The 72,089-nt window shown below is 37.5% G+C and overlaps 2 protein-coding genes and 2 non-coding genes across 4 annotated transcripts; 2 read left to right on the top strand and 2 right to left on the bottom strand.

Annotated features, from left to right (window-relative positions):
- Positions 1-14,612: 14,612 nt before the first annotated feature.
- Positions 14,613-18,997, top strand: Smp_176660 (hypothetical protein; the record flags this gene model as incomplete). Its single annotated transcript, XM_018791768.1, has 4 exons — positions 14,613-14,649; positions 15,658-15,852; positions 17,987-18,203; positions 18,937-18,997. The coding sequence occupies 4 exons, from the start codon at positions 14,613-14,615 to the stop codon at positions 18,995-18,997; spliced, it is 510 nt and encodes a 169-aa protein (XP_018645089.1).
- Positions 18,998-26,659: 7,662 nt separating this feature from the next.
- On the bottom strand, positions 26,660-56,016 carry Smp_176650 (hypothetical protein; the record flags this gene model as incomplete). Its single annotated transcript, XM_018791767.1, has 6 exons — positions 26,660-27,262; positions 35,879-36,030; positions 48,626-48,667; positions 52,544-52,749; positions 52,987-53,312; positions 55,897-56,016. 5 exons carry the CDS (start codon positions 56,014-56,016, stop codon positions 36,005-36,007), a joined length of 720 nt encoding a protein of 239 aa, XP_018645088.1. The 3' UTR covers positions 26,660-27,262; positions 35,879-36,004.
- Smp_tRNA_00772_Gln_TTG.1.1 lies at positions 42,203-42,269 on the bottom strand. Its single transcript has one exon. It is a non-coding gene (tRNA).
- Positions 50,721-50,789, top strand: Smp_tRNA_01499_Pseudo_TTG.1.1. Its single transcript has one exon. It is a non-coding gene (tRNA).
- Positions 56,017-72,089: the final 16,073 nt, after the last annotated feature.

Here is a 72,089-nt window from a genome sequence, read left to right as displayed (position 1 = left end):
AGTGACGAAAGTAATGCTTTAGTAATGGTGGATGATTTAGGACGAATCTTCAATTATATTATGCTATCGCATCGATTTATTAGTCGGGAAAATATTGGGACCTGCCTGGAAGAGGTACAGAAGGTAATAGAGTTTTGTAATTGATGACACACACTAAGTACGTCGTATCAGTGAGTAAGAAGAACGAAGCTAATACAACTCTAGATATTTTTATTTGTATTTCATATGATTAGTATTTGTGTGTATTTGTCAGCAACCATAACCACCATAGACTTACTTTGATATAGCAGTCGTTGGATGAGGAGCTATATGATGGATTTGGTTTTCCAATCGACATACAATATGCCAAGCTCCACAAAGGTTAGAGATTTGCTGGAGAATTCCACTGATAACCACTCCTCAATCCGTGATTGTTCGTGTTTAATGTTGGTAAAAAATGCTTACCATGGTGGGGTTCATGCCGTTAGTCGTCCAGACCGTTTACTAAATGCTGCGACCGTTAAATTGATGTATCCAAGTACCTGATGAAATTCTGTACTACTGAACTGCTTAAAAATGGTAAGGCATTCACCTTTCGCCATCATTAAGCTGATTTCATTAAGTCTTTGTTTCGGTATACGCGAGTAAGATTAGGCATGTTTGACATTAGTTGGCTTTATCAATAGGGGAAGAACAAATTCAACATTATTATTTTTGCCCTTACGTTTGCTATTCACAAACTTACAACACTTTCTTCACCTTCACTTCTGAAGGTATGTTCATATTATTGGTTTGCAATGGTTTTCCTTCATTTAAAAATTAGTAAACATCAGATATTTATTATCTATACCTTTAATCACTAACATAGATAAAGATTACGTAACAGATGTTTGATTCTGATATGGTTGTCGATCGAACATTTACTTTGCGATATTACTGAAAAGCCGATATTCATAAGTTCATTATTTTACTGTGGACTCCCGAAAATTTTGACGAGATGACAGTTGACTTGATTTGAATATGATTAGATCGAACAACTGCGGACTTTCTCTGATAATCAGTGTCATTTTATATCTAACCGTCAATCTCAATGCATTTAGTCGTATCCTACCGAAAATCATACATTTTAGTGAGTTTCGTGAATCGTAACTTATCACAACAGTTACTTCTGCTACAATCTTTGTAAGAATATCGGCAACCTAAAAGCTGAAACTCCATACAAAAGTAGGGACGATCTTAAGTGCCAGAAAACAGTCTGTTCTGCAGACGGCTCCCAAAAATTATGAGGAACATACAGTCATCAGGAATCACACGCTCCTATTATTCAGATGCAAGGGACATTACCGGAAAGAATATAAACGAACTAGTGACAACAGTGCATGTATGCAGTTCATACAAACATGAAACCATGTACTAAGGCAATAAGGGAAGACAGACTTCAGCATCGGATAAAGTTAAATAATAAATTTGTCTTCGATTCGAAAAGCTTCTCCATTATGCAGCCTTTCTTCGATAAGCCAGGACCGGAGCTTTCGAGTGTTTAGGTCCCACTAGCCCAACCAACAACGACGGTGATGTCAGCAACTTTCTGGCAGACCAGTGCCTTCAGACATTTCAACCATCCCACATTAACTTTGTCGATGAGAGTCTCACCTGAAACTCAACAGGGCTCTCAGAAGTGAACCGGAGCACTGGCTTGGTGTACCGAAAACTCCACCACCTAAACAGAGACGCTTATGCTGGAAATGGCCCATTCTGCTATACTGAGAGAGGAACTTTTAATATTGGCAACAAGGCTTAGCGTGATACCTTCACAGTTGCTAAGCCAATTAGAAGCTGGGCACATCACACCACTTTTCAAAGGAGCTCGACACAGTGGATTTTCAAGCTACCGGTCGATCAAACTTCTCTCAATAGCATCAAAAATTGTGGAGTCCATGTTATGCGATGGTCTACATGACTTCTTACTATCCATAAATTTCTTTCCATTCCAACAGCGCGGTTTCAGAATAGGTAACTCTTATGTAATCAACCTACTGACTGCGGTGGACACATGAACGACCATCCTTTAACGCAAGGGTGAGATTGAAGTAATACGCCTTGAATTTCCAAAAGCCTTTGACATGGTCAATCATATAATAATAATAATAATAATAATTTATTCTCAAATAACAGATTGTTACATGAGGCATGCCGGTTTACAGGCAAGATCAAATTGTTAAAGAAGTTACAATTTTCACTGTTGAAAATTACTCAGCTGGGTTGATATTTCATAAGATATGAATGTAAATGGATTTCATAAGGAACATGTCAATATCAATATCACACTTGGCGCACTTTATGGAGGTAGCGTTGCAACATACAACTGATGGTCGAGAATAGATACATGCGAAGTTGGGGGCTTTTAGAAGTTTCGAACTTATATCCCTCCAGAATATCGGAAGCTTTAATAACGGTGTAGGACGAAGTCACCCGTGAAATATCTGTTTTCGGTGGAGTATCTGCAGGAGGCTGAAAAGGGTGTAAGAAAAAGGAAGGACGAAAAGCAGAGCACACAATATTCATGGAGGAATAGTTAAGGTATAACCATTTAGTCTATTTGTCAGTTACTGAAGTATTTATTAGGTAAGAACATACTAATGTGTTAAAGAAAAATAAGTGTGGGCAAGGTATGAGTGAATAAGGAACTGTATAAATGGAGGTAGTTCAGAAGGAAGTATGGAATTGTGTAATTATAAAATAAAGTGCTGAAAACAGTATTCCGATACAAATTACTGTCTCTCTTTACATTAGAAGCTGTTTGAACTCTCTTTTTTTGTTTTTAGATTTTATAGGGTATAGAGTGGGCTTCATTTTTAGCCAATTGTCTAGTTTGCTTGTATTAGGATTACTCGGTAGGAAGTGGAACCAATTCAGCTTTTTTTAACATGATTCAAAGTGGTATTTTGCATGAATAATTTCGCATCAATACCGTTGGTTCGTGACATCCCACTAGACATAAGGAGCCGTAATTAATATGTTCTGCCCCACAGACACGGGTGGATTGAAGTTATCTCCCCACCATCATGTTTGCTGGTCAGTAACGCCACCCTCCCTCCTTTTATGATGTTAGGCTCTCTTACGTTTGTGGTCGGTATGAATATTGCTTTTACCAAGGACCTTATTTGGAATACACTGTCTCTACAAGTTCCATGTTACAAGCAAATCAGATGGTAATAGCATTTGTATTATGGGTTAGATATCCATTTAATATATCGTACTACTATGAAGATAACTAATGGTAAAGGTTAGAAGAGACAAGTCAGATTATATGTGGTTAAGAGATGGTAAGGGCTAATAGCGAATCAGAGGATATGAAAGAGAATATTGTAAAATTTTCAGGGTAAGAAAAATAAAACATTGAACAACTCACAAGAATTTAGGACATATGAGCTTCTTTTGATCGGCCTTAGTTGGTCAGCATCCATAAGATTAGTGAGTTATCTGTCCACTTGTAATAAGAAAAATAAAAGGACATAACACTTAGGAAAAATAATTTGGATTTATCCATTAGAGAGATTCGGAAACTGAAAGTGAGGGTTAGGAGCGGAAGGCCATGGTTAATAATCAATAAATAGTGGGGAAGGATAAAGCATGTTTTCTTTAGTTTTGCTATATTCATACTAACGACAATGGAGTTCGTTATATTCTTGTTCCGTCTAGATATTGGGCGGTCCATAATAAAGTGCCTCATTGGTAGGCAGGAGTTAAAAGAAATAGTTGGTGAAGTTCTTTAGAGTTTAGTGACAGGGTTATTAGCCTTTTAAATTTGGTAAAGGTGTCACAGTTACGGATAGGTATTGGCAACCTGTTCCACAATAAACTATACCGAACTGTAAAAAACCTACAACGTATTTGTTTTTGGTGTTTTTCGGTAAATAGTGTGTATGCATTGTTTCTTAGCCTATAGGCTGGGTCATTGATTATAGTTGGGCAGGAGGTTAGGAATGACAGTCCATTTATTGCTTTGTAGAGAAATATCAGATTGTTCCTTAACCTACGGTGCCATAAAGGTTCAAAAGAGAGGTGCTTACATCTACTTGTGTAATCAAGAGTGGTGTCACTTCCTAGCAGTTGGCGTGTAAAGCGTCTTTGAACATCTTCTACTCTTATTTTGTCAGTGGTATTCATATTAGAGAAGATAAAAGAGCAGTATTCTAAGGAAGGTCGTACACATATTTTGTAAAGGGTAAGCTTAGCATCTGTCGTGAAGAAATTTTTTGTTATGAAGCCAATTAGACGTCTGGCTTTAGAAATAATAGAGCAGGCGTGTGTTTTAAAGTTTAGGCTTCCTGTGTAATTTATTCCTAGATCGTGTACTGAATTAAGTGTCTGGACTTTACTTTTATTTAAGTAAAGTTGTGGTTCATAGGGGTGCTTTCCAAAGTGCATGATCCCGCATTTGTGGAAGTTAAATGGTAATTGCCACTTTTCGCTCCAGATAGTTAGGTTATTGAGATCATCTTGAATCAGGGGTACACTTTCACTTAGAACCTCAGGCTTATAGCTGTATACTATTTTGAGATCATCAGCATATAAGTATGGTTTCCCAGATTTTATGATGTTACATATATCGTTTATATACATGAGAAACAAAAGTGGGCCTAATACACTCCCCTGGATGACGCCACTAGTTATTGGTCTAGGTAATGAGAGACAGTCGTTGTACTTTACCATTTGTTTACGTCCCTTTAAGAATGATACAAACCATGAATAGAGTGGGTTGTTGATTCCAAAGGATCGTAGTTTGGCTAGTAGCCGTTTGTGTGGAACCTTATCAAAAGCTTTCTTAAAGTCTAAAAATATGACTGATACAAGGAGTCCATTGTCTCGTTTCAGAGTTATATCATTCATGTAGTCCACTAGGCATGTATCACATGATCTGGACCTAAGAAATCCATGTTGGGAGACCGAGATGAGATTATTAGTAATTACATGTTGGACTAACGCCGCCTTAACTACTTTCTCCATCACTCTAGACACCACTGAAGTTATGTTTATGGGTCGGTAATTTTCAACATTTGCTTCAGGTCCTGTTCTAATTTTGGGAATGATGTGTGTAGTTTTCCAGGCAGTAGGGTAATGCGCTGTAGAGAGTGATATCGCAAATAGTTTGAGTAATAAAACACACATATCATCGCCTCCACGTTTTAGCATGCTAGCCGGAATACCATCTGGTCCATCAGTGTAGGAGTGTTTCAGTGTACTAATTGCCTTAGAGATATTCTGTACATTGAAGTCTACGTTAGTAATCTCACAGGCAGATGCTGTGATAAGTTCTGAATCATTAAGTGGTTTTTCATCAGTTAATGAGGAACAAAAGTGTTCATTAAATAGTTCCGTAACAAGTTTAGGATCTTCGTATACTTGTTTGTCTTTAATAAATATGTTTCCTCTCGACTTAGAACGTTTAAGTTTATTTTGAAAGAGTGTGGTGAGTGCTGAGGAGTTATTACTAAGTTCGACAGCACGTTTTTCCTGTTCGATTGCTTTTTGTGTACTTATTGCGTCTGTCTGGACAAGTATTTCTGTCATCGTTACTAAAGAGGAGAAGTCATTAGAGTTGTGGAAGCGAGTACAATGTCTCTGCAGACGTCTTCGTGTACCGACCGGTATAAACAGATCTTTAGAAAACTTAGGTCTAAAGGTGCGATTTTGTTGATAATACTTTCGATGTTGTGATAAAATATATTGGTTAGTGTGTCGGTATTGTTTGCAGTAAAGAATGTTCCCCAGTCAGTGCTTCTTAGGTAATTGTGAAAATTATTCCAATCTACCTTGCGATAGTTTCTACGAAGGGTTACATTTTTACGTCTACCGTTTGTGTTTTCTATATTAAGGCTACATACGACAGTGTTATGATCACTACCTGGAAACTTTTTTCCAATATACACAGTATTGGGGGTGAGGCCACTGGTAAAGACTAAGTCCAAGATATTTTGATGTCTGGTAGGGCTACTAACATATTGAGTCCACTGTCCTAGTTCTAGACATTCAATAAATGATTCATAACGTTTCGGAGCTTTGACTGGAAACCAAGAAATTTCAGGCATGTTGAAGTCACCACAAATGAGCTTGCCTGTGAATGGAAGGGATGATGCTAGTGTGAATACCTCTGATAATACTGCTATTTCACCTATTGCCAAGTTAGGTTGCTGGTAGATACAGCCGAACAGTAAGGTAATGGAATTTGATGGCTTTAAAACAATCCACACCGAGTCCTTCAGTTTGTTTAGTTCAGGCATATCGCATAGTAGTGAGTTTAAGCTAGAGTGAGCATAAATAAGGCATCCTCCGCCTCGTCCTTTCAATCTATCACTTCTATATAGGAGGTAGTTATCAAGAGATATACTTAGATCGGGAATATTACTGTTAGTCCATGCTTCAGATATCATTATAAGTTATGGTTGATATATGGAAGCAAACAGAGCTAAATCAGTCTTTTTATTGCAGATCGACCTAGCGTTGATAAGACACATATTAAACAAGTGGCCTACTAAGTTAAAGTGAGTGAGAGTATCTCGATTAAAGATGTCATGACCTTCGCGTGAGTGATGTATGTTTGAAGTAATGGATTGAGCGTTTTTCAATAGCTCTGTATTTTGATAGCTAGAGTTACTGGGGCATGTATCAAATGAGCTAGTGAAGTTGCTTGGGGAGTTTATCCAGGAGGAAAGGGTGGGAGTACTTTCTGATGCGGACTGTACGGGGGAAGCGAGTTTATGTTCCGCACTTGGTTTGAAATGACTAGGGCTATATGCTTCAACAGGGGTGCAACTAGGGGCCTTATTCCAAAAAAATCTGTTACATGTTGACTGTAAAGTGTACTGTTATTTGCAAGACAGTTTTGATGGTTAAGCTCGTAGCCTCTGTTGTAACTATTTGCGCTAGTGCGAGCATGAGGGGGGGTCTGATGCTCGTAACTGGAAGTGGTTAAGACTGTTGTTATATATGGAGGCCGTCTTCATGTGGTGGGTTGATACTGGAAAGTTCTCATTCTGAGAGTAATTATAATTGTGATTCTGGGTAATGTACATAGGGTGTGGGGTGAGGAACCTGTAATTACCATGCTTATTAACGGTTTTAGGCTTAAGAAGGTGAGTGGAGTGATCAGTATTCTGATAGTTTTTGTGAGTGTGCGTGTAAAAAGGTTTGTTACGCTCAAGCGTACTACCCATTGTGCGAGGTGTTGATGGCAAGTTACATGATATCAGCGGGTAGAACCTATTCACTGTTGTTGGGATACCCACAGAACAGTTGGCCTCAATCTTACGTGTCCCCCTATTTCGTATTTTGGATTCTATCTCCCCAGTCTTTTTTGTCAGAGATGAAGGGTTTCTTTGTCTCTGTGAGATGAACTTAGGTTCATTCGGATCCTCTTGTGGAACCAATTTTTACATGAATATGTTTAGTTGGGCGTGTTTCGTTACACGGCCCACATTTTGGTATTATACTGAGCGAACACCCGGGATCAGAGATGCCGTCACGCCTTTTAGTGACAGATGGGGACCGTATCTTATTCAAAGATTTCTGATCTGCAGACTCATCTAGATCTACGGATGGACCAGTCGTTTGTGGTATAACATCATGCTTGTTATCCATGCGCTTTATATCATTCATTTTGTTGCATACTGTCTTTAGCTGGTTTTTTACTATCACTCTATCATACGATTCTATTGCTTCACGTCTTCTTATACGACGTTGACACGGTGTTAGGTCAGGAGTGACTTTTATGCTTTTGTATGGAATTAATGAGCTGATATTTTTGCTCAAATCAATAAATTGCTTAGCATCGTTACAACAGTCAAACTTAAATAGTAGAGGGCAAGTCAATCTATCCGACTTTTTTCTAAGGCAGATGACTTGGCAGTTGACCTTCAGCATATCGCATGCTTTAAGGCAGATGTCTCTCAACTTATTTGGGTGTATGCGATCAGGGAGATTGTAAACTACTGCACTGTGGGAAGACATCATTCTTTTCGTCACTTCTTCAGCCACAAACTCTAAAATACACTCAGCTTTAGTGAGTTGTACGAGATTTTTATCGGTATTAATACCCCATATGTGTGTGAGGGGTGCTAGTTGGTTAAGTCTACTGTAAATTTCGGCTACGGAGTTTTGTAACTGACGAATGTCAGTACTATATCGATCAGCATTCTCGTATACGTGAGATACACTGTACGACTCCTTGGTTTTTGGTATATTGGACCTAGGCCTAAGTAAAGCATGCGGTCTGGTGGACTGTGTTGACTTTTTGATGCACGTGGGCATTTCGCTTTTAATGTCACCTAGTCTTACCGTTGGCATACTGCACGAAGAGATAGAGGGGTTGTTACATGAAGAATCAGGTAGTGTTAGTGATACTTGTGGGTAGGTAGAATGGGGTTCAAAGGATAAATGCTTATCATTTTCAGGTACTGAGTCATCAGTCTTAGGAGTTACGGACTTTGACCTTTTAGTAGGCTTGAAAGCTGGTGAAATCTCTCTTTTACCCGAGTTACTTGACATATTTTGAAGCTGTATGAGTTAAAAACCTGTCTAACAGATATATATGAGTATATAATTATTTCTACGTATTAACCGGGTTAATACTAGGATCAGAGACTATTAGTATATAACGTATTACAGATAAAAAGTGCTCAGTTATAATATAGGGAAGTACTGATCAGTGAAATCTCTATTAACTGGGCAAGTGTCGGTTAAAATTTATTAACCTAGAGTAAAGTGTGAGCGATAAACGCGATAGGATGATAATCTAAGGACAATACAGCCTACAAAAGAACAAGTCTAAGAAATTCTAAATCACGCGAAAAAATGTTACCACTTTCAAATTTCTTATCGATAAGCTCAAACGAACAGATATCAAGCCACTATCATATGTTTGACTTATTTTGTACCTAAATAATCGACTTGTTAATGCCAATATAATCCTCACTTTCTCTCAGGCTGGGGATTGTCCTATTGAGGTCCTCAAGGTTTGAGTACTAGGACCTCTTCTTTTCTTTATTTATATAGACAACCTTTCCCAGTAGTTATCGTCTAATCTATTACTTTTTGTTGATAATGTGAAACTTAGGAGGGTGGTAAGCAACCAAGAGGATAGACTGGTACTTTAGGAGGATCTGACTCAACTTCAAAGTTGAGCAGACGACAACAGGCTTACCTTTAACACTTCAGAATGTAAAGTAGTCTATGTGTGATATGCTGCAAACTACGGCTACAACTAAGGCAAATTCTTCCTAGAGGTGTCTCAAGTTGAAAAAGAACTAGGAGTGTTGATGTCCAACGTTTTGAATTCTTACGCTAACTGCAACAAACTGCATACTGAGAAAACCTTGGACTAGTAACATTAAAGCTCATTTTCGCCCAGTTTGACGAACAAACATTCCACATAATCCTCAACAGTTTTACTTGTCCCAATTTAGAGTGCGGAAACATTGTTCTCCCTCGCTCACTCCAGTGGGATTAGAACACTCTGGGACGTATCCAACGGTGAGCCATGAAGTCAGTTCAGGGACTGAAATTCAAGGCTTATGAGGGGCGCCACCAACCACTGAACCTTTTCCCGTTAGAGTGCAGGCGTCTTAGAGGTGACCATCTAATGACTCACAGCATCCCAAAAACTTCTGGACATCCTCTTGAACATCAATATAAACTTAGCTCCAACACAAAGCTAAAGGGGTGACACCCAGAAACAGGAGGCTCAACACAGCAGAATGGACTGTTAACGCACCTTCTACTCATTGGGAGTGACCAAATATTGAAATTTGCTGCCGTTCGAGCGACTTTCTAGGAATCCATTGAAAGAAAACTTGGCATGCTCTTAGGGAATCACGACAGTATTTTGCTTTAATTTACCAATATTTTTCGTCTCTTATTGTTAAATATACCTCAGTTCACTTTCGGTTTCGGTTTTGAGAGGAAAGGAGGTTTGACGGCTTGTGATAGTACTTGCAACGGTGATCTCTCAGTTAAACAAACTTTCTCTAGAAAAAGTCGACAAATAGAGCTTCAATCACGTGTTAAGGCAATGAATTCCATCCGCTTATTATCCGATTGGAAAGTCGATAGCCAGCTGACAAGTAATTTGTCCTGGGCTTGTGAACATTTTCGGAGTGTCCCCGTAGATTTTCTGTCTTGGAAGACAAGAAAAATGAGAGCATATCAGGTGCAAATTTATCACTAAGCAATTTGAAAACTGTGATCTAGTCGCCTCTGGTTCTTCGATATGACAGCGGGAATAGGTTTAACTTGGCCAGTCGAGCATCATAAGGGAGCTTCGCTATTCCAGGAATCAGCTTAGTTGCTGTTCCCTGAACCCTTCCCAAAAGCACAATAACTTCTCTTAAAAAGGGGCTAGCCGCTTGTATGCAGTGCTCAGGTTTACGACGTACGAATACCGTATGCAAAGTCAAAAATTGTTTTGGCATCGATACGAATAAAGCCCTACGTATTGACCATAAACTTCTAAAACCTTTGACGGCTATTTCATGGCAGTGTGCAGTAGTCTTTAGGTCTTGGCTAACGATGGCTTCTAAGTCATTGTGTGTCTAGACACCAGGTAGCTCAGTGTTATTCATCGTGTATGTATCCGTACCTTGACGACCGATATGCAGCACAATACATTTGGAGGAATTTATCAGCAACTGCCAGGTTTGAGACCATTCACATAATTTCTCCAGGTCATTTCGAAGTTCTAAGCTATCACCCTTACTTCGTATCGCTCTCCATATCTTGACATCGACAGAGTATAGCAAGACGGATGATGATGGTAGACGAGGAATGTCACTTACATACAAGAGGAATAACACTGACCCCAAAAATATACCCTATGAGATTCCACTGAACACAGTTTCCCAGTCAGATAGCTTTGAGTCAACCCGTAATATTTGTTGGCTCTCAACTAGGAAGTCTTTCATCCACATCAACAGATTGCCTCCAATCCCGACATTTCTTAGTTTATATAACGGCCGGTTGTGCGGAACTTTGTCAAAAGCTTTGCTGAGATCGATGTAAGCTACGTCTACAAATAACTTTTGGTCCTAAAGTGCGCACCAGCTATCACGAGCGAATAATAAGTTAGTGTGACAGGAATAACCTATTCTAAAACCATGCTGCCTCTCCGAAACGATCCGGTTCTCATCGAGGTACTTAAACAGGTCCTTCCGAATAATCTTTTCTAAGATTTTAACAACCAAACTTGTTAGGCTAATGGGTCAGTAATTCTCATGTTTATGTTTCGTACCCTTTTTGAAGACAGGACTTACTATGGCGTTCTTACAGTCTTTTGGTAAACAACCCTGGGTTACGGATAGTTTAAAGCATATACTTTAAGGATTTGAAACGAAGTTGGATCATTCTTTTAGTAGCCTAGGATGTGATTCATGGGGTTCCGTGGACCTACCTATGTCAAGCTTATTTAATAGACCAAAGACATCGAGTTCTTTAATTGTCACACTGTCCAGCGTTTGTGTGTGGGGGGATTTACATGGACTGGCAGTGAGAGTGTTTCTATGGTATATACATTGCTAAAGTAGTTTGAGAATACTTGGGCCTTACCGACGTCATCCTGAGTTAATTATGAGGCAGTAATGTCTCCTCATAGTTCAGAAATATTTTCTATTCCTTTTTTCCTTCGGTTTATATAGGAATACGAGCGTTTAGGTCAGTCTGTGGATTCCTTGAAAATTTTCTCTTTTTAAAACTTTCCAGACTTACGGAGGGTTAAGACACGGGTATTCCGAGCTTTACAACACTGAAATTTTGTCTCATCAGTCCCCAGTACCCTGAATCTACTCCACATTTTTCTTCCCTTACGGAGAAGGATGTGAGCCCCCAGCTGGACCATGGTGGAGAGTTTCGCGGCCCGTCTTTGATGTAGTCCAAAGACGTGAGGTGCTGTAACTTTTAAGTATAAATTTCGAAATACGTCACAAGCCGTTCCAGCTGAGGACTCTTAGTTTATTTTTCAATCTACTGATGATGCTGAGTGCATGATATGTTGTGTGTTTGCTTTTCAGATGTTAGGTCTGGACTGAGCTGACGTGCGCTCACGATTGACAGTCATATGAAAGTCACTGGCTAAAAGTACATGATCACTTTTACTGAGAGGTGACATATAATTGAGGCTCTCATGGTCATTCTCATAGTGAGTCAATATAAGATCTAGTAAAAGTGATTCAGAGTCCGAGTCGTACCTAGTCGCTTGTTTCACATTTTGCACTAGGGCACGTGTGGTAACTGCATCAACTAGTCCCTACTCGAAGGAATTATCTGAAGATTCAGTTCTCAGATTTTCCCAGTCTACCATAGGTCTTTTAAAGTCCATTTGGATTAGACATCGACCACTTTGTGTTAGCCATGTTTCGGCGACTGCGATTATGTCTGGCTTTGTAGAGTCAATCTGTACACCTAGTTCCGATCGCTTATTGAGCAAGCTTCGGGAATCAGTGTAACAGATCCGAAGCCTTTTTAAATGGCTTCGTGCTTCATCCATGGTGGCTTAGTCATCATTCTCTGCCGATACCTCACAACCCGAAAATTTGCACGATGTAGGTCGATTTCGCAAGCGTCCAACCTAAGTTGTAGTTCATTTTCGGCCTGTCGTCTCTCTACACGGTTTGCTAGCGGCGAGTCCTTACGGACAAAAGCTCCCGAACCCTTTAATTTATGCTCGATCTGTAAAACTAAGTCGCGTCCATTAGGAGATTTGAATAATGCTTTAGGCAGTCTGGATTGATTAGGCTTCAAGTTCGCTAGACTACCTAGTCTATAAACGTTTAGCAAGGATATTTCGAGGCATAAGTTGATTAAGTAGTTGTTTTATCAGCACAATTTCATGCTCAAAACGAGTTTTCGGTTCAGAGTTTTCATTCTCCTTGATTCTTTGAAAAGTAACTGACCTGTCGCTGTGATCAGTCTTCAATTTCTCGGCTACTTTAATGGGGGCAGGATTCCATTTTACATCGTTATGTCGTTTCTTGTTACAACCTGTATTCTTTTGTCAACGTTGGTTGGAGTAGCAACCACACTCGCGTCAAGTATATTATGGAACCTCGAAGGGTTGTCGACGACTTGAAAAATCAGGTTATGTCTCCCTCTAGAAACCGAACAAGCCTTGTGATTGTGGCTTCTAGACGTTTCCTGCTGGATACCATTTAGAAGACAGGGGATAAAAGAAACTTCTTTTCTTGAGTTTTTAGTTAGGAAAGACCTCTTTGAGGACTGTCCTTCCTCCTTTGACCTATGTGAGTTGGCAGTTCTTGAACTCGCCTGAGTTTGCTTCACACCGATTCGCGTGTCGACAGAGCGAGTGCTGTCCGATGTGTCCCAACCACCCTTGCCAAAACACTTTTGCAGCAGCATTTACCGTTGAGACGGCCTCGGCTAGCAAGCTGTTTGTATCCGAACAGCACTGTTGACAAAGCAACCTTTTTTATTGAACCACTTAGAAGCCACAGGCGTTAAATTTGTGGTACCAGCCTTTGCAATCATCGTACTGCATGCTTCTGTCAACGGGATACTGACTTTCCGGATGATGGCATCTCCTTTTTTGCACTGTCCAGTCATCAAACAGGGGTCCTTTTTTTAATAAAGAACTAGAGACAATAATACTCAAAAGCAAAAATGATTTATGACCAAAAATGTGGAAAGTTGTAAACTGTTAGGACCAAAAGTGCTAACAGATTCAATAGAAAACAAAGTACGCAAAAGTTCAGACGATCAACTATTTTAGTAACAGAAAAGACACTCTAATCAAATACTTCAACCGAAATAAATTCAATCAAAGTGTAAACAGTAATGTTGATACGTAATAATTATTACGTTTAAACGACCAAAACAACAGAATTTACTCGGCGAGGAAAGATATCACTGTGATTCACTCTTACTAGATATGGAACTCCTATAATCAAAAGCTTCTTCTTTTCAATTCAGAACCATTTTGAACCGTTTCTGAATATCACCGGGATATAGCCTACAAACACGCAACCGATGCCCTTCAGATATGAAGTGACCGCCTTGATGCACGCCGATCAAGGTCGCTCAAGCGTAAAGGCGGTGGTTCCAATTGCAGGCTACCGTGTGGTTTGAAATGCATGATTGTAGTTCTGTGTTCCTAATCCCAGGTACCTTCACTCATAGCCATTATATTTGTTCGTAGAAAATGCTATCCGTCAGCCTTCAAAGTGTTCTTTAGTTAAACTAAAACATCCAAGATCAGGTAGATTGTCGTTTCTTTGGATAGACTTGGGTCTCGAAACCTTTTTAGATGTACCATGTTTGTATATGTGGGATGGTCAGTCTTTGGAGCTTTTTGAAATTCAAAAAGTGGACGAAAAATGTCGTTCCTGGATGCTTGGTGAAAATATCAAATCTGGTATATATATTTACATATTTGTCTTATGAAGATATATAGATGGTGGAATGTATGTTTGTAGTCGAATCGACCCTCTCTTCTTCTTCATATCATTCTGCAGAAAAAATGTTTGTCTCTCAACCTTAAAGAATTACATTTCTAGAACAAGTTTATTTCATGGGATGTCATTTTGAGTGAAATTGGTGGATGTTTTGATGTCTTCAGCAACATTCCCAACATGGAAAGTCGTCTTGAAGAAATTTGTGAGAAAAAGTGTAAGTCTTTATTCCAACCAGGTATCACGGTTATCTTCTAGAAGTTGTTCTTCATAAGAATTACTAGATGCAGTTACTTTACAAGTTTATTTTGCGTACCATAATCAGATCACTTTTTGATATTTTTATCCCTGTACTATTTGCAGATATGTTTGATACCAGTCTGTTCACTATGCACTAGTCTCGTAAGATGTCGTGGGATTTCGGTTCTAAATCTAGACAATCCGTTATAAAAAATCCTTGTATTCATCGTGTTAGTTGGTGTATCATGTCAAAACCTGTCTTTTTGTGAATCGCGTTTATTGTGAACATGTATACAAATCCTAAATTTTAGTGTGTTTTATTCATCCTGTCTTGTGTCATTCATGCTTTATCTACTTCTGCTTCCGGGATTTTTGTGTGTAGCCAACTTTCGTCTACTTAATTTTTCTTTACAGTACTCGTAATTAAGTAGTAGTTTTTCCTCACATTCTTATTGAGAGTGATAATAACGGACTGATAGCGACATTATTTGCATAGTAAACGATTACAAATACAGGTGCCCAAGTTTTATTTACGCTTAATCAAGTGTTAGTTATACTACATAGCCGCTGTATCCCAAATCCCAGTTAAAGTGATGTGACTTCGCGATACTCACCTCTTCATTGTTTCCGGAAAGTTTAGAAAACTTATATCTGGTTATAATAGAATATGTCAACCGTTTCTTTTGCTTATTTTTATCAATCAACGATATGTTGTGGAAATGTAGTATCTATAATTCAAGATCTCTGGTTCTTGGAAGTTCGAAAACAAGACGTATAACTGAGAAATAGTAAAGGGTTAAAGTTTATCGCATTTTTTTGCTGAGATTTGTGTCGCATTTAATCGTTAGTCTGTAAATCAGTCGCGTTTATTGCACACTGAAGCGTATTTGTAAAGTAAACTCGGAAAACTCTTTTAGTTCACTAAATACAAACTATAAATCTGTATTGACAATACTTATGTATCTTGATCATTTGTTTTTCGAAGGTGTCGGCAGCATATCTGTTTATCGGTTTAATGAATCCAAGACGATGGAGTGGTTGTCGAATAGAGTATCTGCTGTTTATAAAGCTTCTTTCCACTGCAAGAATCCCGTTTTGATTTCTCAACTTCAATCAGTTGTTACTAGTTCGTCTTCTGATGAAAAAACTGAAGATTCAAGGGTTCCTGAATTTACTTCTAGTAAGATTTTTTCGAAATTTTTGTTGTTTTATCCACATACAATTTTTTATTTTCGACTTTTTAACTATGGTTTGAAGGTCCATTTAATTTTTTTTCTCACCAACTCCTTTCCTGACATCCGATAGCAAAATTGAACCTCACTCAGTGAATTTTATTTCTAAACGAGCTTACCTAAACCCAGACATTATTTAACTCAAATGAGTTACTTCAAGTCATATAGCCAATTAGTGTTTTTGTTCTAATTAGTGGCTTTCACTGGTTTAGGAAACCAAGTTGCTTAAAGTATACGTAATACAAATTGACAATCTTAGGATGTCTCAGCGCTTTGTTAAAGGGCTGTTTGCTGTATATAATTTAGTGATTTTGGCAGTTGTGTTTCACATCACCAACCCTTGCATTTCTCAATTTCATGGCTGCTTGTAACTGGTCTAACAAGTCAGTTTTGAAACTTTATCTAAAAGTATAACTCTCAAGTTCATTGACGAGCTTAGGGTAGATTGAAGATAAAGATTTCTTATGCATGAAGATTTTGGTGGATTGTTTTCCTACCATGGTTGGTTTAATCGTGAACCTTTCATTTTCCTTCTAGATACTATCAGCACAAGCTCCAGATAAGAGTGAGCTATCGGAATTTCTCCATGAGTCACTAATAGCTTGTTCTGTCAAACTAATAAACAGAAAATGAAAGCTTCACAACACATTGAAAGTATACAACCATATTCCTTAGCTATTCCGAACCTACTATACACAAAGTTAATCAATATCACTTGATCCTTAGTTTTCTTACAGATTATATTCTGGAAACAACCAAGTGTTTATTTTCAGTGTAAGTACGTTAAATAGAGAAAGACATATCATCCAAGAGTATGTAGATAATATTGTCTTAATATGCTATGACATGTAGGCTACTTGAATTAGACCAATGGTATGTACTTCGCATTATCGAAATAAACAGTACTTCTGCAAGACTGGCAAGAATTTTATGCAACACAAATATAGCCGATTATAGAAGTATTCATATTCTTTATATTTCACACAACCCTTCAATACAGATTTTACACACCATCATAGTATACTCGATATTAGCGACTTTCCTTAGAGACCTTAATCTGTTAGTGTTGAATGCGAAGGTAAGTTTATCTGGCTTCTGTTTTCTTGACATAAGTTAACTCCGCTTACTTCTTAGATTAATCTCATTGTGTAATTAGTCAAAAGTCTGATACAGAATGTTTTGGAAATGGATATATTTCAGATGCACTGTAACTAGTAGACCATACTCGTGTTGTCCAAAAGGTGCTGGAAGTGTGTTAAATTGTGTACTGTATGGATTGATGTAGCGACCAATAGTTATAGTGAATGGATTAATGTAATAATTGCTCGTTGTTTGTGTTGACCGATTTGGCAATAAACCGTTAAGTGAATTATTAAGTCAGTTTACATAGTTCATATATTTAATACAATAGATAGATGAGCCAACATACTGACAGTTAAGCATATATTTATTTATTTATTTAAACATAAATATTGGTACAAGGAAGCACCATATACATATGCGCCACACAAATCTCATTCGATTTGTGTGAGGGCTGTGATACTGCCCAGGTGCTCAAACTGAAGCAGGTGGTTTTCTTAGGGGACCGCACCTGGAGCCGTTGATCTAAAGGTCTAATCCACAAGGCAATGGAGCATCGTAAGGAGATGCAGTATCATGGTAGCCAGTGACCAACGGTTGATTCATACGCCAATAGATCCTCCAAGATCTTGGAGCCCATTTGCATCATTGGTTTGGAATCAGGGTTTTCCAACTCCCCTAGGTGGATCTTCCATGCCTACCAACCCGGTTAGAGCTCCTGACATTTGCTTTTTATCCTCTCAATTTCGTAAACAACACTCCTGGTGAGAGAAGGCAGTGAGTAGGACTTCTCTGGCAGAGGCTATATACTCGTGGCCATGTGAGAGCATTTGGAAAGGGAGAGCGGACTCTCCCAACTCTCGACCGTACCAGGGCATTTGAGGGCTTACACAAAGTACAAATATGTATTTCGTTTTTTGTTACCACAATGATAAGTTACTTATGGCTTTAAAATGCAGTTACCACTATACTTCATCATTGTGTTTTATATTCCATAAATAGACTCCAAGGAAGTCCAAATGTTATCAACCAACCAATTGTCACACCAAACATGTTTAAATTTAGCTTACCAGTTAGTAGCTGATTATCTTGCTCCAGATTTATTAATCAAGCTCCAAGAAAAAATAGGATTAAAAACTATTGAAGTTAATTTACCAGATATGAATTCTTCTGCAATTACCTCTGAAAATATAGATCCTGCTGAGAAATCTTCACGGAAGTCATTTGATGTAAGTTGATTTTATAAACAAAAATTATTTATTTATTTAAACATATACATATTGGTACAAAGGGGCACCAGATACATATGCACCACACAAAACAATGAAAATGGGAAGAGAAAGGGAGATGCATATATATGCATATATATATATATATATATATATATATATATATATATATATATATAAAGTAATGATGAGGGAAACTGAAATGTACAACCAGAAGAATTCTTTCAGTTAAGGAAGCTACAACCACTCTTTATGCAGAAAGTAAAAGAAGGTCACAGCAGGCTCGCCACTGGCTTCTATTTTGAGCCATATTTGACAACGTCTCTAGCCACTGTGTTGCCCTACCTCTCGGACCCCAACTAGGGAGTCGTGAAGGACCAACAGAAGCCAGACTTTTGCAGCTTTCTTTCATACCACGACACCATGTCATACACTGACCACCTCTCCGCTTTTTCCAACCAGTCTCGGCGTCGTCAAATAATGCACGACGTGGAATTCTCTGGGACGACATTCATAGAACATATCCAAGCCACCGAAGTCGGTGTTTCAAGATGGTGACACCAATTGAATTATCGTCTCTACGCCCGAACACACGATGCCAGACCTCTGCATTACTGCCGGCGACCATACCACGTTGAAAGCACCAGTTCTCGTCCGATCACCGTAGTTAAGATTTTATAAACAATTATTTCCTTTTCACTGGGTTGTGAAATCTAACTCAAGATTCACATGTAACTTACCGTCAACGATATCACAGCGTTACCTTCCAAATCATAATGAATAAATACATGAATGACTAGTCACTTTGTTTAAGAGATGTACATTTTCACTTTTTTTATAATTTCACTCTTTTTCATTTGAACTACTTAAACTGCATATCTGAAGTAGGACCTCAATAAAATTTTGTAGTGACAATTGTTGAACTTAGCAACATGAGCGTTTTTCATAGCCGACCAACTAAGTTAAATAACCCAAATCTCAATCGCATTTATTAATCCGAATCGTCCTACAATTCATTGTGGATAGCCTACTATGGGTATTAAAATAAGAACGAATAATCACTTTGTGAGGTAGTGCATACAGATAAATTAAGGTAACGGAGCATGGCAAGTTGTCCTGTAACCTGACGGTATTTTTGTCCCCTACACTATAATAATCAACGCTCACAATGGCACTTTCACGCATCAGAAAATTAGTGTCTACATTGACTTTTCATTTTGTAGCTAGTTTTGATGAATCAATGTATGTTAATAATTATGTCGAACAGTAAACATTACTGTACACCCGTTACATTCTTATCCAAGAACCATACTTTTATGACCAAATACCCAGAGTTTTTGGCTGTCATAAAACAATGGTTAAAGTACTTTGTAACGCACCTATTTTTTTTTGTGGCATTAATACCATCACATTGGGTCATGATCTAGTTGACATCTTTTCAAACGATCGTTCAACTGAAATGATTAATGAAATTAAATCATTCAGTTAGTCAGTCACAGCGTAGAACTTCGTACGTACGTACATCAGTTCGAGGTGCCATACCACATTAGCATAGAGATACAGTTGTCGATTCAAATCCCATGGTGATAGAAGTAGTAAGAGTATTACCAGTAATCGGAAAGATTAGGGTTTGAAGATGTTATTGAAGGAGTATAATCCAATGAAATAAATTCGGGTAGAGAAAAATATAGAGATATGAAGAATTCAGAAGATTAGAATTTGACAGAACACAGAGTGGATGCACCTCCGCCATTGTAAACCATTTTGAGCCATGTCATTTAAGGTCTCTATCCATCGGTTGCTATCATCTCACGAATCCCAACCAGGCAGTCTACACCTACCGACATGGATGAGTTTACTTGTCAGTGACTCCATGGATTTGTACCACGTTTTGGTCTGGCCGCCCCTAGCTTTCTTCCAACCTGCTCTTACGTCATAATTGTTTTCAATAATTAATTCATTTATTGACTTTTACTTTACTGTTTAACTCACTAAGTAATTGTTTGATTAACTTTATGTTTTGATATTTACATAAGTCGGAAAATTGTCAACCTAAGGAAGATTATTCCTCAGCATTAAAGATAAATGAACCAAAGATCAATGAGGTATGTTGTTCTTTATAAATGTCATTCTGTTTCCCTTTTTTTCTTTGACATGGAAGATGCTACCGTTATGATTAGAGAGCCATAAAATTACTAAGGGTAGGAGAACGATTTACCACAATTCATATCAACATAGTAAAGAAATTGTAAGCAAAGACGGATGGTGGCTAGCAGTGAAATCCAGTTTGACGCGCGTTTCGTCCTATTTGGGACTCGATAGCTGGATTTACCTGCATCTCAGAGTTGATGTTCACTCCGGGACTCGAACCCAGTACCTTTCGCTTCAAACGCCATCGCGTTATACACCACTAGATTCCACTACTAGCCACTATCCATCTTTGCTTACAATGCTTGTGAATTAAGGCTATATCAAGGCAATACGCACAGTATGCACATATGCCAATTAGAGATTGACTAGTTGCAGTCCTAAAAACATCAATGCGAAGATTCAAACAAACAATACTAAATGAATAGTAAAGAAATGTTTATAGATAGAAAGATTAAATGAATATAATCGTACTGAGATTAGTAAAAACAAAGTGCAAAAGCATATTATTTTATTATTTATTTATTTAAGCACATTAGTACAACAGGGCACCAAATATATATGCGCCACACTGTTATTTGATTTTTGTAAAGGCTGGAATACTGCCCTGACGCCCAAACCGTAGCAGGTGGTTTACTTAAGGGGTCACTCCCCGAGCTTTCGACATAGAGGTCTAATCCACAAGGCAGTGGAGCATCGTGAGGAGATGCAGTCCCATAGTAGCCGTTGACCAACAATTGGTTCATACGCCATTTGTTCCCTCAGGATAGTGCAGCCAGGCCATGTGCACCATCGGTTTGGAATGAGGGTTTTCCAACTCCCCTAGGTGAATTTTCCGTGTCCACCAACCCGGTTAGAGCTTCGGATATTCGATGTTCTTCCTCAATTTCTTAAACAACACACCCGGTACGAGAAGACAGTAAATAGAACTTCCCGGACAGTGGCTATATACGCCTGGCAATGTGGGAGCATTTCATGAAGGAGAGCTGACTTTCCTCACCTTCGGCCGAATCAGGGCATATACAGTACTATACATGCGAATAAGTCTGATAAATGTTTGCACAAATACTAATCAACCAAACTTGTTCCCCCTCATATTATTCAAATAAGCTTACTGAATTCATGAATTTCTACCTTACATTGATACTTTTTAACACTTCCCAATAGGATGTAAATTAACACTCAATTATTTATGGATGATTGATAACAGTTCTAGCCCCCAAATGCCCTGGTACGGCTGAGAGTGAGGGGAGTCCGCTCTCCCTCTCGAAATGCTCTCACATGGCCAGCGAATATATAGCCTCTGCCAGGGAAGTCCTACTCACTGCCTTCTCTCACCAGGAGTGTTGTTTACGAAATTGAGAGGACGAAAAGCGAATGTCCGGCGCTTTAACAGGGTTGGTGGACAAGGCGAGTCCACCTAGGGGAGTTGGAAAACCCTGATTCCAAACCAATGGTGCACATGGGCTCCCGTATCCTAAGGGAACAAATGGCGTACGAATCAATCGTTGATCACCGGCTACCATGATACTGCATCTCCTTACGATGCTCCACTGCCTTGTGGATCAGATCTTTCGGTCAAAGGCTCCGGGTGTGGGCCCCTAAAAAAACCACCTGCTTCAGTTCGGGCACCTGGGCAGTATCACAGCCCTCAAGCAAATCGAATGAGATTTGTGTGGCGCATGTGTATATGGTGCTTCCTTGTACCAATATTTATGTGTTTAAATAATATATATTTATTTATGTGTTCTAGGTGTAGCTAAGATCAATTTGTCATTAATACTAGGCAAATTCCACAAATCCCGCTTTATTAATTATCATCATGTGCTCATAAGTGACCAACTTGAAAATGCAAGTAGAGTTCTAGTGGAAAGCTGTGATTGGTAGAGTTTAACTGTGTCATATATGAGACAGTTATTTATCATAGGCAAAGGAAGATGGTCTTGCAATATGAATCGACTATGTTATGTCTGAAGCGTTACAAATTCACTAGTTAGCAAACGGAACAAAGACTTGTGACCAGAGACCGATAGGCTAGCTATTCTGACGCGACCTAGACCCAACTAACTAGAGTAAGAAGTCCAAGTTGGAAGCGGGGAAATATATTCCGTAGCAGCCAGAAGCACAGCAATCATAAAGGGAAAAAGTCAAGCGTATATATACAGCAACAAATTGTCTTTGGGCATCATTATAAAATAGCACACACAAAGAAACAATGGACCAATAGCGTTTAAGATAGTTTACAAGTGGGAAATATGACGTGAAGGCAAAAAGAGCGCTTTTGGCGCGAAAACAGCTAAATTCAAATTTTCAAAATAAAATTACAAAATTAAGCCACTTATCACGTAAGTTCTGGGGATTTGACATCTCCAACAGACTAAAATTAAACACATACAATTGAGTTCTGGCTCAATGGACTAGAGGTTAAGCTGTTAATATATGAGATTGAGTGTCTTGTATTGGGTTTTCTGGTTCAGGGCTATGGATGTGCATTTCTGAGAAGTCCCATACTAGAACGAATAGGATGTCCAATCCTTCCACGTCTTGAATGATGATATAGCTAAGATCAGTTTATAATTTTTTTTGTTTTTTCTTCTAGCCAACAATAAAGAAGGCGAAAATTCCAAAAGGTGTACAATCCATCACAAATTTCTTCAGTAAAAAGTAGTCAATATCTAATCTGTTCCATTTTGTAAAATTATTTTTTATATAATGTATATGTATCTATGTATGTATGTATATTCATCTGTTAAAATGATCTCATGTTAGAAACAGAATTGTTTTCATTTGAAAGATGATCTTTTTGTAAATGGATGGTGTCCGCGCAGAGTGGTACGGTGACAGTCAGTCAGTCAGTTAGTCAGGTACAATGTAGGACCAGCCCCCCCCAAATGCCCTGGTACGGCCGAGAGTGGGGAGAGTCCGCTCTCCCTCTCGAAATGTTCTCACATGACCAGCGAATATATAGCCTCTGCCAGGGAAGTCCTACTCACTGCCTTCTCGTGGCGGGAGTGCTGTTTACGAAATTGAGAGGACGAAAAGCGAATGTCCGGCGCTTTAACCGGGTTGGTGAACACGGAGGGTCATGCTCGGGCAGTTGCAAAACCCTGATTCCAAACCAATGGTGCACATGGCCTGGCTGCACTATCCTGAGGTAACAAATGGCGTATGAACTAATCGTTAGTCACCGGCTACCATGGGACTGCGTCTCCTAACGTTGCTTCATTGCCTTGTGGATCAGACCTTTAGGTCAAAGGCTCAGGTTGTTGCCCCTTAAGGAAATCACCTGCTTCAGTTTGAGCACCTGGACAGTTTCACAGACCTCACACAAATCAAATAAGATTTGTGTGGCGCATATGTATTTGGTGCCCCTTTGTACCAATATTCATATTTTTAAATAAATAAAAATGTAGGACCAGGCACATATATGCATCGGTTCAAGTTCCCATACCTCATTAACACAACAAGATGAACATCGAAGTCATAAAAGTAGTTACTTCAATGATAATAATATATAAAAGAAAGATTGTGTATAAGGATATAATACAGGAAGGGAGAATTAGTTGGTAGAGAGAAAGGTATAAAGTAGTTTTAATCTCACATTTTAAGGGAAGACGAAGAGTTTATACACCTACGCCATTATGATAGATCCTGAGTCATGTCACCCAGAGTCTCCAACCATTGGTTACGATAGTTGCATGGACCCCAATCAAGTAGTCTGCATCTACCAACATGGCTAAGACTAGAAGTTAGTAACTTTAAGAACTGATGTCAAGTCTTGGTTTGGCTGCCGCAAACTTTCTTTCAACCATCTCCAATACTGGTCAGCATTGCGCGTTGTGGTAATCGGTGTTAAGGCATACGTAACAACACATGGCCCAACCATATCAGTTGATGAAGCATTAAGAATAAGGTTCAAAACGACTGGGTGGAGAGTTACATATGAATGAAATACTATAGCTGATGATCTAATGAAGAATAAAGAGTGAATGGATCTATACCATCGTGAAAAATTCTGAGAAATATCACTTATGGAAATTAGTTCAGTTTCGATGGGTTTTTTTTCTTTCCATGCACTGAGAATTGGGTATCGCTGAACTGGTGACGCTTAGCTGTTTTAGGGATACGTCTGTTACCACTGTTATCATAAAATGATCGTTTTATTATACTACTGATTGGTTGGATTCCAAACATTTTGTTTAATCAATATAAATTTGCCTGGTAATGTCTCAATCTACTGAGTCGCAGCATCTTCAAGACTGCGGTTGAGTAGCTGTGATAGATCAACAAATGCCTGTTCTTTTCAGCAAATTTTCTTACTAGGACTCACTGGGAGGCTATTTCGTTTTAACCTGAGACTCTTCAATAGTTTGCTTCCATAATCTCAGTATCCAGTATAGGACTTTCCAGGTCTCACGACGAGCCCTTCATGCCACTGAGTTGACATGTAGTGGTTTACATTTCTAATTTCATCAAGTTTGCGTTATCTCTCATTCATCTTCCAATGTCGTCGGTTTGTAACTACCTCACATCCAATATGCTTAACGTCTCCTGGTCACGTCTTTCTTTTCTTGGTCTAGGATTTGTCATCTGTGATCACTGATTACTAAACAAAATAGGACTCATACTCTTCATGTGTATGATATACTTAAACCGTTGGGACAGTCTGTAGTGTTTTATATTCTGAAATTTATAAATGGACGAGACTATAATTTATGGACGGTCCGATCAGAAGCGTCTGAGTGATATTAAGGTAACAGCGCCAATTTCAGTACCTGATGCTCAGGTACAATCGGTTCACAGAGGATTCTAGAAAAGACTTGACAATTAAGCGGCTACAATAAATGAGATCGCTAAGAAGTTCCTTCATTTGAAATTACAGTGGTGAAATGATTTGTAGACCTTGTGCAGACTGCCGTGATATCCTTCAATGTAACATAATTTGAAGGAAGACGTTTGCTAGGATAGGAACCTTTTTCGCTCGATCCAGATTGAGACTATGGCGTATTATAATAATTGCCGCGAACTGTATAATAAAAGCACCAGTAACATTGGCTGCAATAATCACAGATGTTACTGAAGCTTCGGCTGTTCATTGGTATGAGTATTGTAGGGACATATCCATAATAAAAATCATAAATTTACACAACCGGAGTACACACAAACAATAATAAAGCTATGTGGTCGAGGCTGAGAGGGTTTCTATTACCTTATCATGGGTCCAAAGATAAACTATTATGGAGCCATATGGATGAGTTCCTCTACCTTATGCATTACGATTTTGGAATCTCTGAACGTTTTTCTAACCTTGATAAGCTTTTGGACCATATAAAATGGATGTATCCACTTTGATTCTTTCGTTTTGTATAATATATTTTTACTTTATGCTGACTGTTTACTGATTGACTAACATTTCTCAAGGCCACTTAAGATTCGTTCAAAGGTCGTCCATTAATTATAGTCTTGCCAGTCATACATACTGGCACACTAATTTTAATTATAATATTTAACTACTTATAAACACTTATAAGTAGTCACGGTTTTTTAATCTCAAAGTTTGACTGAGATTTGTTTCTAACTACAATAATCCCTTGTAACACATGAGATTTTTCGTAAATATAATATTGTTAAGTAGTATGGGATATTAAATATACCTTTTTGAACCAAAAAATCTTACTAAATTCACGCAGTATTGTTTGTTTGAATCTTCGCATTGATGTTTTTAGGACTGCAATTGGTCAGTCTCTAATTGGCATATGTGCATACTGTGCGTATTGCCTCGATATAGCCTAAATTCACAGGCATGGTAAACAATGATGGATAGTGGCTAGCAATGGAAGCCATTGTGGCGTACGCTTCGTCCTATTTGGGACTCGTCAGCTGGATATACCTGCATCTTAAACTTGTTGATGTTCACTGTGGGACTCGAACCCAGTACTGTTCGCTTCAAACGCCATCTCGTTATCCACTTGGCCACTGAATCCTGATAGTCACTTGCTTGTGCAATGGGGTGAAGTTTAAATTCACCTAGTATTGTTTGTTTGAATCTTCCCATTGATATTTTTTATATCAAAAGCACTTGAAGTTGGAGATTTCTTCAGTCCGTATATCATACAGTTAATGGTAATGGTTATATTGATAACGTCAATATTTGCACATTTTTAACATCTGACTTAAGAATGATTATTTAAGAAAAAGTAAAAATAAATTTAAAACAGACGACCGAAGAATCCTCGTCAACTTCTATTCGAAGTTTATACTGATGATGATGTTGTTCAGTAGAACAATATGAAAGCTTCACAACCAAACTATCCAATTCAATAAACAAAATCTTCAATCATTCATTACATTTGATAAAAAAGGATCAAAATGAAGGATACACTGAAAGAGGAAATCATCTTACAAACACATGAGATGGTATATTACATTACAAGTTTTTTGTTATGGACTCTCACAACAACAAAAACAATCCATCATCCTCATATACGGACACCTTTGTTAATCATATAAAAAATTCACTGTCATAGCAACACAGTGAATGGTAACTGGGGGGGGGAAATAGAGATAAAACAACAACAACAGTACTGTGTAAAAACAAAAAAATGCAAAAAAAACAAAAGAAAATAAAAGTACATTCTTCGAAAATCAAATTATCAAAGGGTTGCACATTATTATGAAATGGTTATGAATTCTTTCCTTATTCATTTTGAATGGTTTGGATAAATTCAAAGAAAGGAATTCAAGTATCCAAACATAATGGAATGAAATTTCGAAAAAAAGATTTCCATCTTGAATGAATATGAAATGAATGAAGAATATGTAGATGTGTTTTTGATATGAAGTTGAATTGAATGGTCAAAGTGTATTTTTTTCTTTCAATTAGTTCCATTGGGAGAGGATTCTATAAGAAAAATTATCAAAAAGAATCATTGATTATGATGGGTAGTCAGTAATATAAAGAGAAATTTGTAATGTAAGTATATTTTCATGGTTGAAATTATGAATCAATTGAAGCTAGACCACCATGGAAAACCTGGAAGCAGTGGACGACCGTTTCGTCCTATTGTGGGACTCCTCAGCAGTGTGCATCCACGATCCCGCCTCGTGAGATTTGCAATCATGACCTACCAGTTCGCACCAGAACACTTAACCTTTAGACCACTGAGTCGGCATCCAACGATGTTAATGTCTAAGTCCAACCAATCCATGAAGTTTGAACAACCGTTCACCAGTTGTCTTCAGTGAGTTCCTATCTCACAACAGACGTGGTTTTGAACTCCACTGGTCACTCCTTCTCACTAGAACTCCTGGATGTACTTCTGGAAGTCAGTCACTAGTTAGCATATCATTATATTCATTATCAGAAGGGGTTCTGTGGAGATTTAGTATTTTCGTATTTGAAAGCGTGAGTCAATTGAAGCTAGACCACCATGGAAAACCTGGAAGCACTGGATGGCTATTTCGTCTTATTGTGCGACTCCTCAGTGGCAGTGCACATCCACGATCCCGCACTCGCGAGATTCGAACCCAGAAGCTATCAGTCTCACGCGCTAGTGTTAAATCAATAGACCACTGAGCCGGTCGGCATCCAACGATGTTAATGTCTAACTTCAACTAATCCACGAAGTTTGAACAACCATTTCACTAATTGTCTTCAGTGAGTTGATATCTCACAACTATATCTTTCAACTATGAAAATACTGAAATCTCCACAAAACCCCTTCTGAATATAGATTTATATATTCTGAGGTAATAGAATACAATAATTGACTGAAATTGAATATATTGCTCATTGTATTCCTGGACTAATGACTTGATGATATTATAATGATTATCCAATTGTCGACCTTATGTTGATTGTTCATGTCCTGAATGAAGTTTAGAATAATTAAACCGAATTCATTGTTTCTTTTGAATTCATGTCTCAATGTTAAGGAAGCTTTGACTTTAAGATTCAAAAATTTGAATAGTGCAGATTTCACTTCCTTTTTTATTAATCTGTAATATTATAGTTGAAATCATGAGTTAATCGATGCTAGACCACCATGGAAAACCTGAAAGCACTGGATGGCTGTTTCGTCTTATTGTGCGACTCCTCAGCAATGCGCATCCACGATCCCGCCTCGTGAGATTTAAGATCGTGACCTATCAGTCTCGCGCCATAGCACTTAACCTCTAGACCGCTGAGCCGGCATCCAACGATGTTAATGTCTAACTTGAACCAATCCATGAAATTGAGCGACACACCCACTATTGTCTTCAGTGAGTTAATATCTCACAACAAAACTGGTTGAATTCCACTGGTCACTGTTTCTCACTAGGACTTCAGGAAAAAACCTCTTGGAGTGGTGGATTTATTCAATCCTATAATTAATTGCTTCATACTCTGTTACATGGTACTCACAATGCACAATTATTCGGTCGGTATATATGTATTACAAAGTTTTGGAAGAAATGCCACTGTACACATAAACATCAAACTGCTTTCATCAACCAACCACAGCTTAGTTTCACTGATACATCAGTTACATAGGTAAAGTAAAACCTCCAGGTTGACAATTCAAATGAATGAAGCATTTCGAAAATATCAGTTGTTTTATTGAAATGGGAAAGAAATCCTGAACAATTAACGCACACTAATATACATCCAAATTTTCCCAAACATCTAATCTTAATCTGTAATAAGTATTAAAATTAAATTGATCATTCCATTACAATTCATTCTATAAAATAATCATCGTGAACAGAAAACGTTATTTCATCGGCATCGTGTGTTTGGGCGTAGAGACGACAACCCAATTGGTGTCACCATCTTGAAACACCGACTTCAGTGGCTTGGATATGTTCTATGAATGTCGTCCCAGAGAATTCCACGTCGTGCATTATTTGCCGACGACGCTGAGACTGGTTAGAAAAAGCGGAGAGGTGGTCAGTGTATGACATGGTGTCGTGGTATGAAAGAAAACTGAAAAGGACTAGCTTCTGTTGGTCCTCCACGACTCCCTGGTTGGGGTTCAAGAGATGGTGCAACACAGTGGCTAGAGAGGTTATCAGATATGGCTCAGAATAGAAGCCAGTGGCGATCCTGCTGTAACCTTCTTTTACTTTCTGCATAAAGAGTGGTTGTAACTTCCTTAACTGAAAGAATTCTTCTAGTTGTACATTTCAGTTCCCCTCACCATTACTTTTTTTATATGCATCTTCCCCCTTTCTCTTCCCATTTTTATTGTTTTGTGTGCCGCATATATATATTTGGTGCCCCCTTGCACCAATATTTATGTGTTTAAATAAATAAATAAATGAAATAATCATTCATTGTTTAATTTGATTATTGTACCTTATCATGTCAAACAAGTCAGCAATGAGGACAGATACCGAAGGATCACATTTGATCGTCTTTATAATCTAATTGAAGATTTCAGGTTTAGACGGTCAATGCTTGATTTAGTGGTAGTGTATTATGTGCTACTTATATCGACATAAGTAGTATAAAACGCTAGTTAGGAATAGAATGTTTGACAGCAGAAGATTGAGAAGGAACTAACGTGAACGATAGCATTCGATATGAAAATGAAGGAACAATGAAATATAACATGATCCAATGATATTTGTAAGAGGAACAGTGAAGTTTGACACAATTGATTGATCGTTTGCAAAGTGAAGTATTCACTGTATGGTTCTCAGATATTACTAAGAGATTCTGTAACTGTGTGTGTTCAAATACATTCGATTGTGCTCACTTGTGTACTCATTCACTACAGTACATAAATACTTCATTCACTGCATTATACAACTGTTTTAATTTTAGTTCCGATAAACATAAAGTTACTGTAAGATGATGGTTGGAGGTGGTCAACAGGACACCCTAAACCTGGATTTCGTGCTACTTGGCACTCGTCAGCAAGGTGTACCTGAGTTACTGTACTACAACCTGTTTTTGTTTTTCGTTGATTTATCTACTCTTTTTGAGGAGTCCCACAATAGGACGAAACAGTCGTTCAATGCTTCTAGGGTTTCCCATGGTGGTCTAGCTTCAATGGACTCATGATTTCAACTAATAAAATAGTAAAAAAAGTGTGAAATCAAAAAAGTACCCGTAGTTGTATATCATGGAAGTACGTGTAGCACTCAGTAAAAGATCTTTTATTTGGCATGAAATTTCACTCATCCCATTAGTTAATGAGTGATTAACTATATAATTCTAGTTGACCTGACCTAAGGTTAACAAACAAAAGTAAAAATCAGCCTTATATGATCAGTTTCTGTTGGAAGCGTTAATTACTTAGTTCGAGAGCGATATGCAAATACTGATATGAATATTCATTAATCTGATGGATTTTAATGTAAACAGGAAAAGAAAAAAAAGGTTGAGGATTAAAATGAATTCCGTTTTACTGTTTCTTATCCTAAATGAGAGGAAATGGACGTCATGGACCCCTTTAGTAATGAGTGTCACAAATTTTGTGTTAAATAATAACGACTTAACTTATAGCAGTCAGTCAGTCACAACGCAGAACTTCGTACGCACAAACATCAGTTCGAGTTGCCATACCACATTAGCATAGAGATACAGTTGTCGATTCAAATCCCATAGTGGTAGAAGTAGTAAGAGTATAAGTAATAAGTGAAAGATTAGGGTTTGAAGATGTTAATGAAGGAGTATAATACAGTGAAATAAATTTGGAAAGAGAAAAAGGATAGGGACATGAAGAATTCAGAAGATTAGAATTTGGCAAAACACAAAGAGTGGATGCACCTTCTCCACTGCAAACGATTTTGAGCCATGTTATTCAAAGTCTTTAACCATCGATTGCTATCATCTCGCGGATCCCGACCAGGTAATGTACACCTACCAACATGATTCAGTCGACTTGTCAGTGACTTCATGGATTTGTACCACGTTTTGGTCTGACCGCTTCTAGCTTTCTTCCAACCTACACCATAAAACATTGCACGTCGAGGCAGTCAGTGGTTGGGCATACGTAACATGTGTCCCAGCCATCTCAACTGATGAAGTTTCACTACTTCATCAATCGATTTGCCATCCTTACCTAGTACCCGTTTTCCAACAACTGCGTTACTTACTCGGTGGTCTCAGGATATACGAGCAATGCTTCAAAGACACCTATGATCGAATATTAGTAGCCTACGAATATAGCGATGTTTTTTAAAAAAATAATCGAGAATGAAGATTTTAGAAATCAGATTGCTATTAGAAATTTGTATTGACTAAACACTAGTGAATAGAAGAAATAATCATTTTTTTTGGGGTGGGGTGGGAAGTATATCAGTCAGTCAGCTACAATGTAGGACCAGGCACATATACGCATCGGTTCAAGTTCCCATACCTTATTAACACAACAAGATGAACATCAAATTCATCGAAGTAGTTACTTCAATGGTGATAATATATAAAAGAAAGATTGTGTATAAGGATATAATACAGTGGGGGGGGGGACGAATTAGTTTGTTGAAAGAAAGGAATAAAAGTAGTTCTAATCTTACAGTTGAAGGGAAGACAAAGAGTATATACACCTATGCCATTGTGATAGATCCTGAGCCATGTCACTTAAAGTCTTCAACCGTTAGTTACGATAGTCGCAATGGAATAACAATCACGCTAAATGAAGATGTTAAGTAGAACATGTATTTGATCTGATTCTTTACTTTAAGGAACTGACGTAAACTCCACAAAATGAATATCCCTTCAATGTATCAATTAGTCACAGGTAAGTTAGGATCTGAAAATAACGTCTAATCATCGCAAATATAAGAAAATTGTATCCATGTTGAAAACATTGTAAGGACAAAGAAGATCAAAAAGAATGAAAACTATGTGATGATACTTTCTCAAGGTCTAGATGATGATGTGAATGAATGCATCGATTACAACTAGCTAATTGATTATTGTTAGATAATCAGAAGGGGATTTGTGGAGATTTCAGTATTTTTCAAAGTTGAAATCATGAGTCAATTGAAGCTAGACAACCATCGAAAGCCTGAAAGCACTGGACAGCCGTTTCGTCCCATTATAGGACTCCTCAATAGCAGTGCGCATTCACGATCCCGCATTCGCGAGCGAGATTCGAATCCAGGACCTACCAATCTCGAGCCAGAGCCCTTAACCGACAGACCACTTAGCCGGCCGGCATCCAACGGTGTTAATGTCTAACTTCAACCGATCCACGAATTATGAGTGACCACTCACCAATTGTCTTCAGTGAGTTGTTATCTCACAACAGACGTGGTTGAACTCCACTGGTCACTGCAGTGCGCATCCACGATCCCGCACCCGCGAGATTCGAACCCGGAACCTACCCGTCTCGAGCCAGAGTCCTTAACCGTATATTGTTAGATAGTCTGACCCTATCAACAGTCAATGACTTGATGATTTAATGAAGTGTCTTCTTTTGAATATTCAAAATCTAACTGTGTTTAGTAATACAGATAGTAGATAGAAAAAAAAGATAAAATAAGAAGAATACAAGTGATCATTTGACTGAAACATGCGCCAAATAATAATCGTTCTATTTTTGCTTCATCATTGTTATAACGTGTGAGTTGGTGCCCTGTTACTATATGAACGTGATAAGACCGCCAATCAGAGAGCAGCGAATTATCGATCGGACCAATGACACACGAAAACCGTATGAGCAGTCTAGAGTACTAGTCGGTTCTGCTGTCTGCCTAGCCCAAACGGTTAAGTCCAAAACACCAATAACAGCCTCTGCAATATGAATCATTTTTCTTAAACATACTGGGTTTATATACCAAACAAACTGACCACATCGTGCCATAAATTAGAAAATCTCATTTGTACAAGATTTGGCCAAATGTGTCTGTGAATAGGGGGAACAGTAATCAATAGACTGGGGATAACTCAGGAATGGTAAATCATACAGTAGTAGTCTATGGGTCAAAATAAAGCTTATCATAAAAGGAACATGAATATGAATAGTTTAGTCACTTAGCAGTTATACAGTAGGAAATATGCGTATCATATTGGTCCATAAATAGTTCTCAAAAGTTGCCATTCACAATTCTCTTCGGGATATAACAATCATATAACCAGACAACAGTAAAATACAAAGACTTATCTAACATATTTTAGTACTAAACTGTCCCTCTATCTTCATCCATAGTTTGATTTAATTACAAAGGCGTTAATAGATGAAACCGAAACTTCATAAGATATTGTACTGTGAAGCATTATACGAGCTGATTCAGATGAGAAATTCATTGTGACTCTACAACAGTTCACTTGCACTACCTTATAGATTTCATACAGTTTATGATGAATTCAGTTTTACCCTACATATCAACATCATCATTGATGTTAATCGTTACTAACTTGAAGTTATGATCGATGAATAATAATTAAAAACAACAGTGTTTTGAAGAGCATCATCAGTTACACACTTATATGATATACCTTAGTGGGTCAGGGTAATTTTGAATTGGTTCTCAGGAGAACGAGACACCACCTAGACTTCCATGTGACAGCACAAACAGTATAGCTCAATTACGCCCCACAAGAGAACCAGACACTATATGGGGCTTCAACGCTACAATCTGAATAGTATAGCTCAATCCTGTGGCGCAACCACACAGGTACCAAACACCCTGCTACACCATTCGCATCATTCATATACACATTCACATCATATGTATAATTATCCCGATCAATGATCACGTAAATCAATTATGCACAGCATGAAGAGGCCAAAGTTGACCCATTCCGCTTACACGACAGTCAAACTCATTACTGTTAGTAATGGCGATTTGTCTTACAATGCTCCAATGACAATGACCCTTGAGAACACTGAAAAGCAATCACCAGTATAAATGAAATCGGTTAACTAGCAAACCAGTTTTGCATATGAATAGTCAGCAAAACTTGTCAAAATAATGCAGAACCATCCACAATATCAATTGCAAACTTCCAGTCTCATATGAGACCTTCAGCTTTACATGGCAATATAGCTTATATTGCATACAATACATTTGTAAGGCGGTAAACGAAATAGCCTAACCTGAAGCGTTAGGGCATAAAGAACGCTTAAAGCCCATTTTCTTATGTCAGAATACTATTAATAGATCACCAAGATCATTTTTATTGCATTTGTGAAATTTTCATTTTTTTTTTCGACTTTTCAGACTTCTTAAGTTAGAGGTAGATAGTATCCCTGAATCCTATCTCATACACACGAAGAAATACAGACGAAGACAGCAAATGTAGCAGCGGCCTCTGCATCAATAGGCCTCAACATACACAAAGGATAAAGCAAGATTCTCAAATACAACACGGAGAACACCAAACTAATCACACTTGATGGAGAAACTCTGGAAGAGGTGGAAACATTCACGTACCTGAGAAGCATCATTCATAAACAAGAAGGATCTGATGCAGATGTAAAGGCGAGGATTGGCAAAGCAAGGAGCCCATCTTTACAATCGAAGAACATATGGAACTCAAAACATCTATCAACTAATTTCAAAGTGAGAATCTTCAATATCAACGTCAAGACAGTCCTACTGTATGGAGCTGAAACATGGAGAACTACAACCAATGTCAAGAAGCTACAAGTGTTTATAAACAGTTGTTTACGCAAAATACTCAACATTCACTGGTTGTATAGTATCAGCAACAGCGTTTTATGGGAGAGGACAAACCAGCTTTAAGCTGAAGAGGAAATTAGGAAAAGACGTTGGAAGTGGATAGGACATATATTGAAGAAATCATCGAACTGCATCACGAGGCAAGTGTTAACTTTGAAATGCAGAAGAGAAACCGAAAATAGCAAGGCCAAAGAACACATTACGTCTGGAAATAGAGGCAGATATGACAAGGATGAATAACAACTGGAAAGAACTGGAACGGATTGCCCAGGACAGGGTTTGATGGAGAATGGTGGTGGGTGGCCTGTGCTCCTCGACGAGGGCTAACAGGCGTAAGTAAGTAAGTAAGTATCCCTGAAGAGTATCATAAAAATTAACAAAAAATTTATAATTAATTTTCACGTTTTTTCAAATTTTTTGGTTTTCCATATATAGCCTCTTCCAGGGAAGTCCTACTCACTGCCTTCTCGTGGCATTATTGTTGTTTACGAAATTGAGAGGACGAAAAGCGAATGTCCGGCGCTTTAACAGGGTTGGTGGACACGGAAAGTTCACCTAAAGGAGTTAGAAAACCCTGATTCCAAACCAATGGTGCACATGGGCTGGCTCCAGGATCCTGGGGGAACAAATGGCTTATAAATCAATCGTTAGTCATCGGCTACCATGAAACTGCATCTCCTCACGATGCTCCACTGCCTTATGGATCAGATCTTTAGGTCAAAGGCTCCAGGTGTGGCCCCCTAAGAAATCACCTTCTTCAGTTTGGGCATCTGGGCAGTATCACATCCCTGACAGAAATCAAATAAGATTTGTGTGGCGCATATATATATATATATATCTGGTTCCCACTTTGTACCAATATCTATGTGTTTAAATAAATAATTAAAATAAAACTCACTTGACATTGAATACTAAAAGTGTAGTTTATATCTGTGACTGATTTTTTTTTGATTGTTTATTAGGAAGAAGATAAAAAATTTGAAGAACATTTCACAGCCATTGAATAGATATTGAATGGATTCCGTTATCCCAATGTTTCAGGGAGATCATCTAAAGTGAATATGGGTAAACAGATGTGTAAAAGTAACGTAAAGAATAGGAAAAACTATATAATATGCTTATGATGGTTTAAAATATTATATATATTGAAAGTGATTAGCAGTGCATTCAAGTTTGATGGGCGTTTCGTCCTATTTAGGACTCGTCAGATGGATATACCTGCATCTCATAGTTGATGTTCACTCTCGGGCGCAAACTTAGTACCTTTCACTTCAAATACCATCATGTTATCCACTTGGCTATTAAGTCTTGATAGCCACTTGCTTGTGCAATGGTGTGAAAATTAAAATCACTAGATATTGTTTGTTTGAATTTCTCGATTGATATTTAGGACTGCAATTGATCAGTCTCTTATTGGCATATATGTTACTTGTGAGGATCGCCTCGATATAACCTTAATTCACAAGCAACATAAGTGAAGATGGATAGTGACTAGCAGTTGAATCCAGTTTAACGAGTGTTTCGTCTTATTTAAGACTCTACAGATGGATATACTTGCATCTCACTAGTTGATGTTCACTTTAGAACTGCAACCAAGTACCATTCGATTCAGATGCTATCGTGTTATCCACTCAGCTATTGAGTCTTAATAGCCAAATGATTGCTCAATGGGGTGAAGTTTAAATTCACTTAGTATTGTTTGTTTGAATCTTCCCATTGATATTTGGGACTGTAATTGATCAGTCTCTTATAGGCATATATGTTACTTGTGAGAATTGCTTCGATATTGTCTTAATTCACAAGCAATATAAGCAAAGATGAATAGTGGCTAGCAGTGGTGTAATCCAGGACGCGCATTTCGTCCTATTTGGAACTCGTCAGAAGGATGTACTTGCATCTCACTAGTTGATGTTCACTCTCGGGCTCAAACTTAGAACCTTTCGCTTCAAATACCATTATGTTATCTATTAAGTTCTGATAGGCACATGCTTCTACAATGGGATGAAGTTTAAATTCATTTGATATTGTTTACTTGAATCTTCCCATTGATTTTCCTAGAATGTTTATGAATTAAGACAATATCAAGGCAATACGTACAGTATGCACATATTGCCAATAAGAGACTGATCATTTACAGCGCTGAATATCAATGGGAAGATTCAAGTAAACAATACTAAGTGAATTTAACAGTTATCACAGTTTTTGTCATGAACCATTTGATGTAAACGAGTTATCTCTTAACTTACTAGGTGGAAATTATACTGCTTAGTAGTTAACTTTTTGTCAATATAAGTCTGTGAAAGCTGACTTCGAAAGTGGATGACATAAAGTACTTACTTAATTACTTACGTCTGTAACCCCCAATGGAGCATAACCCGCCGACCAGCATTCTCCAACCCACTCTGTCCCGTGCCTTCCTTTATAGTTCTATTCAACTTTTAATCGTTCTTCTCATGTCTGTCTCCATTTCTCGGTGTAACAAACTCTTTGGTCTTCCTCTTCTCCTTTGACCTTCAGGATTCCATGTGAGGGCTTGTCTAGTGACGCATTTGGGTGATTTCTTCAATGTGTGTCCTATCCACTTCCAGCGCTTCTTCCTGATTTCTTCCACCGCTGGAATCTGGTTTGTTGTCTCCCACAGTAACTTGTTGCTGATAGTTTCTGGTCATCGGATCCGAAGTATCTTGCGTAGACAACTGTTAATAAACATTTGCATCTTTTGGATGATGGCTTTCGTAGTTCTCCACGTCTCCGCCCCATACAGTAGAACTGTCTTCACATTTGTATTGAAAATTCTAACCTTGGTGTTGGTTGACAGGCAATTGATTTGAGTTCCAGATGTTTTTCAGTTGTAAACATGCTGCTCTTGCTTTGCCGATCCGCGCCCTCACATCTGCATATGATCCACCGTGTTCATCAATGATGCTGCCCAGATATGTAAAGGTTTTCACATCCTCCAGAGCTTCTTCATCAAATGTAATTCGATTGGTGCATGCTGTATTGTATCAGAGAATCTTGCTTTTACCTTTGTGTATATTGAAACCTACTGCTGCTGAGGCTGCTGCTACACTAGTCGTCTTCTCCTGCATTTGTTGTTGTGTGCATGATAAAAGAGCCAGATCATCTGAGAAGTCTAAGTCGTCCAGCTGCATCCTAGCAGCCCATTTTATCCCATGCTTCCCCCTAGATGTTGACGTCTTCATAATGCAGTCGATCACCAGGAGAAAGAGAAAGAGTGGGATGACATAAATAGTCTGGAAGTATTTGACTATAGGTGTCCTAGAAGCATTACTCATGTATGGTGGAATCACCGAATAAATAATCCGAAGCCAGTTAAAAAAGGGAAATCTATTGATAAGGTTATATCCCTTCGTCCCTAATCGTCACCTATCTGGACATGAAATGCTAGCTGACATAGAATGAAGTTGAAAAAAACCCTGTCAACGAGAAGATCAAGACATATGTGAATTCATGAAATCACTGATAGGATTATCCGAATACATATTAACAGTAATCCTGGTAGAGTTCTTCACAATACTTGTTGAAGATCATTAATGACAAGTTTCAAAATCGATCACCGCAATGACATTGAATTCATTTTCTATTTTCTTCCAAACCAAGAGTTAATTATCATCCTTGAATCCCCATCTTTCGATATCAACTAATGGATAATACCGATTTAATGATCAATTTCTAAATAAAACAGGCACGCTAGAGATAATAAATGCCTTATATTCAACTACTTATAAACATTTTTCCAGTAACAATAATTCTTAATTTAAGTGCTCGCGCGTGAGACTGATAGGTCCTGGGTTCCAGTCTCGGGAGGCGGGATCATGGATGCGCACTGCTGAGGATTCCCATAATAGGATGAAACGGCCGTCCAGTGCTTCCAGGTTTTCCACGGTGGTCTAGCTTCAATGGACTCATGATCTTAACTATATAAAATTACTAAAATCTCCACAGAACCCCCTTCTGATAATTTAAAATAATCAATTTTATATCAAACAATGGGTAACGCTGTAAACTATGTTGATTGAGCAAAGACGGATAGTGGCTAGCAGTAAAATCTAGGATGCTCATCTCGTCCTATTTCGGACTCGTCAGCTGGATGTATCTGCATCTCGGAGTTGATAACGCGATGGCATTTGAAGCGAAAGGTACTGAGTTCGAGTCCCAGAGTGAACATCAACTCTGAGATGAAGGTATATGCAGCTGACGAGTCCCGAATAAGACGAAACGGGCGTCAAACTGGATTTTACTGCATTCTACTGCTAGCTACTATCCATCTTTGTTTATTATGCTTGTGAATTAAGGCTATATCGAGGCAATACGCACAGTATGCACATATGGCCAATAAGAGACTGATCAGTTGCAGTCCTAAACATCAATGGGAAGATTCAAACAAACAATACTAAGTGTATGCTGATTGAGGTTTCTATAAAGTATCAACGTTAATCAGTCCAAGTTTTACAGTTTGCTTAGCCGAACTATAGAAGAAGTAACCGATCCATGTCACTTGAAAACAAATCGACAAAAAAGTAGTTTTAGTGCGAATTTCATTAGAAGATTCGCTAGCAAAACAGTGTTAAGGTGAAACATAACCCTTAACATTTGACAGTAGTCTATATACTTAATGCTTGTTTACATACATGAGTAATCAAGGTAATATCAAAAATATAGTCAGAACTTGTGTGGTGTGGTCTACTTATATCCTCATAAGTAGTATATGGTGATGGTCAGACATAGAATGTATTTTGGCGGAAGACCGGTGAGGAGAGAACAGGAACGAAGCGCAATTGGTATGAAAATGCATGAAGAATAATAATCGAAGACTATGGACTGATATTTACAGAAGGAACAGTCAAGATTGAGTCAACTGATTGATAGTTTGCAAATTAACTGCTGACTGTATGGTTATCAGAATTTAGTGAGATAGTCTGTAATTTGTGCTTAAACACATTCGATTATCCCCAGTCGTGTTCTTGTTCACTACACTTGATACATTTAGAACGTTCGTCTCACACTGAATTAGGATCTCACTAAAAATTAAATGCAACATGAGAACACCCAACCTCAGATATGTCAGTATTATTACTGTAATCAGATTTCAATTCACTTAGAACTTAGTTTACACATCGAACATTTTTTAGTAAGTTTGTTTTCTAAAGGATGGGATCACTGACTCTTGCCCAATCCTCATTCTTTACCCTGGCTTAACACCGGCAGAAATCCTAGAAAAACTACTAGACGATTTAGACTTCTCAGATGACCTGGTACATCTATCACATACATACCAACAAATGTAGGTCGAAACAACTAGTGTGGCAGCAGCCTCTACTGCAGTAGGCTTCAACATACACAACGGAAAAAAACAAAATCGTCAAATAGAACACGAAGAACACATACTTGATCACACTTGATGGAGAATCTTTAGAAGATGTGAAATCTTTCACGTACCTAATTAACATCATCGATGAACAAGGAAGATCTTATTCAGACGTAAGGGCAAATATTGGAAAAGGAGGTTCCAGCGGAAGAAGAAACTAGGAAAAGTCATTGGAATTGGATAGGACATACATTAAAGAAATTACTAAACCGCATCATGAAGCAAACCTTAACTTGGAATCCTGAAGGGAAACAAGAAAGAAGAAGACCAAGGAACATAATGCGTTGGGAATCGGAAGCAGATGTGAAAATGATGAATAACAACTAAGAACAAGTGGAAAGAATTGCCCAGAACACAGTTGGATGGAGAATGTTGGTGGATGGTCTCTGCTTCTCTACAAGGGTTAACAGGTATAAGCACTTGATGGCCGTTTCGTTCTATTATGGGTCTAGAGGTTAAACGTGTTTGTGCACGAAATCTATAAATCCTTGGTTTGAATCTCGTGAGGCGAGATCGTAGATGAACACTGCTGATGAGTCTCACAATTGAGTTTTAGCATGATTATCAATCAACTGAATAGTTTAATGTATCTGCTAGAAGGTTAAATATTGTAGGTAGAGTCTATTTCTTTTTTTTTAATATACTAATCGATAATTGATCATAGAAATGAAAACTAAATTTTTATATGTAAATTATAATTTAATCTTTAAATTTATCACGTTACCATAGCAACCAATAATTTCTAAAGTTTTTAAACATGTGATTTAAATTCAGAAATGAAAATTGATAAGTAATCAATAGATTATTTACTAGATGAAAATCAATGTTGACATGACAACTATTATATATTATGGTTTCTTATTAATTGTTTTACAATTATTGATATTGTAATAAAAGTTGAAATGATATAGGTTATCCCGTGAGGCGGGATTGCGGATGAACACTGCTGAGGTGTCCTACAGTAGGATAAAATGGCCGTCCAGTGGTTCTAGGTTTTTCATAATGGTCTAGCTTTAATTAAATCATGATGTCAACTAATAAAATTACTATAATATCCACCCCCGAATGCCCTGGTACGACCGAGGGTGGGGGGAGTCCTCTATCCCTCTCCAAATGCTCTCACATGACCACACGTATATAACTTATGCCAGGGAAGTCCTACTCACTGCCTTCTCGTGGCATTATTGTTGTTTACGAAATTGAGAGGACGAAAAGCGAATGTCCGGTGCTTTAACAGGGTTGGTGGACAGGGAAAGTCCACCTAAAGGAGTTAGAAAACCCTGATTCCAAACCAATGGTGCACATGGGCTGGCTCCAGGATCCTGAGGGAACAAATGGCTTATAAATCGATCGTTGGTCACCGGCTACAATGGTGCTTCATCTCCCCACGATGCTCAACTGCCTTGTGGATCAGACCTTTAGGTCAAAGACTCCGGGTGTGGTCCGCCGAGAAAACCACCTTCTTCAGTTCGGGCACCTGGGCAGTATCACAGCCCTCACACAAATCAAATGATATTTGTGTGGCGTTCAGAGACAAAGGGTTTACATAAGATTACTGTAATTATAGATTGATTAAAAATGAGTTATGTAATAATTGAACAAAATTTGAAGAGTTTGCAAAAGTTAAGAGAATGATGTGAATGAAAATGTATAAGTGAATGGATGGTTTTTTGGTGTATACTGAATAAGACCATATGACTGATAATAAAATAATGATAATGACAAAAATATAGTAAGCAAAGATGGATAGTGGCTAGCAGTGGAATCCAACACGCGTTTCGTCCTATTTGGGACTCATCAGCTGGATATACCTGCATCTCAGACTTGTTGATGTTCACTCTGGGACTCGAACCCAGTACCTTTCGCTTCAAACGCCATCGCGTTATCCACTTGGCCACTGAGTCCTGATAGCCACTTGCTTGTGCGATGGGGTGAAGATTAAATTCACTTAGTTTTATCTGTTTGAATCTTCCCATTGATGTTTAGGACTGCAACTGATCAGTCTCTTATTGGCCATATGTGCATATTGTGCGTATTGCCTCGATATAGCCTTAATTCACAAGCATTGTAAGCTAAAATGGATAGTGGCTAGCAGTGGAATCCAGTTTGACGCGCATTTTGTCCTATTTGGGACTCTTCAGCTGGATATACCTGCATCTCAGCACAGTATGCATATATGCCGATAAGAGACTGATCAATTAATGTCTTAAACATCAATCGGAAGATTCAAACAAACAACACCAAGTGAATTGAAACTTCATCCCATTGCACAAGCAAGTAGCTATCAGGACTCAGTAGCTGAGTGGATAACGCAATAGCATTTCAAGCGAATGATACTGGGTTCGAGTCTCAGAATGAACATGAACTATGAGATGCAGGCATATCCATCTGACAAGTCTTAAATAAGACGTAACGCCCGTCAAACTGGATTCTACTACTAACCGCTATCCATATTTGCTTATTTCAATTTTGTTTAACTTAAAGTTACCTTTTGAAGGTTATATATTACATTATTGTTCTTTGATTGCTCTAATGTGATTCAACTAATTTTGTTCAGTATCATTGCAACTCAAAAACGTTCCCTGTTTTCTAGGGAACATTATTTGTTGTTACTCAGTAATTCTTACTTTATAGTTGATTGCTCACTTCAGAGTGATTAGTAATCGTTTAATATTTTTTTAACGATTTCAGTAACCTAGTGATTTACAATACAGTTTTATCGAGTGTTGTTATAATTGGTGTTAATGAACCATTCTACAATCCAAGTCTGTTAGGATTACTGGCAATTTTGGATTTCACAGTGTGTGTGTGTGTGGAGAGTGATAGATTTCATAGTATTTAACATTTATTTATTAAAACACAATTATATGAACGAAGAATATTCTTTTCAATGAATTTCTCATCAGGTACTCTACAATTATAAATCCAAATTAATAATCCATAAAAGAAGATTGACCAAGTTTAAGGCAGAGTACATCATTTAACAAAACTGTAATATGTGAATCAACGAGTGTTGTTTGTCATATAATAAAATCAAATCGAATCGTTAATGTTGGAGCTGACTTCATCTTAATGAAGTGTTAACTTGAATCAGTTTATAAGTGAAATAAAATCGTAAGATAAATGATGATCAGAATATATGCATAGTTGACATGGGGGTGAGATAGAGAACAATGGGATTACAAATTAGAAATTACGTAATATGTAGAATAATATGAATTAGGTCAGATATAGTAAATAGGGATGGATGCTGAATAAATCTCTCTAAAAGGTTAGCAAGTGTGATAATAATAATAATAATAATGACTGATAAGATAAAATAAGTTTAATGAACATTAATCAAATTAATGTCACCATATTATAGAATTGATTATTAACAAGTTGACCCTGAAGTTGGCCAGGGTAAAAGGAGCGGCTGGACATATTTCTTTTGGAAGCAAAGCTCTGACTTTTTGATCCGAATAGCGATTGTCTCAGCCGTCTGTAGGATTCTCTGTCTGACAGAATTAGGTAGACTGTTATTTACACGATATATTACTGTGAAAGATTGCTCAATGTCGGCTCTATGTCCCGTCTGAACTAAATGGGCTAAAACAGAGCTGTTAACCGTTCTGACTACACCTTTGCTTAACCACACTGGAAGGTGTTCACGAGCCCGAGTATACAAATTCCTAGAACATCTGCCTATATAACTTGCTCCACAGGAGCAGTTGAATTGATAGATACAGAAAGAAGTGGCTAGTCTAGGCAATTTATCTTTCAATGTCGGCGTGATCATTGAGCGTGTGGAAAACATTAGTTGTAGTTTACCTGCATTAAAAGTCCTTTCGATTGATCTTCGTAGTTTCAATCTTACCATTTCACTAGGTGCGTCACCTCTGAATTGTAGACGTATATACAGAGGCTTTTTATTCACAATTAAACATTCTTTATGGTCTCTTTTACTAGTTATGTTTTTATTTATGAATTTCTCCGGGTATCCATTTTCTCTCAGAGTCATACATAATGCTTTTGTTTCTTCTTCGACCGTATCTTCAGAGCATATGGTCTTAATTCTATAGTGTAATGTCTTAATTAGGTTCTTTTTGTACTGTAGAGGAACAAAACTAAGAAAGTTAGTATACTGACCCGTCCACGATGTTTTCCTGTTTATATTTCTCCTTAATGAACCGTCTTTTCTCCTTGTAAGGAGAACATCTAGAAAAGCGATCCTACCTCCATTTTCCTCCTCACATGTGAATTTTATAGACGGATGGGCTGTATTGAATAGCTGTAGTGTCTCCATTAAGTCAGTATAGTCGTTACATAGGATGAACGTGTCGTCCATATATCGGCAATAAAGTGAAAACTTTTCAATCTGTCGTGTGAGTGGGCCGTTTTCTAGTTTCGCGAGAAAAATATCAGCCAATATGGGACCTAGGGGTGAACCCATCGCGACACCATCTATTTGTCTGTAGATTTCACCATTGAATTTGAAATGTACATTCATAGTACATTTTAGTAGTAATTCTTTGATGGTCTCCACAGGGACTGTAGTTACTACTTCCTGTTCTCTAAGCTGTTCACAAATGTATTCTACAGTCTCTCTGAGTGGGACATTTGTGAACAATGACGTTACGTCAAAGAACATCATCTTTAGACCTTTCGTGTTTATGTTTTTAATCTTCTCGACGAATTGGAATACATCCTTAATACTGTGCTTTACTAGTTGTTTGTGAAGTGGTTTTAAAACGGTTACTAACCACTTCGCTACCTTATGGTAAGGAGAATCGTACATGTCTAAAATTGGTCTCAATGGGATATCAGGTTTATGTACCTTCGGTAGTCCGTATAACCTAGGTAAATGAGTACCTGTCGGCTTGATTGATTCATATATGTCTGGTGGAATTATCTGTTGATCTCTGAGCTTTTTTAAAGATCTGGTCAGTTCATTTTCTATCTTTTAATTGACATCTTTTTGGTTATTCAATTTCCCATTTTTCTATCTCTCACCCCCATATCAACTATATATATTCTGATCATTTATCTTACGATTTTATTTCACCTATAAACTGATTCAAGTTAACACTTCATATTAGTCATCCCAAAAACATTACCGATTCGATCTTATTTTATATGACAAACAACACTCCTTGATTCACATATTACAGTTTCTTAAATTGATGTACTCTGCCTTAAACTTGGTCAATCTTCTTTTATGGATTATTAATTTATAATTGTAGAACCTGATGAGAAATTATTGAAAAGAATATTCTTCGTTCATATAATTGTTTTAATATGATGGAAATTTTTCAGCGATTTATTTATTTAGGCACATAAATATTGGTACAAAGGGGAATTAGATGCATATGCGCCACACAAATCTCATTTGATATATGTGAGGGATGTGATACTCCCCACGTGCTCAAACCGAAACAGGTGGTTTTCTTAGGGGGCAACACCCGGAGCCTTCGACCTAAAGATCTGATCCATAAGGCAGTGGAGCATCGTGAGGAGATGCATTCCCATGGTAGCCGGTGATCAACGATTGATTCATTCGCCATTTAATCCCTCAAGATACTGGGGCCAACCCATGCACACCATTGGTTTGGAATGAGTGTTTTACAACCCCCCTAGTTGAACTTTCCGTGTCCACCAACCCTGTTAAAGCACCGGATATTCGCTTTTCGTGCTCTCAATTTTTTAAAGAACACTCCTGGTGAGAGAAGGCAGTGAGTAGGACTTCCTTGACAGAGGCTATATATACGTGGCTATGTGAGAGCATTTGGGGAGGGAGAGCAGACTTTCCCCCACTCTCAACCGTACCAGGGCATTTGGGAGTAGTATTTAACATATACTGATCCAATACTTTGGATGCTTAACTTAAGTCAACTTGACATGTAAACCATTGGATTCAGGTTCAAGCGGTTAGACTTACTGTGACACCTTAAGGTTCTAGGTTTGATTGTCGGAAGTCCTCTCCTAAGAAGTTCCGTACTAGGATGAAATAACCATTCGTTAATTGTCAGAAATTATTCCCTCGATATAAACTATGAAATATGAAGTAGTATTTATAAATATTAAACTTGATAAGTAAACACCTAACTATTAAATGAGCCTGACACTATCAGCAACATTCTATTGTGGAAGAGAACAAACCAGATTCCAGTGAAGGAAGAAATCAGGGAGAAGCTCTGGAAGTGGATAGGATACACATTGAAGAAATCATCCAACTGCGTCACAAGGCAAGTCCTTACATGGAATCCTGAAGGCCAAAGGAGAAGAGGAAGACCAAAGAACACATTACGCCGAGAAATGGAGATAGACATGAGAAGAATGAACAAAAGTGGGATAGATCTGAAAAGGAAGGCCCAGGACAGAGTGACTTGGAGAATGCTGGTTGGCGGGTTATGCTACATTGGGAGTACCAGGCGTAAGTAAGTAGGTAAAAAACTACTAAATGAAAAATAATTGATGTTAACTGAAGCACACTGATTGATGTCTGTCAATATGATCATCCAATAAGTAGTTTACTCAAGGTATCAGCCATAGTGTACAATATTGTTATATATCAGTAATAACAACCAGCCTTTATAAACTTTCTGAACCAAAAACTATAATTATTGGGAGAATGGGTTCGATCTCCGAATGTGGAATTGTAGTTGCTCACTACTAAGGACTATCAAACTAGAACCATAGACAATTATCCAGTAGTTTTAATAATGGTCTAAATAAGGTCAGTTTGCTATTTTTCAACTCTGAAAATTCTACAATCCTCATAAATTACCTGGCTAGCGTTTTTTAGCGGGATGGGGTCGCTAACCTCATGCCTAACCATTCTCCTTTATCCGGGCTTGGGACCGGCAGTAGCCCCGCGGAGGAGCTGCAGGCGGAGTGCATAAATTACCTATACTAATATAATGTAAGCTAATCAATTTTAAAGATTAGTTGTTATAAGTTTATCGTATTAGCCTTTTTTTAGCGAGTTAGTTTTTCTACGGGATGGGGTCGCTAACGCCATGTCCAACTCTCCTCCTTTATCTGGACTTGGGACCGGCAGTAGCGCCCGGAGTGTCTATAGGCGGATAATAATTGTCAAATTATACAATTCACTACTAGAAATCTAAGGACAAGTTTATTCCCAATTAAGTCTAATCCAATTTACGGTAATGGATAAAGTAAAATGAGATTAACACAAAGCTTTGAATAATTATAATGAAGCACTGTATCAAGTATCAAAGTCACTGATTGTAAGTTTAAGTTACCAAGGGGAATATTAAACAAAAATCTTGTACCACTTTACATAACTCTAACTTTTAATAAATTCGCTGATTGATACGATGTTTTTAATCTAGACATTCTTAACTTTAGTGTGTTGATCAATAGAGTAATCCGGTATAGTTGGTAACTGACGAAGCAATCAACAGTAATGATTGAATTCTATGAAATTCTATGTACACTAACCTAAACAAGTCACTGTCTTAAGGAACTAAGCAGTATAACATTCCTTACCTTCTAATAAACTAGAAGGGGTTTTGTGGAGATTTCAGTATTTTCATAGTTGAAAACATGAGTCGATTGAAGCTAGATCAGCAAAGAAATTGTGCAAACGTTATATGGCTGTTTCGTCCTATTATGGATGCGTACTGCTGAGGAGTCCCATAATAGGACGAAACGGCCATATCTCGTTAGCACAATAAGATGAATACCGGATTCATAGAAGTAGTAAATTTAGTGGTGGTAATATATAAAAGAAAGGTTGTATATAAGGATATAGTATAGGAAAGAAGACAAATATGAAGCAATTTTAATCTCAAGGTTTAAGGGAAGATAAAGAGTGTATGCACCTACGCCATTGTGATCTATTGCGAGCCATGTCACACAGAGTCCCCAACCATTGGTTACGATAGTCACGTGGACCCCAACCAAGTAGTCTGCATCTGCCAACATGAATCAGACTAGGTGTTAGTGACTTCAAACTCTGATGCCACGTTTTGGTTTGACCGCCCCTAACTCTTTTCCAACCATCCCCTACACTAGTCAGTATAGCGCGTCGTGGTAATCGGTGTTCAGGCATACCTAGCAACACGTAGCTTAACCATCTCAGTCGATGAATGTTATACTGCTTAGTTCTTTAGTTCTTAAAGAGAAATCTTATCGTTTCTAACTATAAAGATGATTGACATAAACTTAAATCTCTCACTTTTAAACTATAAATCAAGTCAATAATTATCATAATCAGAAATCATAAAACAGAATAGTTTTTACCTAACTTACCCCAAACAAGAGTAAGATAGTCATTCATATTTCCAGATTTACCTGAAAGTTTATTAATAAATAAACAAAATCATGAATAGTTTCAGATAACTTTGATGTCTATAGGTAAATTTGATTCAGTGAATAACTCCGCTTGTAGCTCTTCTAGGGTTACTGCCGGTCTCAAACCCGGGTAAAAGAGAAAGGTTGGGTATGGGGTCTGCAACCTAACCTTGTAGAAAACAATTTTGCTGAAAAAATGTCAACCAGATTAAACAAATTATGCCATTTAAACTCTGTCTCGGGAGTTGAAAGAAGAATTATGACGCCTCAGGATGAAAGCCGAAATTCTTCGGAAGTCACGAGTCCGATGCACCTTCTAACAACCAGAGTAACATTTTTTATAGATACATGGAACGTTTGGACAATGTGGGAGACAGGGAGGATAAGTCGGATAGTTGTGTAAATGAGGAGATACAACTTGACAGTACTCGAACTTTAGTAGGTGTTTTCATATACATAAAATAGTAAATTTACTCAGTGAATGTTTTGAAGCTCCACAAACTAATAATCTTACGTTCTTTATCGAACCATTATGTGATAATTAGTGATCAGATTATTTAAACTTGTAAATAGACACTGTATGTAATATAGATATACTGCCATGTAGAGCTGAAGGTCACATATGAGACTGGAGGTTCGCCATTGATATTGTGGATGGTTCGGTATTACTTGGGCAAGTTTTGCTGACTATTCATATGCAAAACTGGTTTGCTAGTTAACCGATTTCATTCATACTGGTGATTGCTTTTCAGTGTTCTCAAGGGTCATTGTCATTGGAAGATTGTAAGACATGTCGTAATTGCTAACAGTAATGAGTTTGACTGTCATGTAAGAAGAATAGGTCAACTTTGGCCTGTTCAGGTTGTGGGTAATTGATTTACGCAATCACTGATCGGAATAATTATACATGGGATGTGAATGTGTATATGAATGATGCGAATGGTGTAGCAGGGTGTTTGGTACCTGTGTGGTTGCGCCACAGGATTGAGCTGTACTATTCAGATTGTAGCGTTGAAGCCCCCGGTTCTCCTGCGAAACGGGATCGAGCTGTACTGTTCGGGTTAAGCCCGAGGGCGGTGTCGGGCTCCCTTTTTAAACGGGATTGAGCTGAACCTCTTGGTTTGTCACGTGAAAGTTCAGATGGTGTCTGGTTCTCCTGAAAACCAATACAAAATTACCGTGACCCACAAGGGGATATTATATAACTATTATATAAATAACTCATCAATTATGATACTCAGTTGTATTCTATTATATCATATCCATTCTTCTTCTTCTTCTTATAATTCCGATTGTACTTTTGTTAAATGATTATTATTTGGAACCATAGTCTAGGTATTGATTATTGTCACATAATCTTACCGTCCTGAAAATAGATCCGACTTGTTGGATCCAACTGAAGGCGTTGTGGAAGGTAGTTTTTGTCAATGCATTTTTTTAAAGGTATGGTTACTGCTTCTGATGCTCTGGTTTGGTCACTCCTGAATCAAGAAAGTAGTGTGATGGTAGAGAGGACATTGGAGGTTCCTTAGTCAACATCAGCTTTCTGAGTCGCATGTAGTTCAATTGTTGTGTAAGACATTTTCCTTGAGCATCACTCTTGTAAATCAAAACATAGACTATTATCACGACACCAGCTACCCAGATTGACCACCATTGTCGAAATGTTCTTACATATACTGACAACCTTTTTTGGGAATCAACGTTTAGTACTCCTGACTTTGGGTTTATAGTTCATCTTTACTTCCTATATCACTTTGATTTATTTTCGAGATGAAATAAATTCTCATCCCTAATCTTGATCTCATTATACATTATCATATTCAATAAGGCAATATGAATAAAAAACCAGTTAAATGTTTCAATGGATACAACAATGATACAAAGATTCATCTAGTATTGTTTGTTTGAATCTTCCCATTGATGTTTTTAGGACTGCAACTGGTCAGTCTCTAATTGGAATATGTGCATATTGTGTGTATTGCCTTAATATGGCCTTAATTCACAAGCATTATAAGCAAAGATGGATAGTGGCTATCAGTGGAATCAAGGACTCAGTAGTTGAGTGGATAAAGTAATAGTGTTTGAAGCGAAAGGTACTGGGTTCGAGTCCCAGGGTGAAAATCAACTCTGAGATGCACATACATCCAACTGACGAGCCCCAAATAGGACGAAACGCGCGTCCTGGAATCCACTGCTAGACACTATCCATCTTTGCTAATCATACAAAAAGAAATGATGTAAATGAATAATTTAGATGTAATAGTAAAAGTAGACATCTTACATTGAACGTATTCACTTTACTGATATCAGTTTGATCTGTTTTAAATGAAGTATATCGATGAAGTTTGATTATAGATAAGTATAGATTCTATGTTACTTTTACTATATACTATTGTGGTGTGTACTACTGATGTCGACAGATATAAGTAGTATGTATCGCCAATCAATGAAAAGAGAACAACAACAGAGAGTGATTATGTTGAGGACATTAGATCTACAGAACTCACTTGGAAAAGATCCTAATTCAAGAATTTTATTCCAGAAACTTGAATTTTGTGATTTTGCGCCAAGGGACGCTTAGTTGACCTACAGTTTACATTTCCCACTCGGAAATCCTTGACTGTCATTGGTTGATGGAGTTTTTTAGTATGCTATTTTGTGGCTCTCTCAAGGGCAACTTTGTCATTGTATAAATAAGCTTGATTTGTGTGCTTAGTGACCTCATATTTTCTGGTTGATTGTAGAATACATTCTATACTCCTCATCAAGACTTCTTGATCTAGTTAGCAGAGCCAGGGACAACGAATTAGAAAAGTCTATCGTGTTACTGTGTCTTTGACCTTCATTCCATTTACCGAATAAGGTGAACTCGTAATGACATTAAGTATATCAGATTAGTATGAAGATGAAGGAACAACAAAGTCTGAGACAAGTGATGACTATTTTCCAAATGAAGTATTACTCTATGGTTCATAGATTTGATCACGATATTCTGAAGAATAAACAATTCTAAATGTTTATAGGTGTTCAATATTACAGAAATCATCAAACTGTATCACAAAGCAAGCTCGGACTTGAAATCTTGATAGGAAATGGGGAAAAAGAGGAAGGTCAAAGAATACATTGAGTCAAGAATTGGAAGTGGACTTGAAAAGGATGAATAATATCTGGAAGCAAGTGAAAGGGATTGCCTAGAACAAAGTTGGATGGAGAATTTTAGTGAATGGTCTCTTATTTATAAATCATTTATTTATTTAAACACATAAATACTGGTACAAGGGGGACACGAGATATATATGCACCACACAAAAAATTTTCATTTCATTCAATTGTGTGAGAGCTATGATACTCCCCAGGTGCCCAAACTGGAACAGGTTGTTTTCTTAGGAGACCACTTCCGGAGCCTTCGACGTAAATGGTCTTATCCACAAGGTAGTGAAGCAATGCAAGTAGATACAGTCCCATAGTAGCCAGTGACTAACGATTAGTTCATACGCCTTTTGTTCCTTCAGGATTCTGGAGTCAGTCCATGTACACCATTGGTTTGGAATCAGGGTTTTCCAGCTCCTCTAAGTGGACTTTCCATGTCCATTTACCCGGTTAAAGCGCCAGACATTCGCTTTTCATCCTCTCAGTTTGTTAAACAACAGTAATGCCATGAGAAGGCAGTGAGTGGGATTTCCCTGACAGTGGCTGTATACATGTGGCTGTGTGAGAGCATTACGAGAAATAAGGCGGCTCCTCCCCATTCTCGGCCTTACTAGGGCATTTAGGGGGCAGGATGATCTCTACTCCTCTACAACAGTTAACAGACGTAAGTAATAAGTGTTCAATAATAATGAATACATATTTCATTGAATAAATTTTACTTACCAACTTCTTGATTATTATTATTACTTTCCATGGAATTCATTTGATGTTCTACAGTATCCTGAATATCATCATGGACATCAGTATAATCCTCATGATTATCATCTTCATCTTTGTTATTTATATTATATACAATAATAGATGAAGTTGATAAATTTAATGAACTTTTACTTTTACATTGTAATTGTTTAAATTCATTATAGAAATGACTATCAGTGATTTGATAAGATTGATTAGTTGACGATGATGATGATGATGTCGATGAGAAAGTTGATGCTGATGTTGATAATTGACTCATATCATTCGATACAAAATCAGAATCTGTTGACGGTGACGATGACGATGACGTCGAAGAAGACGACGTCGGAGACGACGATGTTGTTGTTGTTTTAACTTTATCAATATTGTTTAATTGATTAATTTTTTGATTATCATTTATATCTAACTTTAATTGATATTGTTCAATATCTGTTAATAAACAATCATCAATATATTCATCTGTAGGTTGTTCATTATTTAATAGATAACCACAATTAGAATAACGATGATTTCTTCCATTACTGTTATTATTAGTAGTATTAGTAGTAGTATAAGTATTGTAATCAATATTGTAAGTAGATTGGCTTCGTGAAAGTGGATATACAGATGGTGAACAAGTAAATGGATATCTAGATCTATGATTATTATGATTATTGTTATTATTGTAATAACCACGTTGACCACCATGATAATAATGTCGATTGTAGGGTCGACCACGTTTACGATTATAATACTGATAATGATTATTACCACTTTCATCAACAGTACAACTATCGCCATGAACAGTTCCAGGATTATAAAATTTCATATTATTATTATTATCATTATTATTATTATTACCATAATAACGTCGACCAAATATGTTTTTTGGTATATAACCCTTATCAATGGGTATCACTAAATTATTAAATGAAAATAATAATGATTGTAAGGTTTAATCATAAAGGTAGTAACTAACTAAAGGGTAAAACTTAAAAAAGTAGGATAGATGAATCAATCTTATTTTTGGTGAATGAAATAATGAGGAGGTCAGTGGAGCTAATCCATGCCATGTAGAGACAAGTATCTACCTCAGTACAATAGAAGTTGGTTGCGCAATTTCGCGGATTGGTTGAGGTTAGACATTAACACCGTTGGATACCGGCCAGCTCAGTGGTCTGTCGGTTAAGTGCTCTGGTGCGAGGCTGGTAGGTCCTGGGTTCGAATCTCGCTCGCGAGGTGGGATCGTGGATGTGCACTACTGAGGAGTCCCACAATAGGACGAAACGGCCGTCCAGTGCTTCCAGGTTTTCCATGGTGGTCTAGCTTCAATTGACTTATGATCTTAATTATATAAAATTACTAAAATCTCCACAAAAAACCGATTGCCATAAAAGATCTGTCGAAGATCTAATGGAAAGTATGAAACTATCTTAATGGGGTGCTAAAATATCTTCAGCTTGACTCAGATAAGCTTAATTACAAACAATAGGAGTTTCTTTTTTTTTTATCTTAATAGAATGTTTTTGATGGAGTTTTGTTCGCTGAGTTGAGGCTTCCATCATTATTCTGAACGACATTATCAATACAACCTTCAGATAGAAGTGAAATGTCTGAAGTTTTCCATATATATGGCTTATACAGCTTATCCTGTAGACCTTGATATTAATTGGATATTGTTAACCTTTAACCTGACATTGTTTACTTCTACCAATTGACAGATATGTCTATGAATCAAGATCAGACAACTTCTATATTCCGTCAATGAAAACTGTCTTACCAAACTTTCTGTTCAATTTAAAGTGATACATTATTATTCATTTGAATCATCCTATCAGTACACATAATGTGACGAGAAGAAGTGTTTTCCAGAAGAAATCAACATTATTCAGGAGAAAACTTTTATCGAGATCATGAATCGATTAATCTTAGACCACCATTAAAAAACCTGAAAGCATTGGATAGCCGTTTCATTCTATTGTGGGATCACTCAACAGTGCGTATCTACGATCCCTTTCGAGGGATTCGAACCTAGGGTCTTGAGTCTCACACGTGAACGCCTACTACCAAAATAAATAAATTAGAATTTGTAGATTCCTTAAAACAATGATTATCGGTAACTATGGATCATAATCTTTTAGATTCAAACAAGCAATACTAAATGAATTTAAACTTCACCCCATCGCACAAGCAAGTGGCTGTCAGGACTCAGTGGCCGAGTGGATAACGCGATGGCGTTTGAAGCGAGGGTACTGCGTTCGAGTCCCAGAGTGAACATCAACAAGTCTGAGATGCAGGTACATCCAGCTGATGAGTCCCAAATAGGACGAAACGCGCGTCCTGGATTCCACTGCTAGCCATTATCCATCTCTGCTTAAATCCTTTAGATTGCCTTCATCAATTGAAGTATAAATATCTCTTGTTGATAGCTGTAAGATAACTAACTCTTGATTCTAAGTAATGATAATTGTGAAGAAACTGAAGTTAACCTTCAACTTTACTCTTAGCAACTATTATTCAACATTATAGTCTCTAGAATTAAGTAACAATATTGAGATTATTCAATAGTAACTAAGAACACCACTCCAGACATTCATTTGATTCTAACTGATAATGGTCATTACTTTGCTGGAAGCGAGGGGGGGGATGGTTAATACAGAAAGTAGTTTCATAATCCAGATTTTCTTTTGTTGGCGTCAAAAATAAGATGATTTAAAAAAATATGGAGGAGTTAATACAAAGCTAACTTTTCACAATTGATTGATCACTGGTTGGTGATCAATGTCATGTGTGTCGAGTCCTTTTTAGCGTTGATCGAATGCTATCGATCAAGTTGCAATGTGGCCAATAGTCTAGGTGGCTTGATACTGCGTGCACTATGTTGAGATAAGATAGTGGTTGGAGGTGCTCAACAAAAAACTCTGGACCCGGGTTTCATGCTACTTGTCACTCGTCAGTAAGGTATACCTGTAATCTTGAGGGAACTGGTGCTCCCTGACGGATTGGTTGTGATTACATCTCACTCCTACAGGAGGTCGATCGCGACCCGAATAGCTTAGCGGTAACGTCTCTGACTAAGAAGCTGGGCGATGCGAGATCGAATCCGTCAGAGAACACCAGTTCCCTCAAGATTACAGGTACACCTTGCTGACGAGTACCAAGTAGCACGAAACCCGTGTCCAGGGTGTCCTGTTGACCATCTCCAACCACCATCTTATCTCAGAGCTAAATCTTCCCTAATACTGTTTACTGTAATTAAAACATAAAGACGATACATTTTAATAACAAACAAATAAACCATTACACTTACTTCCCTCATGAATAACTTCTCCACGTACCCAAGGAGTAACTGGTGTATTATCTACATATAAATTCAATTGACTAGAATGTGATGTATAATTTGATTTATTTAAGGTTGGAGCTGTACAGTTAGAAAATCGATCATAGTTGGAGACCATTTTATTGATTAGTTGATGGATATATAAAGATAAACGTATTCTGAAATAAAAGTTAATTAGACAAGTGAATTTGTTGAATGTATCGAACAAGTGGTAAATAACATTAATTAATCAATAATTCAGTATGTTCATAGTTGAAATCATGAGTCAATTGAAACTAGAGCACCATCGAAAACCTGGATGCACTGGACGGCTGTTTCGTCCCAGTATGGGACTCCTCAGCCGTCCGCATCCACGATCCCGCCTGGCGAGCGAGATTCGAACCCAGGACCTGTCAGCCACGCGCCAGAGCACTTAAACGATAGACCACTAAGCCGGCATCCAATGTTGTTAATGTCTTACTCCAACCAATCCACGATTTTGAGTAACCGTTCACCAATTTTCTTCAGTGACTTGATATCTCTACAACAGACTTGGTTGAACTCCACTGGTCACTGCTTCCCACTAGAACTCAAGGAAATATCTCTTGAAGTCAGTCACCAGTGAGCATATGATTATAGATCAGAAGGGGTTTTGTGGAGAATTTAGTATTTTCATAGTTGAAATCATGAGTCAATTGAAGCTAGACCACCATGGAAAACCTGGAAGCACTGGATGGCCATTTCGTCCTATTATGCGACTCCTCAGCAGTGCGCATCCACGATCCCGCAGTATGTGCTTATAACTAATAAAATCAATAGATTAATTGCTTTCAGCGATAAAAATTGCGGTGTGTACTACCGATGTCGACAGATATTAGTAGTATATATCATCAATCGAAAGTGAAATGCCTGGAGGCAGATGGTTAAAAAGATCAAAGAAAAGAGAACGAGAACAGAGAGTGATTTGTGCAGAAATGAAAGAACAATGAAGTCTCAGACGATTGAATGATTGATAGTTTGCAAATGAAGTACTCACTGCATGGTTCTCAGATTATACTAAGACATTCGATAATTTTGTATTCGAGTACATTCGATTGTCCCCACCTGTGTTCTCATTCACTACAATATGACTAAATTACTGAGTTATATATTATCTTACTATTAAGCTTCAGCTTACGAATCAATTTACTTAGGATTCGTCAGCTAGATGAAGCTGTTTTACAATGTTAATGTTCATACTTCATCTCGAACCCATTACTAATCTATTCAAACAATAAGATGTTATCCAATAAGATACTGATCTCAGTCTGTGATCATCGTATACGATCGCTACAACATTTTCTTTGTTTTCTTCGTTGATGATAATATGGAATGAATTCGATGTGTCAGTCTCGTCATATGTTCATCATGAATGGATACTTCGTTACTGCCAATATATTGTGTTGTGAGTACATGGAAACGACATGTTCCAGAGTGATATACATGTTCAGTACTGAATATTCATTGATCCAGTCCCAGAATAAGTAGATTAAAAAGATGTTCTAAGGGAAGAATTTATCATATTACGAAATATACTACTCATGCTGTAAACATGAGTATAAGACTAACGATATTAATCCGAAAATTAAGCCTCGAACAGTCAGAGCAAGGTTATCAGGATAGAGTAATTCAGTACTTGTGGAATAATTTTTTTAAAAAGTCACTAATAAGGTTGTTGAACTTATCAATGAAGGTCTTCCAATTACACAATGCAATCGACTCTACAATTCCTCTACGTTTTTATGGATCATGAAGAAGGATAAAGCTGATCACCGCAAGAAATTTTACGGAAACTGACAAAACCATTAAAACGGAACACTGAAAACTAACCAGCAAGTTATGTCGATACAAGAAAAAAGAAGTTTTATGTTACAAAACTATTCAAATTCAGATTCATTTGTTATTGTTAGCTTGAATCTTCCTACATTCAGTTGACTAGCACCAAATAGAACGATACGCGTGACCTGCATTTCACTACTAGCCACCAACCGTCTTTGTTTATAATGCCTGTTAATTAAGACAATATAGAGGCAATACGCACAAGATGCACATGTACCGAAAATAGACCAATCAATTGTTGTCCTAAACATCAATCCGAACATTTAAGTAAATAATACCAAGTGAATTTAAACTTCATCTCATCGCACAAACAAGTGGCTATCGGGACTCAGTAGCTGAGTGGATAACTCGATGGCGTTTAAAGCGAACGCTACTGGGTTGGAGTCCTAGAGTGAACATCAACTGTGAGATGCGAATACATTCAGCTGACAAGTTCTGGATTCCACTGCTAACCGCCATCCATCTTTATTCAAATTCAGAGTCAAAATAAAGAATATGCTCATATAAGTTATCTGAGCTTATTGATTTTAACAAGAGTTTCTAGTCATTAACTTTTAACTCCATAACGATCCCAGCATATATGTATATACTTTCTTAAATATTTTCAGCCACACCTAGGTGTGGTTAAAAAGGTGGTAACTAAAAGTAGTTATCAAAATTTAATCATTTAAGGCTGACTCAATTTGTCGATTGCTTAGACTGGTGTAATTTGAGATGGTGGAGACGATTTATAGCTCAGGTGGATGATTTTGATGGAGTTTTGTTCTCTGAGCTGGATGGTTTGGTCATGGAGCATTCATCGTCCTTCTGAACGACATCATCAGTACAAACTTTGAAGAGAACAAAACGCCATCAAAAAAACTGGTGTAATTTATTTGACCAAGTGTCTACATTTGAGTTCTTTAATAGTAAAGAGGGAATGTTAATATCCTTTTGACAGATTCTGTAACTTCTTCATAATGAATCATTTCTATTACAGCCTAATAGGATAACAGAAAATGGAATAGATTTATTGAATGTGTTTTGGACTGTCATGATATGTCATACGGATATTTGCGGATGAGGACAGAAAAGAAAGAGAAACAAAAGAACTAGTGAAAGAAAACACTGAAAACAGTAGTAGCAGTGGTGCCATGAACAAAGAATTCAGGAGTGGAAGTTCAATTTACTATTCTATCGATCACTAATTTTATTTTATAATCATATGCTCACTAGTGACTGACTTCAACAGATATTTCCTAGAGTTCTAACGAGGAGCAATGACCAGTGGAGTTCAACCACGTCTGTTGTGAGATATCAACTCACTGAAGACAATGATGAACGATTGCTCAACTTCGTGGATTGGTTGAGGTTAGACATTAACACCACTGGATACCGGCTCAGTGGTCTATCGGTTAAGTGCTCTGGCGCGAGACTGGTAGGTCCTGGGTTCAAACCTCGCGAGGCGGGATCGTGGATGCGCACTGCTGAGGATTCCCATAATAGGACGAAACGGCCATCCAGTGATTTCAGGTTTCCCACGGTTGTCTAGCTTCAATTGACTCATGATCTTACTTATATAAAACCTAATTTAATTCAATGTTTGTAAGATTAGATCCAAATATTTAAACAATATGATTAATATACGGTGAACTGCCATTATTCTACAAACGTTAAAAACTTAACTAGCCATATAGTTGATTATATAAAACATTGAACTACTTGTTCATTCAATGTTCAAGCTATATCCAATAATTTTGTACAATATGAAAAACAGGAGACATTTTATTCAAGCTCTTGATATTAGCTACTTTATGGAAATGTATCCCAAAAAGAAAGAAAACAACGACATAAGAAGTCTATTTAGATGTCGAAGACTATATAAAACTGAACCGAATAGTACTATTAGAGTGGATGAGAACAAACAAGTGGGGACTCATGAACGTACTCGAAAGAATCTCTTGTTTAATTCTGAGAATCGTACCGTTTGGAAGTTATCAACGAATCGTCTCCAACATCATCGTTCTTCTGTTTACATATCAATCATTCTTTGATCTCGTTCTTTTCTCTTTCATCTATCTTCTTAACAATCTACCTTCAGACATTTTACTCTCAATTGACGATATATACTACTTATATCTGTCGATATCAATAGTACACATCACATTAAAATGCTACACATAAACTCATTAACATAAATTTTATTTTGTGAAAACTTATTCACAAAATCAATATTGATCGATAAGAAAAAAAAACAATCTGATATTCAATAATCAACCACAACAACCACAAAAAAATCAATAAAATGTAGTTACATTTAAATTACAGTTAAAACACAAAAAATTCCATGATTAAATTAATTGAGAAGAGAATTATCAGAAGGGGGGGTTGTGAAGATTTAAGTAATTGTGATAGTTGAATTCATGAATCAATTAAAGCTAGATCACCATGAAAAGCTTAAAAGCATTGGAAGGACGTCTCGTCTCAGCATGGGGACCCTTCAGCAGTGCGCATCCATCATCCCGATTTGCGGGACTCGAAACCAGGATCGTCGGTCTTTCGTGTGAATGGTTAACTTCTAAATCATTGAGATGGCAGATGTTCAACTTTAACTTCAATCAATCCACGAAATCACGCCCCTTAACCGATAGACCACTGAGCCGGCATCCAACGGTGTTAATGTCTAACTTCAACCAATCCACGATTTGGAGCGACCGTTCACCAATTGTCTTCAGTGAGTTACCATCTCACAATAGATTTGGTTGAACATTATTGAAGGAATAAATTAATTTAGAAGAGAATTGTCAGAAAGGGGGGGGTTTGTGAAGATTTTAGTAATTGTAATAGTTGAATTCATGAATCAATTGAAGCTAGATCACCATGAAAAGCTTAAAAGCATTGTAAAGTTGTCTCAACCCAGCATTAGACCCCTCCAACATAGCGCATCTACGATCCCGCGTAGCAGGACTTGAAACCAGGACCATCGATCTCTTGTGCGAATGGTTAACTTCTAGATCATTGAGATGACAGATGTTCAACGTTGTTAATATCTAACTTCAATCAATCCATGAAATCATGCCACTGTTTACCATTGTTTTCAGTGAGTTACTATCTCACAGTAGATTTGATTGAAGCAATAGGTCCTGAGTTTGAATCTCACGAAGTGCGATCGTCGATGCTCACTTCTGTGGAGTCCTATACTAGAATGAAACGGTCGTCCAGTACTTCCTGATTTTCAATGATGATCTAACATTCATCCATTTATGATCTCAATCAAAAACTTAACAATCTCCACAACCACACCTTGAAAATACATGCAAAATAAGTTAACTTTAAGGTAAAAATTAAAGGTTTTCTTAGGTTTTACTATTTTCAGAAGGGGTTTTGTGGAGATTTCAGTATTTTTCATAGTTGAAATCATGAGACCCCTTCTGATTATAATCATATGCTCACTAGTGACTGACTTCAAGATACATAAACTGGAGTTCTAGTGGGAAGCAGTGACCAGTGGAGTTCAACCACGTGTGTTGTGAGATATCAACTCACTGAAGACAATTGGTGAAGGGTTGCTCAAATTCCGTGGATCTGTTGAAGTTAGACATTAAGACCGTTGGATGCCGGCTTAGTGGTCTGTCGGTTAAGGGCTCTGGCTCGAGACTGGTAGATCTTGGGTTCGAATCTAGCGAGTGCGGGATCGTGGATGCGCCTTGCTGAGGAGTCCCATAACAGGACGAAACGGCCATCTAGTGCTTCCAGGTTTTTCATGGTGGTCTAGCTTCAATTGACTCATGATTTTAAGTATATAATCGGGTATAAGATAACAGGTCTCGAATTTTGAACATGAAATTCATTCATTCATTTGAATACAAAGAGTTTCGGCATTCTAGTTGATGTCAATTCACCATGAAAACCCTAAATCTTATTCTTAACCTTAATTATCAACTATAAATCATTATTGTAATTCCTCACACTGGTTTATAACCCTCATTTTGTCTTAGTTGCTAGGCGGACACTCTCAAGGTCAGTCTAACGTCGTTCAAAGATCATCCATAAATTATAGTCTCAAGGAATATTGAACTTTAAAAAAAAACTGTTCAATACTTAAATGGATTAATCGATTTTAAATTGGTGGGATATTCTACAGATATATAGAAATACAACCCCTTAACTCAGGGCTTGAAAAGTCGAAAAAAAAGGAAATTTCACAAATCTGTTAAAAATGATCTTGGTAGTCTTGTAATAGTATGCCAACACAAGACATTGGGTTTTAAGCTTTCTTTATGCCCTAAAACTTCAGGTTGGGCTATTTCGTTTACTACCATACACATGTGTTGTATGCAGTATAAGTGATATTGCCATGTAGAGCTGAAGGTCTCATATGAGACTGGTGGTTCGCCATTGATTTTGTGGATGGTTCAGCATTACTTTGGCAAGTTTTGCTGACTATTCATATACAAAACTGGTTTGCTGGTTAACCGATTTCATTTATATTGGTGATTGCTTTTCAGTGTTCTCAAAGGCGATTGTCATTGGAACATTGAAAGGTATGTCGTCATTGCTAACAGTAATGAGTTTGACTGTCATGTAAGCGGAATGGGTTAACTTTGACCTGTTCATGTTATGAATAATTGATTGATGGGAATAATCATACATGTGATGTGAATGTGTATATGAATGATGCGAATAGTGTACCATGTTGTTTGGTATCTGTGTGGTTGCGCCACAGGATTGATCTGTACTATTCAGATTGTAGCGTTGAATTCTAAATGGTGTCTCGTTATCTTGTGGGGCGGTATTGAGCTGTACTGCTTGGGTTATGTCAGAGGGCGGTGTCTGGCTCTCGTGTTGAACGGAATTGAGCTATAATTTTTGGGTTGTCACGTGAAAGTCTGGATGGTGTCTGGTCTTCCTGAGAACCAATGATGTTTAAGACTGAAATTATGGTCTCTTTTCGTCACACATACATCCTGAGTAAATACCAATTCTGGGATGCAGTTACATCAAAAGGATAAGTCCCAAATAGAACGAAACGCGTGTCCGGCATTTTAGTGCTAGCCACCAACCGTCTTAACTTATAATACTTGTGAATTAAGACAATATCGAGGCAATACACACAAGATGCGCATATACCAATAATAGACCAATCAATTGCTGTCCTAAATATCAATAGGAAGATTCAAAGAAACAATACTAAGTGAATTTAAACTTTAAACCATTGCACAAACAAGTGGCTATCAGGACTCAGTAGCTGATTAGATAACGCGATTGCGTTTGAATTGAATGCTACTGAGTTGTAGTCCTAGGGTGAACATCAACTTTGAAATGCAGGCACATCCGTCTGACGAGTCTTAAATAGGACGAAACGCGCATCAAACTGCATCCTACAGCTAGCTACTATCCATCTTTGCTTATATTGCTTGTGAATTCAGGCTATATCGAGGCAATCCTTACAGGATACAGTCTTAAATATCAATGAGAAGATTCAAATAAAGTAATACCAAATAAATCTACAATAGTTACCTTTAAAAAAAGAAAAAAATTAAAAAACAGATATCCACATGTCTACTGTTTAATATGCCTATCAAAAGATCTATATTGAATAGTAAACATAGCAACAGTCAAAAGATTAAATTTCCTTTTTGCATTAACCCATGTGTTTTTTTTTTTGTAATTTAGGAATTAACAATCAAATGACTTTCATTTCTAATCAATACTACTTATTTTTTGAGGTAATACTACTTAAATTCTTAATTAAGTTTATATTCCATAAGAATATAAGTTATGTCACATTATGAATGTATAGAAATAGAAATTTGTCATAATTATGGTGTAAATTAACTCCGCTTGGAGTCCCTCTGCTGCTGCCGATCTTAAGCCTGGATGAAAGAGGGGGAGAGTTGGGTATGGAGTTAGCAACCCCATCCTGTAGAAAACTAACTCGTTAAAAATAACGCTAACTAAAAAAAATAATTCAAACCATTTAAACTGTACTCTGGAAGTTAGATGGTCTTTATTTAGAAGAGCGATGAATCATGATGAAAGATGGGTTCCTTAGGAAGTCACTTGTCTGATGACCCTAATAACAAGCAGAGCAACTATTAATTTAGGTACATGGAATGTTCATACGATATAGGAGACCGGAAGAGTAATTCAAGTTGCTGCAGAAATGAACAACAACTGAATAGAACTAGAAAGGAAGGTCTCAGAACAGAGTGGGTTAGAGAATGCTAGTTGGCAGCCTATGTTCCATTGGGGGGTAACAAGCTTAAGTAAGTGATTGTGTAAAATTATGATTTGAAAGATTCAAAGATTTAATCCTCAGTTATTGTATATAAATGTTCATCAGTTATATGTACAATGGATAGTACAGTCAAATAGTTTAATCAGGACTAAAACAATATACATATGCAAGTTTCATAGTCTGTTAATTAGAATTAATGAAAGATTTGAAGTACATTTTCATCGCTTCAAACGCCATCGCGTTATTCAATTAGGCACTAGGTCTTGATAGCCACTTGCTTGTGCAATGGGGTAACGTTGTTTGTTTATTTGGATCTTCCCATTGATGTTTTTAGGACTGCAACTGGTCAGTCTCTAATTGGCATATGTGCATACTGTGCGTATTGCCTCGATATAGCCTAAATTCACAAGCATGGTAAGCAAAGATGGACTCAGTGGCCGAGTGGATAACGCGATGGTGTTTGAAGTGAAAGGTAGTGGGTTCGAGTCCTAGAGTGAACATCAACTCTGAGATGCAGGTATGTCCAACTGACGAGTCCCAAATAGGACGAAACGCGCGTCAAACTGGATTCCACTGCTAGCCAATATCCATCTTTGCTTATCAATATAATAGTTATTCATTAATTATATTTCTTTGGATACGCTATGGAAAAGTAATGGTGTTGAACGCTGCAATACTACTCACATATATTTACGGATAATTAAAAAGGAAGATATAAGTGATTGAGTCATTTGATAATAAACTTATCAGTTGACTTAATCATGTGAATAACTTCAAAGTGACCGCTTAAGGTCAACGCAGTGATCATAACAATACAATGACACTACTGTAAAGGAGTAACAGTGGCGCACACTGTATTCACTCTATGTCATTATATTTAGATTTTGAGTTTTAAAATGATTTTATACTTTTATGCTACAAATTCATTTTGTCTTCTTGAATTATCAAAGGAAAACTGATTATGAATAAAAGGGGTCTTGATTGCTGTTAGAAGTAATGTGGGCAGTTTTCACTTCCGGGTTGCTCACCCCGTAGAAAGGTTCTTCTAGATATACCTGAAAAGCGCATTGGGTTAGAGGTGGTCTTAGTGACCTAAGAGCTTGACCGCAGTGCCCAAGGGACAACTGCTTGAGGTCGGTCACACACGACCTTTTTGTGTGACCTCCGTACTTGTTGGGACCTTACCGATGGAGACGGATATCCGTGGAATAACGCGAGGTGTGCATTTTGGGGTCCAGCTTTTTCTAAGCTCACCCTATCCTTTGTGGGAAAGCAGCATCGCCGTCATGCTGGCTGTCTGAAGAAAACATCTTACTACCGTCACACCTCTGTACAGTCAGCAGTACGGCTTCTCTCTCATACCTTGAGTTTTCTGCTTTTACTCTTATTGTTCTTCAACCGATCTATCTGACATGGTAGGACCTTAAGGAACAACTTTTCCCGCCAGTATAGCCCTACTAGTTCATCACGATAGGCAAGCCTGACCACCACGTCAAGGTAGCAGTAACGGTCAGGTTCTTGAATTATACTGTTTATAGTCTTGCTTTCTAATTATCTCTGATATTATTACTGCTTCTACCACTTTGGAATTTATTGGGATTCGCTGATATTTAATCGATTTCTCTTCATCTAATACGTGACTATTGCATACTAAAGTGTAATTTTCAGTAATGATTTCATTTTAAGACTTAAACCTTATTATATTTGTATTACACTGGATGTGTTCATGATAGGGTGATGTGAATAATTCCCATCTCTTAGTTTTACTGGGTGATTTTTATTTTTAATGAGATCTTGACCTTTAACTAAGAAATCTAATGATATTAGTCGATGATATTGAATTGGTCCACTGAAAACCTGGGAGCATTGGACGGTCGTTCTGTCTTAGTATGAGATTCGTCAGGAGTGAGCACTACTGATCAACTTATGATCTCAATCAGAAGTAAATAACTTCCATAACCTTTTACTGATAAAATATAGTTGACCGCAATTCATTTTTAATCCAGTTCAGTCATCACATTTAATATATTACTTCATGAGGACACTTTGTTTAGTAAGTATTAAGCCTATAAGGTTTAGACCACTATTAACCAGAAGCAGAAATTGGAGGTTTTTAGCTCAAACTTACTGAGCACCAATCTCAATCTGTGTTTAGTACTGAGATAATAGCCGATAAAGTATTTCATCATTCAATAATAGTCTGTTTAGGGCACATAGAATATGATCTGGTGTTGGTGTTTTTGAAGTCAACCAAACAAGATTCAAAGAACAAATTCATTCATCGAATACATCGTCGGCATCCAACGATGTTAATGTCTAACTTCAACCAATCCACCAAATAGAGCAACCATTCACCAATGTCTTCAGGGAGTTACTATCTCATAACAGATCCGGTTGAACTCCATTGGTCACTGCTTCTTACAAGAACTCGATGAAATACCTCTTGAAGGCAGTCACTAGTGAGCATATGTTAATTAATATCAGAAGGGGTTTTCGCTCATATTATAGTAATTTTAGTAGTTGAGATCATGAGTCAACTGAAGCTAGACAACCATAGAGAACCTGAAAGTTTTCATTGTTTATTTTGATTGATTTCATTTGAGAAAGAAAATAATCTTTAAACTATCCAAACATGTAAAATTTAACTTGGTAAAGCTTAGTTTAATCTCTCTATTGATGTTTAAGACAATAATTGATCAGTCTCTTATTGGCATATATACATCCTGTGAGAATTGCCTCGATACTGTCTCAATTCACAAGCACTCTAAGCAAAGATGGATAGTGGCTAACAGTGCAATTCAGTTTGACGCTCGTTTCATCCTATTTGGGACTCGTCGTTTAGATGTACCTGCATTCCAGAATTGATGTTCACTCTAGGACACATCAGAAAGGGTCTATCAAAACTCAGTAACTAAGTGAATAATACGATAGCGTTTAAAGCAAACGGTACTGGGTTCGAGTCACAGAGTGAACATCAACTAGATAATAAAAGCGGTCTGCTTGAATAACCAGACTACTTGTTCCTCCATACTATCTAAACACATCAACAACTTATCTAATTTTCGTCCTGTAGGACGAAACGGCCATCCTGTGCTTCCAGGTTTTCCATGGTGATCTAGTAGCTTCAATTGATTCATGATCTCAACTACTAAAATTACTATAATCTATACAAAATCCCCTTCTGATCATAATCTAATTTTTGTTTGTTTTAATATATCATTATGACTATTAATCACATAACTTAATCAGCTAAGTTTCTTAAAAGTGTACAACCTTTTTGTTATACAAGTTACAAAGTAACTTGGATGGACGATTTTTTCGTCCCAATGTGGGACCCCTCAGTAGTGTACATCCATGATACTGCACTCACAAGATTCGAACCCAGGACCTATCAGTCTGAAGAGTTCCATAATAGGACGAAACGATAGTCCAGTGCTTCCAGGTTTTCCACGATGGTCTAGCTTCAATTGATTCATGATCTCAACTATATAAAATTCTAATCTTTTGTTATACAAGTTACAAACGAGCCTAATCAGTGATATCATAGTTGTTGCCAGGTAATATATACTCAATTAGTATATATACATAATTATAGATATCGATTGATTGAATTGTTAGCATTTAATGATCAATTAATCAATCAATATTTATTATCAATGATCAACATAAATACTGAGAATTCTATATTGTCAGAAGGGAGGTTTTGTGGAGATTTTAGTAATTTTATATAATTGAGATCATAAGTCAATTGAAGCTAGATCCCCTTAGAAAACCTAGAAGCACTGAACGATTGTTTCGTCCTATTGTGGGACTCTTCAGACTGATAGGTCATGGGTTCGAATCTCACGAGTTCGGGATCGTGGATGCATACTGCTGAGGAGTCCCATAATAGGACGAAACGACCGTTCAGTGCTTCCAGGTTTTCTAAGGGGATCTAGCTTCAATTGATTTATGATCTCAACTATATAAAATGAATAAAGTTAAGGATGATAAGTAAATAAACAATTAAAGAAACTTACTTTCTTTTGTTATTTTTATAATCACTTTGTTGTTTCAATCAAAAATAAACAAACCATATACATTTTTGTATTTATATTTATATCAGAGAGGATAACATTGATTGGTTCATTGTGTAAGTCCAATAGTATTACTTATAAACAAAAAAATAGAACAGTAAGACACACCTTTATTGAAGTATACAACATATCTATGTTTACAATATTGGTTACATGTAATAGATGAGTGTCTATATGCATCTATCTATCTGTCTATCGATATATATATATATATATGAGAAGGTGTAACTCCGCCTGTATCTCCTCCGGAGGCTACTGTCGGTCTCAAGTCTGGATAAATGAGGAGGGTTAGGCATGGCGTTAGCGATACTATCCCGTAGAAAAACTAACTCGCTAAAAAGGTGCTAACTAGAAAAAAATAATTTAAACTAATTAAACTCTGTCCTAGGAGTTAAAAGAATAATTATGACGTCCCATGATGAAAGTAGAGTTTGTTCGGAAGGCATGAGGCCAATGAACCTTATAATAACCAGAGTAACAATTTTTATAGGTACATAGAACGTTCGGATAATGTAGGAGACCGGGAGAGCCTTCCAAATTGCTGCAGAAATGAGGAAATACAACCTGGATGTGCTTGTGATCAGTGGCACATATTGGACACAGGTTAGAAAACAACGACTAGCTTCAAGGGAGCTTCGGTTATGCTCAGGCCATGAAGAAGGAAATGCCCCACATACACAAGGCGTTGCGCATTGATGCTATCCAAACAAGCACAAAATGCACTTATTGGATGGGAATCCTATGGATCAAAATATCATCAAAGCCTGTTTCAAAACAAAGAAAGAGGACATTACAATGAATGTCATCCAATGCTATGCGCCTACCAACGACTACGATGAAGACGTTAAAGATCAATTATATGATAGGCTGCAGTCGGTCGTCGAGAAGTGTTCAACAAAGGACCTAACCATTCCGATAGAAGATTTAAATGTCAAGGTTAGAATGGACAACACTGGATACGAAGACGTCATAAGACGACATGGACTGGGAGAAAGGAACGAAAATGGTGAGAGATTAGCAAACCTATGTGTTTTCAATAAATTAGTAATAGGCGGCACTGATACTCCCTGACAGATTTTATCCCGTGTCACCCAACTTCACTGTTGAGTCGCCTAGAATAGTAGCCATATTGTAACTTGATTGACAGTATTCGATCTGCACTATCCAATCATCAGTCAATGGTCAATATCTCTATGTAAATTAATTTCATTAGTTAGAAACAAAAATTGAATCATTTAGTTAATAAATACAATTTCTACATTAATTTAAACAAAATATACATTAATCAATAAATCAATAAAAAAGATAATATATAAGCAAAGCTGGATAGTGGTTAGCAGTGGAATCCAGTTTGACTCGCGTTTCATTCTATTTGGTACTCTTCAACTGGATGTACCTGCATCTCAGAGTTGATGTTCACTCTAGGACTCGAACCCACTACCTTTCACTTCAAACAACATCGCGTTATCCACTTAGCTTCTGAGTCCTGAAAGCCACCTGCTTGGGCGATGGTGTGAAGTTTAAATTCACTTGGTATTGTTTGTTCGAATCTTCTCATCGATGTTTAGGACTGCAGGTACATCCAGATGACGAGTCTTAAATAGGTTGAAACGCGCGTCAAACTGGATTCCACTGCAGCCACTATCCATCTTTGCTAACAATGCTTGTGAATTAAGGCTTTTTCGATGCAATGTACACATTATGCACATATCAGTCAGTTAGTCAGTTACAACGTAGGACCAGGCACATTTATGCATCGGTCCAAGTTGCCATACCTCATTAGCACAGCAAGATGAAGACCGAAATCATAGTAGTTAATTTAGTGGTGATAGTATATAAAAGATAGATTGTATATAAGGATATAGTATAGGAAGAAAGACAGATATGAAGCAATTTTAATCTCAAGGTTTAAGGGGGGAAGATAAAAAGTGTATACACCTGCGTCATTGTGATCGATTCTGAGCCATGTCACACAGAGTCTCCAACCATTGATTACGATAGTCATGTGGACCCCGATCAAGTCGTCTGTATCTGCCAACATGGCTCAGACTAGAAGTTAGTGACTTCAAGCACTGATGCCACGTTTCGATTTGGCCGCCCCTAACTCTCTTCTAATCATCCCAATACTAGTCAGCATAACGCACATATGGCCAATAAGAGATTGATCAATTGCAGTCCTAAACGTCAATGAGAAGATCCAACCATACAATACCTAGTGAATAGGTATTTAATATTGATGATTAAATATAAGAAGAAAGTAACTAATCATATACATAGATATATGAATAAATCAATAAACCAATCGATCAATAAGAGTGTAGTATAAGTAAAGACGAAATAAATGTGTATTTTACCAATGACGACATGTTACATTTACAACTCATATATGTACTACAAAGATTATACATTTCAGAAAAAGGGAGGTTCTGTGTAGAGCTTATAGTAATCTAATAATAGTTGAATTCATGAATCGATTAAAACTAGATCACTATAGAAAACTTAGAAGCACTGAATGGCTGTTTCATCCTGGTATGAGACATTTTCAACAGTGCTTATCTATGATCTCACCTCAAAGGACTCGAACCTAGGATCTTTGATCTCGCGTGCGAATGGTTAACCACTAGACCATTGAGACGAAATTGTATTGAAGGTAAAATTTGATCTGTTTAACTTCAACCAATCCACAAATAAGCACCACCGTCCACCATGTCTATCCTTCAGTCACGGCCATCCAGTTCCTTCAGGTTTTCTATGGTGGTTCAACTTTTACCGACCCATGAATTCAACTAATAATTTATTGCAATCTCCACAAAACCCTTTTTCTGATAATAATCATATTGTGCTTATTAGTAACTGGCTTCAAGTAATATTTCCTGAATGAGAAGCCGCGACCAGCAGAGTTCAACTGTGTCTGTCGTGAAATTAGGCGTTGGCAAGCGAGACCAAACGTCCTGGGTTCGAGTCCCACGTACAGGATCATGGATGCACACTACTGAATTCCCATGTTAAGACGAAACAAACGTTCAGTGCTTTCGGTTTTTCCATAGTTGTCTAGTTTTAATTGAATCATAAATTCAACTATTTACAAATTGAATAAACAATATTTGTACTAATGATATTTCAACTGAATATATACTTCATATCTTCGAATAGGAAACTTTGTTTTCGTGAGGTTGAACTTGAACATTGGTGATCTTCTTGATAAGTTCGTTCAAATGACTTGATATTCACTTTTAAAAGAATATGTAGATCTTAAGTCAGTCAGTCACAACGTAGAACTTCGTACGTACGTAGATCAGTTCGAGTTGCCATACCATATTAGCACAGAGATGCAGTTGTTGATTCAAATCCCATAGTGGCAGAAGTAGTAGATCTTAAAGACTGAACCATTCAGAGTTGAATGATAGTTCCATACTAAATAATCTAACATACACAATATCTCAAGTTTATTGATGATTCAAATCAAATTATGATGAATATATGACGTCAACTTATAACTATACATTGACTACTAGTATAAACATGGAACCTGACTCATGTTCTTGAAATTCAAAAATAATAGATCAGAAGGGGTTTTGTGGAGATTTCAGTATTTACATTGCTGAAATCATGAGTCAGTTGAAGCTAGACAATCATGGAAAACCAGAAAGCACTGGACGGCCGTTTCGTCCTATTATTGTACTCCTCAGCACCGTTGGATTCCGGCTCAGTGGTCTGTCGGTTAAGTGCTCTGGCGCGAGAGTGAAAGGTCCTGGGTTCGAATTTCGCGAGTGCGGGATCGTGGAAGCGCACTTCTGAGGAGTCCCACACTGGGATGAAACGGCTGTCCAGTGCTTTCAGGTTCTTCATGGTGGTCTAGCTTCAACTGACTCATGATTTCAACTATGAAAATTCAAAAATAATATAATTTAATTGTAGTCATTCATAGACATTTTCTTTAGAAGTTAACAAGAGACTGATCAATTGTAGTCCTAAATAACAATGGGAAGATAAAGTATACAACTTTGAGTGAATATGACTTCAACTCATTGTGGCTAT

Source organism: Schistosoma mansoni (assembly GCF_000237925.1).
Source record: "Schistosoma mansoni, WGS project CABG00000000 data, chromosome 1 unplaced supercontig 0076, strain Puerto Rico, whole genome shotgun sequence".
NCBI classification, from domain to species: domain Eukaryota; kingdom Metazoa; phylum Platyhelminthes; class Trematoda; order Strigeidida; family Schistosomatidae; genus Schistosoma; species Schistosoma mansoni.
This window is presented reverse-complemented; position numbering and strand designations above follow the sequence as displayed.